Source organism: Thamnophis elegans, chromosome 11 (genome assembly GCF_009769535.1).
Source record: "Thamnophis elegans isolate rThaEle1 chromosome 11, rThaEle1.pri, whole genome shotgun sequence".
Classification (NCBI taxonomy): domain Eukaryota; kingdom Metazoa; phylum Chordata; class Lepidosauria; order Squamata; family Colubridae; genus Thamnophis; species Thamnophis elegans.
The window spans coordinates 5,845,957-5,918,045 of NC_045551.1; the positions used below are offsets into that span (position 1 = coordinate 5,845,957).

A 72,089-nucleotide genomic window follows, 5' to 3' on the forward strand; every position below is an offset into this window, starting at 1 on the left:
CTAGAAACAACACCAGAATGTTTCCTTCCTGCCTTCCTTACAGGATTAGCCCTGTAAAGTGGAAAAAAACAAAAGGAGATTTCTTCCAACAACCGGTTCTCTGAACTACTTAGAAAGTTACCAACCGGTTCTCCTGAATAGGTGCGAACCGGCTGAATCCCACCACTGCATACACCTCACTGGTAAAACGTCCTCCCTTTTTTTAAAGGTTCCCTGATCAGAATTGATGATAGACTGGCATCAGTTAGGCTTATCTTCCTGATCTTCAGGTATTATGTACATTCTGGAGATTTTCAGAATTTCCCTTTTCTACTGAGTTCTAAGTAAGAGAATTTACTGTCCAAATTTAGGAACCGAAAGCATAGAAGTTTTCTTCCTCACATTCATTACTCAGTTTACTGATAGATAGAAGAAGGAGAAAAGTCCTCCATCCTCTTTGTTTACGGGAATAGTAACAACATTCTTCCAATCCTGAGACACAAACGCAGTCTTCATACACATTAAATACATTCTACAACCAGTCCAATAAGCAAACTATACTTATATTTTAACATTCACAGTTAGGACATATCAAGTTTTACTAATTATCAGCAATCCCCCAGTATTTATATCTTTTCATCCATTGTTCCTTGGACACAATTACTTACAGCATTTATTTCAATGCCCTTCTTTTACATATTATCATTCTCGTGCAAATCTCTTAAATCTCATTTCAGTTTTATACCAAATGATTTTTATCGCTTTTATCTTTAGTTCATTTTGCTGGGTTTTTCATCCATCCCAAAATCACCCTGCATTTTCTACGCCTCTTAAAGGCTTTGATCTCAATGGCTTCCTGCTCTTTCTGAATATATTCTTTTGATTACCATTTTCTCTCACAAGCATTAAAGATTATTTTTCCTATCGGCCTCATTTTCAAAGCATTTCTCTTATGCACATTTTTCACAGCATATTTGACTTTATCATTCCATTAAGCAGTTTCACATATTTTCTATTTTTTTAAAAAAAACTCCAAAAACCTCAGGGATATTCTTGCGCGCACACACACACACATGCACCACACACCATTCATTCATTCATTCATTCATTCATTCATTCTGTCGAAGCAATTTCCAGATTTTTTTCCCATTCATTCTAATGGCAGGTGAATTGCTCCTTTTGATGTAGAACTTGCGTGACCCGACAAAAGCGCTAACGTCATAAGCGCGCCGACAACACCGCGGCGCTAAAACCGCGATGTCAAAAGCGCACCGACAACACCGCGCTGACAACAGCGCGCCGACAGAAGCACGATTTAATTTAAGGTAAGGTTTAGGGTTAGGTTTAGGGTTAGGTTTAGGGTTAGGTTTAGGGTTAGGTTTAGGGGTAGGTTTAGGGGTAGGGTTAGGGTTACGTTACAGCGCGCTTCTGTCGGCGCGCTTTTGTCGGCGCGCTTTAGGGCTAATTTGTCGCTCATTTGGCGTGCGGTTTTGTCACCGCGCTTTAGTCACCGCGGTTTAGTCAGGCGCGCTTTTGTTGTGCGCGCATTTGTGGTGGAACCAGAACTTGTACGTTCTCTTCCTGCAGTTGTTCTACTTTCCTTCTTTTTCTGTCACCTTCATTTTTCTGTATCTTTTGCATCCTTCACTAATTGCCTCCATTTTCCATAATTGAAATCAAACCAGTCAATTAGATTAATATTAATTAAATCCCCTGGCATATTTATTTGAATCAGGCTTTAATTATATATTCAGAATATACTTTTTTTAGTGATTAACATTCTTGTTCCTTTTGGGCACTCTGGATGTCCCAATTACGTTTTTTGCACTCTCTCATCTCATTCCCATCCATCTACCCACATCACCTGCAGATCTCCAGTTCATCATTATCACTCACTTGGGGTATAAAATGAAACTATCTCCCGTCTATGGATTACTATTTTCATATGTAACCTAAATGACACTAATTATTTTGTTCTGACATACATTTCTGGTCATTCCGTTCTTTATTGAACCAGTACCTTCAATCGGTTCACCGACAAATGCACGCTCGACAAAAGTGCGCCGATGAAACTGCGATGAGAAAACCCGCGAGGTCGAAATTGCGCCAATGAATGCACACAGAAGTGCACCGACAACAGCGTGCCGACAAAAGCGTGCCTTCAACAAACAACTAATAATCCTAACCCTAACCCTAACCCTAACCCTAAACCTAAATCTAACCCTAAACTTAGCCCTGAACCTAACCCTTACCTTAACTTAAATTGCGCTTTTCTGGGTGCGGTTTTGTCGGCGCGTTGTTGTGGGCACGTTTATGACATCGCGGTATTCTCGCCGCGGTTTTGAAAGCGCACTTTTGTTGTGTGCACATTTGTCGGGTCACGCCTTCCATCCTCTACATGTATTCATCAACCTAGTTTCATAATATCAGAGCATCCTCAGTAATATTTTAATATCCTTCTTTTTCTATTTCACGATCCATTAATCTTGCTTGCTTGCTTCGTTTCCCTTTCCTTTTTGCTCTTTGCCATTTACCTCTCTATCATTTCATGTCACAATCCTCCAGTGGTGGGATTCAACTAATTTAACAACCGGTTGTCTGCCCTAATGACCAGCTGCGTAGGCATGGCTCAGTGGTCATGTGACTGGGTGGGCGTGGCCAACTCAAGGTCACTCAGGTTCATGGACGCTTCGCCTTAGCTGTTACAATGGTAATAAGGGTTAACTGGAGAGGCAGTTTCTGTAAGCAGGTCAATAAAGATTAGGCTAGAAACAACACCAGAATGTTTCCTTCCTGCCTTCCTTACAGGATTAGCCCTGTAAAGTGGGGAAAAAACAAAAGGAGATTTCTTCCAACAACCGGTTCTCCGAACTGCTTAGAAAGTTACCAACCGGTTCTCCCGAATAGGTGCGAACCGGCTGAATCCCATCACTGCAATCCTCCATGTGGACTTGTAGATTCATCATTGCTTTGATCAAATGAGCCTATCTCATTATAATCGGACATACTCATGCCTGAGTATGGCAACCTAAGGAACCTAGGAACCCAGACGGGTTAAAATTAAAGCAAGGCAGAAGGGATGGGATTTTGATGGAGGCAAAAAGAAAAAAAGCCAGACATGCCACTGTTATCTATTTAATGCAGAGCACTCAATTTCACCCACTGAATTCCTGGGACGGGGTGGGAGGGTGAGCTAGGCTGGTTTGGTGCAAGCCAGTGATGGGATTCAGCCAGTAACCTTGGGTGGTGAATTGGGCTGAGAGAGAGAGAAAGAGTGCTTGGCCCTAAGTCACTCAGTAGGCTTTCATGCATAAGGCAGGACTCGAACCTACAGACCCTTGGCTTCTAGTTTGGTGCCTTCACCACTAAACCAGACTGGCTTTATCACAGAATGTTGTTATAGAAGCTAATAGAATCTGGCAGGAAGTACATCAGAGTGTTGATTTTACTCTCAATAGAGCTAGTCCTTGAGTGCAAAGACATTCTTTTATCCCCCAATAAAAATGTTTGACCTGACTACAACAAATGTCTCATCAAGCTTGGATTGTCGTTAGTTTTGAGGGTTTTTCTTTCCTTTTAGCTCCTTTAACTTTTGCATGATTTTAATGTTCAGAGCCTCCTCTGAACCAAGTTACTATAAATTGCAGAAATAAATAATGTAGTGGTGGGATTCAGCTGGTTCGCACCTATTCGGGAGAACCGGTTGGTAACTTTCTAAGCAGTTCGGAGAACCGGTTGTTGGAAGAAATCTTTTGTTTTTTTCCCCACTTTACAGGGCTAATCCTGTAAGGAAGGCAGGAAGGAAACATTCTGGTGTTGTTTCTAGCTTAATCTTTATTGCCCTGCTTTCAGAAACTGCCTCTCCAGTTAACCCTTATTACCATTGTAACAACTAAGGCGAAGCGCCCATCGACCTGAGTGACATTGACTTCGCCACACCCACATGATCACATGACCACCGAGCCCCGCCTACCCAACTGGTAATTAGGTCAGAGAACCGGTTGGTAAATTATTTGAATCTCACTACTGTGTATAACCAAGCAAAGCGTAGGTAGAGTGACTGTTGCCAACTGAAAAGTCTTGTAAAAGTGTTGGTCATTACCTTTAAAGCCCTACATGGCTCAGGACCAGCATATGTGTGAGACCGCCTACTGCCGCATACCTCCCAACGGCCGATAAGATCCCACAGGGTGGGCCTCCTTAGGGCGCCATCAGCCGGACAGTGTCGGCTGGGGGGGCCTCGGAGGAGGGCCTTCTCTGTGGCCGCTCCGACCCTGTGGAATCAGCTACCCCCAGAGGTCCAGACCTCGCCCACCCTCATGGCCTTCAGAAAAGCTGTTAAAACCTGGCTGTTCCAGCAGGCCTGGGGCTGTTGACCTTATTATGTAGGGTCCAGCCCCAATCTGAATGTATGCGTGTTGGAGAATTTTAATCTTTATTTTTATTTTGTTTGTTATTTTTTTCTTTTCTTATTCTGTGTAAGCCGCCCGGAGTCCTCCGGGATTGGGCGGCCTATAAATTCAATAAATTAAATTAAATTAAATTAAAACCTTGGGAAATTATTTTACTGCAAAGAGTCATCATCAAAATTCTTTCCAGTCTCTCTCTTTTTTTTTAAAGGAAGAGAAATAGGTGCACGGAATCTGGCAAGAGATCTGGACTGATGACGGTATTCAGGTGAGAGGAAGCACGAGGAAATGTGAGATAACACCAAGTTGAAGTGGGGAGAAATTCACACATTTATCTTCAGTTTACCTTTTTATACAGAACGGATCTGCATTTATCACATAGCTGCACCCAATGAGAAACCTTCATTGTGATTTAATAGATGCAATTTCACTTTCCTGGCATTGGTGCTGTTTTAAGTAAGCTCAGTGAGGTTATTCTTCTCTGCTTGGCTCCAGCCTAGAATCTCCATGGGTCTACCCTAAATCCACCAAGGACTTACATTGAACACTGCAAGAAGATGCTTTATCCTAATGACTGGGATAACAATTGCATAGAATGCGGGAAGAGAACTTCACTCTGAATCGGGCTCCAGTCTGCAAATGTTTGCCAGGCATCTACCGAACGAGCAAAGCCTTCGTTTAGCAGGATCAAAAGAGATCTGCCATCAGGTGGAGAAGAAAAGAGCAAGATGAAAGATGATGCTCCCAAAAGCTCTGATCAGGTGGACAATCACTTCTCAAAATCCCACCCAGGAAACATGTGAGCTGGCTCTGCAGTGCCGGATCTCAAGCCTGCTCCAGTTAGATTGCTTTGGGGTTTCTGTGGATGTGATATGCAGACGGGATGATCAGAGCTTTCAGCTGAGCTATTGCTCAGGGGGGGAAATACTGGGAGGGGGGAAACTGGGAGGTGTGTCTGTCTCTCTCTCTCTCTCTCTCTGTGGCTTTTGCCCCTGCTTAAGAGATTGCTCTATTCTCTTCCCAGAGCCTGTCTGAGCACACGCTTGACAAAGATCTCCGTAGCAGGACAGGTCAAAGGCAGTGAGTATCTTTTCCTCCTCGTCTGTTTATTTGTCTGTCTGAGATGCTCATCCTTATTGAATTGTTTGCTCTCCCTGTGTATCAGAGCCTTTGATAGCTTCTCCTGTCTTTTTCTCCCCCCCCTTGCAGGAATGTTTGTTACATCATTTTATTCTTCATGCTTCTTTCTGTACGGAGTAATTCCGACTGAATTTAATATGGTGGGTGACTAAATGTTAAATAACTTGGTCTCGTTCAATGGGAAAATATTGGCAACTCTCAAATCTCCTTTTTCATTCCTCTGCCCTCAAAATCTGTACCTGAAATCCCCTGGAAAGGTTTCGCACCTATTCTGCTTACTACAATGTGGAAAGCCAGTGCTTCTGTAGAGGAAAGGACAGGTCAGAGGATTTGGAACTGCCCTGGCCATCGCCCAAGCAAAGTTGAACTGCCCTCTTCCATTGTCCTTCTTGTTGTTTTATGAATGGTGAGAGAATGAGCTATATGGAGCAGAAAGAGATTTCATTCCACATAATCCTGCAGTACCTGAGAAATGAGAAAAAGATTAAAATCCTTCTAGAATCCGGGAGGAGCTAGAGAGAGAAATTTTTAAAAAAGAGGAGGAAATCATACAAAATCTGGAGATTATTCACCTGAACCCCAGTGAATAGGGCATGGCTTAGCAGAGAAAAAGATGACTGGAAATTAATACAGATGGTAGGAAGCATCAGAAGAGTTTCCCTTCCACCCCCCCCCCCACTCAGTGAAATGAGACCAAATGGCACCTCAGCAAAAGTTTGAAATGTTTGCAAGCTGATACTGCAGAGAGAGAGGAGAGAGGTTGTCTCTCTCCCCAAATCCAAAACCAGCGTGACAGAGAAGGTCAAATTCTTGGTCAGGCATTGGAGCACAAATGTAGAGAAGGCAGAGGAGTCAAACCAGGTTTTTTTCCCTCACCCACAGTGGAATCCAGGGAGCAGCACTAGATGCCCCAAATGGTTACGGTGGGGAGCTGGGTTTGCCTTAATGAAGGCTTTCGAAGGGTCTTCCAAAATTGCAGGGATTGATTTCAGCTAAAGCCAAGCCAGGGAGTCGGGATGGGGATTTAAAGAAATCCATTTGCTGGCCAGTAAATACTCTGCCCCATTAGGTGAGATGGGATGAGCTTCTGAGTGTGCATGTATTTTAATTTAATCAGATTTTTAATGGATGTTGGAATTCACTACTGGGAACCCACTTTCGTTTTGTTTTTTTTGAATGCCTTGAAAACTCATCTCATTACTTCTCTTTTTTTAAAAAAAAACATTGTTTTCCTCTTGGAGAACCAAGGGAGGCAGGTTGTGGGATTGTTCTAGCAGAGAGAATGCTAAAATTACGGAGTAACTGCAGCAGAGGTGGGTTCCTACCAGTTCGCACCTATTCGGTAGAACCGGTTCGTCAAATCTACCGAACCGGTTAGAAGAGGTTCCACCAGTGGACCCGGAAAGCAGGCCGCACCTACAGAAGAGGTTCCAGAATTTTTTGAAACCCACCACTGGTCCTTGGATATGATTATTCTACACTATCATGCTCCTATTTATAAAACTCAGTGCCTCTGTGAAAGGTAAGGATGACTACTGCGTTTGTGGTGCAGTCAGAACATTGCGTGTGTTGAAGTTGTTTTAACGCAAACCAAAGATGTCTTTTAAAATACAAGTTTACATCATATTCTTATGCATGCCAGTGCTGTGTGGGAGGTAATTTAAGGTGGTTCTGACAAGTGTCGTCGGCATCTTCATATCCGGTCACATGGGCGGCAAGCCACTCCTATCCGGTCACATGGGCGGCAAGCCACTCCCACAAAGGAGGCCACACCCACAGAGTAGGTTCGAACAATTTTTGAAACCCACCACTGAACTGCAGACATTATAAATTGGATACAACTAACAAGACAATATATTGTTCCATTCAGAACAACTCACCAGTAATAATTCTGGGTCATTTTGAAGCACTTCACATGTGCTCTTCCAATAATCCTCAACAGGCTAACCCTCCAAGATAGGCCAGCGGTAGATGCCTGTAATGCTTTTACAGGAAGCACCCCTTGTCTAAAGTTGCTGCTGGATTTGAACCCAAGGTGAGACTTAAACCAGGGATTTCTTTTTATCTTAATTTGTCTCTGTATCTGCCTTCTTTACGACTGGCCCTCAGCTACAGATAAGGGACTGCAGTGCAAAGATACTATTTATTCACCTTTAAAAAATGTCTGCAATGCTCTTCCATTTTTTTTTAAAAAGGAATCTCTGTCTCTCATTCCTGTCTGCAACATTAGCTCAGTCCTTAATTTGTTTAAAAAAAACAAAAACGAAACCAACCAAGACATTATTTCTGAGCACATACAAAGAAAGCTCCAGGGTTCTGCTTTTGGGGACTGCATTTCCATTTTTGGATAGATATGATTCGATGTCAAGCATTATTCGACATTGTACAATATAAGAGGATCTGCTTAGACATCTGGTTGAAGATTCCATCCCACTTGACTGACCTTTAAGCTCTTAAGAAAGACCAGGTGGCCTCTTGTGTTAGAGGACCAGCTTTTCACTGGGCAGAATGAGATGACCATCTGAAGTGATAAATATTGCGTGACATGGTGGTGTTGGAACACAGAACTGGGTGTGTTTTGCAGTTTACCTTATTTTATTTTTTTTTAATTTTTCCCAGACATAGTGGAGGAGGCTAATTTGAAAATTAATGCTTCAATTGCCAAACTGGTTGCGTTTTGTACATAGAACAGGAGGGAGGAACCATCTCCCTTGCCTCGGGCCACTAAATATCTTCAGAGGGGGACCTACTGGAGGAGAACTAAGGAGAGACACGGGACCAGTATGTCACTGTGTAGCCCAGCATCTTCCAGACTGGATATGTGAAATTATTTAGCTATCCTTTCCATTGCAGAAAATGTGAGCAATTGCTATTCGTGCACCAGATCACCCAGGTTGAGCAAGGATGGGCTAGCCTTCTCAATAGCATCGAGAAACAGACTCGATGGCACTAGAAAAAGTCCTTGAGGAGGAAATAAGCAGATGAGCCGAGGTGGCGCAGTGGTTAAAATGCAGCACTGCAGGCTACTTCAGCTGACTGCAGTTCTGCAGTTCGGCTGTTCAAATCTCACCGGCTCAGGGTTGACTCAGCCTTCCATCCTTCCGAGGTGGGTAAAATGAGGACCCGGATTGTTGTTGGGGGCGATATGCTGACTCTGTAAACCGCTTAGAGAGGGCTGAAAGCCCTATGAAGCGGTATATAAGTCTAACTGCTATTGCTATTGCTATTGCTATGTGGATAGGATTAAGCTTTTTCCCACCTGTCTGTTTAGCTCTGCAAATGACCCATCGAAGTGCCTCCTTCTCTGCCAGGGAGGTTATTTCAACTTCAGGATCAGCTCGAGACAATGTTCTTACAAACAATGAGGATATTTGTAGGAGAGAGAATAATGGAAGTCTGAGACCTCGATCGGAAAGATAGAGCACAGGGCTGGAAATCTGAATTTGCAAAGATAACACACAATCGCACCCTCTTCTATTAGCTACTACTCTGTGACTCTCATCAGTTTACTTCCAGGTTATTCTCTCAGCAATTGCATTTCCTTTACTCTTAGTGCCTTTTGACAAATGCCTTTGTCAACGTTCACACCCAATATATTGCCCTGTTGTCCCTAGGCATGCTCAGTTTTACTCCTTGCTTGAAAAATCTGCACGTGAATGTTTGAGATAATTTAAGAGGTGGAAATACTTTAACATTGCATTCATCCCCCCTCCTCCCATTCTTTAACAGCTCAGTTTCAGTGGCAGCTTCCCCCCCCCGCTTAGTTCTTTAGAAGAACTCCAGCCTTGATGTAAAGAAATGGTAGCTTGCCCCCCTTAAATCAGTCTGACCCTTAACTGAGATTTCCTCTTCCATTCAATAGCTTTGCTCTCTTGTAACTTATCTTCCACCCTGTAACTTAAGCTTATTGACAGAAGAATAGCAAAAATAGGATCTTCTGTGGGAGCAATCCTGTCAACAACTACAATGAAATTCTGTGCTTACTTCCAATGGAAAACTGTATTTACTGAGTTAAGAATTGTTAGCTTCATTTGTAGTTGTTACTGTTTTTAAACCAATAATTGTCAGTATTTTGTATCTTAAATTTCAGCAACTGCTCAAAAGATTTTGGGTCTCCTCAAGATGACAAAAAATATTGCCCAATTTTGTTAAAAAATCCCAACATGCTTGCAAAAAATTGTTGTTACCTATTCATTAACTTTATATGGCTACCTATCTCACAACGAATTATAATGGGCAGCATACAACAAATATATAAAAACAGCCATAATAAAAAATATTAAAAACAATTATTAAAATTTAAAATATATAAAAAAATAAAAATATACAAACCACAAAGCTCAGGGAGAGAACCTTAAAGCCTCCAAGTACTGGGATAAGATATTCATGACGTTGCTTAATTCACCAGGGGAAGAGATATACAATTGGGTATCATCGGCTGATGCCTCACTCCAATGCAATGGATAAACCCACCCAGGGGTTTCGTGTGGATGTTAAATAGGAGGAAGGAGAACATTGAACTCTATGGCATCTCATATAGTAGGGGCCAGAGGTGAGGCTTCTCCAGTGGTGGGTTTCAAAAATAGTTCGAACCTACTTCCTGGGTGTGGCCTCTTTTGTGGGAGTGGCTTGCCACCCATGTGACCGGATGGGAGTGGCTTGCCGCCCATGTGACCGGATATGAAGATGCCGACGACACTTGTCAGAACCACCTTAAATTACCTGACACACAGCACTGGCATGCATAAGAATAGGATGCAAACTTGCTTTTTAAAAGGCATCTTTGGTTTGCGTTAAAACAACTTCAAGACACGCAATGTTCTGATTGCACCACAAACGCAGTAGTCATCCTTACCTTTCACGGAGGCCCTGAGTTTTATAAATAGGAGCATGATAGTGTAGAATAATCATATCCAAGGACCACGGGTGGGTTTCAAACAAAGTTTGGAACCTCTTCTGTAGGTGTGGCCTGCTTTCCGGGTCCACTGGTGGAACCTCTTCTAACCGGTTCGGTAGATTTGACGAACCGGTTCTACCGAATAGGTGCGAACTGGTAGGAAGCCACCCCTGCTTCAAACTAATACAAGCATTGGCATAATTGCACACCAAGGAGCAAATAACAGAATCAGAAAAACCATCCCGATCACATTATATTGTATTTACCAGCCAAAAGGATGGATCAGTTCTAATCCAGTTGTCATCACAGCACGATCTGTTCATTTAACAAAAAAGCAGATGTGTCAATTAATTAATTATATACCTATCCAGCCTTTTCTTTAATAAGCTCATGGTTTCTGCTTAAAGAACTCTGTGAGGTAGGCTAATCAGAGTGAGTGAATCGGGTTTTGAACCCGAGTTTTCTTAGTCCTAATTTGGCATAGTGATGACCCAAGCAGGGCATATCCTTTATGCAAAAAAGACTTACATAATATCCTAGTCTTAAGAGGCTACCAAAGGGCAAGGTTAAACTACAGCTGGCAAGTGATAAAAACAAATGCTGTGTGACTCGTATGGAAAAAGGAATTTAGTAGGGATTTATTCAAATCCTTGGGTTTCCCTGAATTTGATGCCTTCAGTATGACAGTTCTCCACCCACCACTTCTGTAGGTAAAATACTGGGGAAAGCTCAGAATCACTTATTGAAAGCACGCAGTACTGCAATGCTGGTTAAATTCCTTTGGGGTCAGAGCAAGGAACTGAAGGAGGCAATGATAATATGTAGAGAGCCTAAATGTTGGAGATGTGGCTCTCTCGATGCTACATATTTTCATATATGGTGGACCTGCCAAAAGGTTAAGGCATTTTGGATAAAAATATGGTGGGTTATGCAAAATATCTTTAAAAGAAGGATAAAGTTTACTCCTCAGTTATTTTTACTAGGTATAAGTATTGACTTTACAGTGGTAGAGACTAACTTGATTCTGCACCTAATAACGGCAGCAAGACTGTTGGTGGCGCAATACTGGAAGAAGGAAGACTTGCCTACAACTCAAGAATGGACATTGAAAGTCACAAATTTAGCCGAGATGGCTAAAATATCGGCATATCTTAAAGATCACTCAAATGAGAGATATAAACGAGACTGGAAAAAATGGATTGACTATATACAAAATAAATACGGGACCAAGAAATTCCAGTTAGCCTATGCTTAAGATCAGAAATGATTCCAATTGTTTAAAGTTAGCTCAGCAACAAGAAGCTAAGATCAATGTAGAGATGTTATTAATTTATTTATTTCTTTTTTCTCAATAGATTTTAGACTGTGTTTGTTAAAAATCCATACCGTGTTCTGGGAAGTTGGGGGGGGGGGGAAGGAGGAGGGGGGGAGGGGGGGAGGGTGGAGGGAGGGAGGGGTATACATTAGTCTAGACAAGAATTTGGTGGTAAACTAGAACTATTTTGACACACACAAAAATTGTACTCCGATGTCTCACTGATTGAGGAATGATGAAATGTTTGTTTTAAAAGAAAATAAAACTTTTGAAAGATAATATGTAGAGAGCCGAGCAAAAATGAAGGAAGCCTCATCTTGGATGGTTATACTATCCAAGACAGAGAAACAGGAGGAGGCCAAAAGGTGTGAATTGGAAAGGGGGAAAGAATAGTTGGGATACAGAGAGAATATTCCCATGGATTTACTACTTGGTTTCAAAAACAAATGATAGCTGAGCTGGCCCTACTTGAGAAGTTCTGTGACTTAATGAAATACCACATCACAGAGATATCCAAGCTTGTCTTTTTGATGTACTAATATTCCATTATATTTGCAGAAGCAATTTTCCCACCTGAGGTCTAAAATGTGCTGTTCTGTTGTTTTCCCAGCCCATGAAAGCTTTACCCTTTTTCTATTCTCTCTGTGGATAGTCCAGAGTGGAATGTAGATGGGGGAGCGGAATAGAAAAACATGATCTTTGGAAGTTGACCTTTGGCGCATGTTAAATTCCACAAATGTGGAACTTGTGTGGATGAGTGAAAATTGGGTAATTATGCTTGAGAAAGATGAAAATAATCCAAATAGGTGTTTCTCTTAACTATTACAGTTGCGTCAACAGCATTTCTCCTATATTGTGTTCATAGTACGAATTCCCTTTGAAGGATGGCCATTAATATATCTTCCAGAATTTAAAACCTCAGGGCGGAATGATTACTGTGGTTTTTGATTATTTAAAACAATGTTCATCATCCAGTGATAAAATGTTCCACAAGTAGAATTCAGTAATATGGCAGGGCAACAATTCAGTTATTCAAATTTGAATTAAGTCTTTAAAATTATTGTGAACAACAAAAAAAAAAAAACCCTCCAGATTTGGTGTTCTTGTTGGAGCAGTGAGAATGTGATCTGAAACAGAGGAAGCTCTTGATGTCTCCCTGGTCATATAAGATTGCGTGGCACGACAAAACCGCGCTCGACTAAGCCGCGCCCGATTAAACCGCGTCGCTGACATCATCAACAGGGCGACAACAGCGAGCGCGGAGAAAGAAGGGCGCTTTAAATAGCGCTTTGAAAGCAAGCCGATTCAACTTAAGGTAAGGGTTAGCTTTAGGGTTAGGTTTAGGGTTAGGTTTAGGGTTAGGTTAAGGGTTAGGGTTAGGTTTAGGGTTAGGTTAAGGGTTAGGGTTAGGTTAAGGGTTAGGTTAAGGGTTAGGCTTAGGTTTAGGGTTAGGTTAAGGATTAGGTTTAGGGTTAGGTTTAGGGTTAGGTTAAGGGTTAGGTTTAGGGTTAGGTTTAGGATTAGGTTTAGGGGGGGTTAGGTTTAGGTTTAGGGGTTAATTTTAGGTTTAGGGTTTACAGCGTGCTTCTGTCTCCGCGCTGTTGTCGCCCTGTTGATGACGTCAGCTACACGGTTTCGTCGAGCGCGGTTTAGTCGAACGCGGTTTTGTGGTGGAACCATAAGATTGTGCCCTAATTTCCATGGAATTTTCTAGTGCCATTATCCACTGCAGGGAGGCTGGATCCATTCGATCAGGGGTAGTCAATTTTTTCATACCTACCACCCACTTTTGTATCTCTGTTAGTAGTAAAATTTTCTAACCGCCCACCGGTTCCACAGTGATGGTGATTTATAAAGTAGGGAAGTAACTTTATAAAATTTATAAAGCAGAGTTACAGCAAATCCCTACCGCCCACCATGAAAGCTGGAATGCCCACTAGTGGGTGGTAGGGACCAGGTTGACTACCACTGCATTAGATGGTCTGCCTCCAGTATCCGGTGGACCCAGATGACTTTCAGAAAGAGTTAGGGCTTTCCCTGTTGGTCTGCTGTGTGGTCTATCCAAGCCTTGGTTGCTACTTGGAGTAAGAGTGCAACTAAAGCATTGGATTGGATCACATCCACGCAACCTCTCTGCTCGTGAGGACCCTGTCACTCCCCATGATTCACAAAGGAGGAGACAAAATGAGAAATGTCTAGATCACCATTAGCACTTAACGAAATACGAACTCAACCAAACTTGGGTTAAAGCTATTATTAAGGCCTAAGATAAGAGTGCAAAGCCTCATAACATCTCAATCCTTCCTGTGTGCATAGATTGCTGCCCTGTAGCCCTCTTTTGGGTGATAGAAGCCCTCTTGGGAAAGGGGGCTTGGGGATTCTCTTTCAGGGGTATACAGTGGAATTTGCTCAGCATTTATTGGACAAGTTGCTTGGATTTGCTTATCGTTGGATGCCAACCAGTGGTGGGATTCAGCCAGTTCGCACCTATTCGGGAGAACCGGTTGGTAACTTTTTAAGCAGTTCGGAGAACTGGTTGTTGGAAGAAATCTTTTGGTTTTTTCCCACTTTACAGGGCTGATCCTGTAAGGAAGGCAGGAAGGAAACATTCTGGTGTTGTTTCTAGCCTAATCTTTATTGACCTGCTTACAGAAACTGGCTCTCCAGTTAACCCTTATTACCATTGTAACAACTAAGGCGAAGTGCCCGTCGACCTGAGTGACATTGATTTGGCCACGCCCACATGATCACATGACCACTGAGCTCTGCCTACCCAGCTGGTCATTAGGGCAGAGAACTGGTTGGTAAATTATTTGAAATCCACCACTGGTTTGAAGGATATTTTTTGCCAGCAAGAGAAGAACAGACTTGTCATCCATCTATGCAGACAATGCAGAGAACTGAATTCTTAAAAGCTGATACCTGATTAGACTAAAGCTGCACTTTTCATGGATGAAAATGGATTTTAACTGATGCTGTTTTGAGTTAAACGTTCACTTGTTCCAGCTTTATGAAGCCATTTTGATGATATGAAATCGATGCCATAGCTTTCCCCCTCCAATTTTTAAATCATCTTATAATTTTTTCAGTATTACAAAAAGATTGATCACCTGACAGCGTGCATATGTATTTAAAAGTAAATTAATTGTTGAGTGGATACTATTGGGTGGAAGGCCAGCGAAATCATTTTCAAAATGCATAACAAAACCCTAGCGATAAGCTTTCATGATGGAGAAAAAATGGTTATCATTTTGAAATCCTTAAACCAAAGAATGTGACTGTTCTGTACATTTATTTGGCTGCTAGCTACTAAAATCTGATTTGATGAAACACAGCTACAAGTCCAGGAAAGAATGCTAAAGCTCTTTCTATTGTTTTGACAGAACTAAATGCTATGGAGCAGGCTGTATGGCTCCAGCCAGATAATTAGTTTATTCAGCAACATTTAGATTTGCTCTAAAATTACATTAAAATATTCAATAAATAGAAACTAGCCAAGAATGCTTATAACAGAAGGGAGATGTGGGCACAGTGAAATTATCTCAGAGACAGTGCCAAAGCTTTCTGCAGAAGCTTCCCATATGGCATGGAGAAATGTCATTTTATATTTAACTGTGCAGTGATACAAAGCTCTTGGAGGCTGTTTCAGAATGAAATTAACAGAAAAAGATCCTTTGAGGCTAGGAGAGAGTCAAGAGAAGGAGATGAACTTCTGTAGAGATCTGGCATCTTTCAGAGCCGATACAGTTTGAGGCTATAATTTCCAAGGTCTCTTGAGAGGATCATTGAAAGGGGGGTGGGAGGTTTGGAGGGTTGGGCGGGAGGGAGCGGAGTTTACTAAGTTGGAGGAGGGGTGTTGGACTTTAAGGTATTATGATTGTACATGTATACTGCTATTTTTTCTTTTTTATGTATATTGAAATGGAATTATAAATACCATCAACACAAAAGGGAGTTTGCTCAGAAGCTGAAATACACCAAGTGAATGAGAGGAAGAGTGGGAAGCAGAGGAGAGAAGAAAGATAGGAAGAGAGGGACAGGAGAGAGGGTGAGGGGGGAAGATGAGGTGTACGAGGAGGAGTGGTAAGGGGAGAGAGGAGAAGGAGAAAGGAACGGGAAGTAGAGTAGAAAATGATGGAGGGAAGAAAGGATGTAGAAGAGTGGGAAGCAGAGGAGAGAAGAAAGATAGGAAGAGAGGGACAGGAGAGAGGGTGAGGGGGGAAGATGAGGTGTACAAGGAGGAGTGGTAAGGGGAGAGAGGAGAAGGAGAAAGGAAGGGGAAGTAGAGTAGAAAATGATGGAGGGAAGACAGGATGTAGACGAGTGGGAAGCAGAGGAGAGAAGAAAGATAGGAAGAGAGGGACAGGAGAGAGGGTGAGGGGGGAAGATGAGGTGTACAAGGAGGAGTGGTAAGGGGAGAGAGGAGAAGGAGAAAGGAAGGGGAAGTGGAGTAGAAAATGATGGAGGGAAGACAGGATGTAGAAGAGTGGGAAGCAGAGGAGAGAAGAAAGATAGGAAGAGAGGGACAGGAGAGAGGGTGAGGGGGGAAGATGAGGTGTACAAGGAGGAGTGGTAAGGGGAGAGAGGAGAAGGAGAAAGGAAGGGGAAGTAGAGTAGAAAATGATGGAAGGAAGACAGGATGTAGAAGAGTGGAAAGCAGAGGAGAGAAGAAAGATAGGAAGAGAGGGACAGGAGAGAGGGTGAGGGGGGAAGATGAGGTGTATAAGGAGGAGTGGTAAGGGGAGAGAGGAGAAGGAGAAAGGAAGGGGAAGTAGAGTAGAAAATGATGGAGGGAAGACAGGATGTAGAAGAGTGGGAAGCAGAGGAGAGAAGAAAGATAGGAAGAGAGGGACAGGAGAGAAGGTGAGGGGGGAAGATGAGGGGTACAAGGAGGAGTGGTAAAGGGAGAGAGGAGAAGGAGAAAGGAAGGGGAAGTAGAGTAGAAAATGATGGAGGGAAGAAAGGATGTAGAAGAGTGGGAAGCAGAGGAGAGAAGAAAGATAGGAAGAGAGGGACAGGAGAGAGGGTGAGGGGGGAAGATGAGGTGTACAAGGAGGAGTGGTAAGGGGAGAGAGGAGAAGGAGAAAGGAAGGGGAAGTGGAGTAGAAAATGATGGAGGGAAGACAGGATGTAGAAGAGTGGGAAGCAGAGGAGAGAAGAAAGATAGGAAGAGAGGGACAGGAGAGAGGGTGGGGGGGGGAAGATGAGGTGTACAAGGAGGAGTGGTAAGGGGAGAGAGGAGAAGGAGAAAGGAAGGGGAAGTAGAGTAGAAAATGATGGAGGGAGGAAAGGATGTAGAAAGGGAGAGCAGAGAGGGGGAAGAAAGTGTCATATAAGGTATAAATATGGTGTATGAAGAGCAGAAGAGCCAATAACTGTTTTTTTTTCTTTCTTTCTTTGGTAGTTGATGGTAAGATGAATTGATGTAATTACTTAATAATACAACATGATATTGACTATGTAATAGTATACATATGATTATATGCTCTGAAAATGGAAAATAAAAAAAATTCTATCAAAAAAAGAAAAGAAAATGTATGAGAATAACAGCAACAAAAAATATATTGCAATATATTGCTATATTGCAATAGCAATAGCAGTTAGACTTATATACCGCTTCATAGGGCTTTCAGCCCTCTCTAAGTGGTTTACAGAGTCAGCATATCGCCCCCACAGTCTGGGTCCTCATTTCACCCACCTCGGAAGGATGGAAGGCTGAGCCAACCTTGAGCCGGTGAGATTAGAACCGCTGAACTGCAGATAACAGTCAGCTGAAGTGGCCTGCAGTACTGCACCCTAACCACTGCGCCAGCTCGGCTCACATATGAACTTCCTCTACTTTGTTCCTGGGGAGGAAACCAGAAAGCTTTGCTCATCCACATAGAACTGGAACATTATAGCTAATCAAACAACCCAACTTACTTGTCCACTGTTCTTGTTGTCATACTTTCCCTATCTCTGATATAGGAACTCCAGAAGGTTTTTTTTTAAATATATATGTGTGTGTGTGTGTGTACAAGGGGAGGAAAATTTGAGGTTTGTCTATGTGTGCATGTGTTCAATCCCCTCGGGGTTTCCCTGCATTGTGATCCCTTTCAAGCAATCCATACCCAGTTATTCAGGAGCACAAAGGAAAGCGACAGATGGATAGATTTATGCTTCTTTAACCAGGGTATGTTTTGACATTCAGTTTTATGGAGAGAAATGGAGATGACCCTTTATTCACTCTTAGGATTTGCATTTGCTTACCAAGTTTGATTTTACAAAGGCAAAGAGCTGAGGGTTTTATGAGAGAAGTGGAACCAAGCCAATTGGCCTCTTCTCACTCTCCTCTGCTTGAACCATGGCTGGGTCACATTCATTAAAACAGGACATTTATTACCCTGTCTTTCAGCCTCAATAAGGTTGCAATCAATAGTCAACATCATTCAGCTTTACGCCCGCTGGACATGGTTCCCCTGAAAGAGGAAAGTGAAAAGAAAACTCAAACTTTTCAACCTTATCTCGCTCTTTGGGGTTGCTTAGAGTTATTTCTAAGATTTAGATTTAGATTTTATTCAGTTTGTATGCCGCCCTATTCCCGAGAGACTCAGGGCGGCTAACAATCAGAAAGGGAAGGGGGTACAAAATAAAAATAAAAAGACAAACAGTTTAAAAACACACAACAGTCGTAACCTCGGCTGGGGCTGAAAGATTTCACTGCCCCAGGCCTGCCGGAACAGCCAGGTCTTAATAGCTTTGCGGAAAGCTGTGAGGGTGGTAAGGGTCCGGATCTCAACGGGGAGATAGTTCCAGAGGGCCGGAGCAGTCACAGAGAAGGCCCTCCCCCGGGGAGTTGCCAGTCGACACTGGCCGACAGATGGGATTCAGAGGAGGCCTAGTCTGTGGGATCTGATAGGTCTTTGGGAGGTAATTGGCAGGAGGCGGTCTCTCAAGTACCCAGGTCCGATACCATGAAGGGCTTTAAAAGTAACGACTAGCACCTCGAAGTGAGTCCGGAGACCAATAGGCAGCCAGTGCAGCTCGTGGAGGATAGGTGTAACGTGGGTGTACCGAGGTGCACCCACAATCGCTCGCGCGGCTGCATTCTGGACGAGTTGAAGCCTCCGAATGCTCTTCAAGGGCAGCCCCATGTAGAGCGTGTTACAGTAATGGTTGGTTCATTTCTCAAAACTGAGGGAGGTAGGGTTGAAAATGAAAAATTAATTTGGATTGTAGAGTTTTAGTAATGCAGACTTAGTAAATAGATTGACAGTGTTGAGGGAATTATTTATTTAGCAGAAAGTTGGCGTTTGGGGAAAAAACTGTTCTTGTGTATAGTTGTCTTGATATGTAGTGCTCTATAGCAGTGGTCTCCAATCTTGGTAACTTTAAGACTTGTGGACTTCAACTCCCAGACTTTAGAGCCGAGGTGGCACAGTGATTAGAGTGCAGTACTGCAGGCTACTTCAGCTGACTGTTAGCTGCAGTTCGGCGGTTCAAATCTCACCGGCTCAAGGTTGACTCAGCCTTTCATCCTTCCGAGGTGGGTAAAATGAGGACCCAGACTGTGGGGGCGATATGCTGACTCTGTAAACCGCTTAGAGAGGGCTGAAAGCCCTATGAAGCGGTATATAAGTCTAACTGCTATTGCTATTGCTATTTTGGAGCTCCATCTGCTTCAAGGGTGATCTTCCAGATGTAAAAACAAAAAACAAGCCATGTGAAAGTTTTTAAAACAATTAAATAATTTAAAAGAACATTGATAAAAAATTTAATTGGTTGTGTCTTAAAATAGAGATGCAAAGTAGGTCTGTGTGTTTTCTCCTGAGCTATAGCTTATTCTTTCTAGCATTTCTCTGCAAGCCTTGGGGAGAGCGGAGGGACATACATCCAATCTCAAACTATTATGGCCTTCTTTTTTAAGTCATGATTTTTTAATCATTTATTACATAAATCTCCTGGCTCCCATAAACCAGCTGCTTTGGGTCCATTGCTTCTACTCCATGGATTACTAGCATTTCGCAGTCCTCATAACGCCTCATATTTGAAAAGTTATCTCAAATATAACTTTTATTTTAGACTTTATAGAAGCCAGGTAAAACATTGCCTCTCTCGTGTTGGTCTTTGAAAATGAAAGTTTGAACCCCCATGCTATATAGTAGGGTCTTCCTTGTCAATAGAATTTCTGTAGCACAAGGCTAATAAAAGCCATACGGCTTTTTGAACAGTCAGAATAGGCAGCAACTGATTTTCCCCGAATCCCGTATTTTTAATGCTTTGCGCGCTTTACAATGTACAGTACAAGGCACACTTCCCTTTCCTCTCATTCAATGCTTTTTTGTAAAAAGAAAAACCCTATTGGAAGTAATAGTACTGAGGTCCTGTTTCCTGCAGGCAACAGTACAGAGAAGTGTATGAACACACCAGTGGTGGGTTTCAAAAATTGTTGGAACCTACTCTGTGGGTGTGGCCTCCTTTGTGGGAGTGGCTTGCCACCCATGTGACCGGATGGGAGTGGCTTGCTGCCCATGTGACCGGATGGGAGTGGCTTGCCGCCCATGTGACCGGATATGAAATTATGAATTAGTACTTAGGTCGGTCCAAGTAGCTTATTCAGAAGTTAGTGGTTAGAAGCAATCGTAAAGCAAGATATGGAATTAAAACCAGAAATATTTTGTTGGCTATTTGAAAGGGAGTATAATATATATTGAATTTTACACATGTTAGCAGCTGCTGGAATTGTGTTTGCACAACAGTGGAAAAACAGAGATATATGTAAATGGATAAATATTACAATGTGCAGGAATAAATAAATTGACAGTTAAAATCAAGAAGGCTTTGAATACTTTTTCACGTGGGATTGGTTTTAGCAATTGCCAACTCACGGAAACAGAAATTAGAAATCCAAAAGTATGAAAGAAAACACCAATTATGTAAGGAAAGGTCCCTAAAATGTATAAGGAAATATTACTAGATCATTATTAATGAGTAGATGACTGCGGGACATTACACACCCACCAGTGGTGGGTTTCAAAAAAAGTTTGGAACCTCTTCTGTAGGTGTGGCCTGCTTTCCGGGTCCACTGGTGGAACCTCTTCTAACCGGTTTGGTAGATTTGACGAACCGGTTCTACCGAATAGGTGCGAACTGGTAGGAACCCACCTCTGGAACACACTGTGCAATGCAGACATACACATGTAGAACTATTATTTGCAAGTAGACCTGACTTCAAGTTATTTCTTAGAAAAATGCAATTGTAGCTTGGAGGGTTTTTGTTTTTGTTTTTAGGCCAAGAAATTTGAGAGATAACCAGAGGCAGACCATCTGTAACAGATGATGCGTAGCCTCATGTATTTGATTGTCAAATTCTATTTTCCAATATTCTTACTTTAAAAAGTGTGACTGTCATTCAGCTGATATTTATCTTGCTATGGTTCAGGTCTATTTCATCTGCTCTGAGAATAGATGAATGAGGAACAACCTTTCGCTGTTTTCTACTAGTCAATCCAAGTATTAGAGGAGACAGAAGCGTCTTTACAATAAGAAGGAACGTCTGCTCTCACCAGCACATAGAAATTCCCATAATTGCCTTCATTGTAGTTAGTTCCTCAGTAGCCTATCTCTTAACCCAATGCAGATTTTGCCGTGCCCCCAGGGGTGGGTTCCTGCCAATTCTAACCTCTTCTATAGAAGAGGTTCCACAAATCTACCATGCTGTTTAAAACCAGTTCCAAGTCCCTCCCCCCGCCCGTCCGGACATCATCAAGATGAAGAGTGAGAGGAGGAATTCTGGGAGTTGAAGTCCACAAGTCTTAAAGCTGTCAACTTTGAACACCCCTGGGGTTTTTTTTCTAAAGGGTTAGGGGTGCAAGGGTCTTGTAACCTGACAGCTTTAAGACTTGTGTGCTTCAAATGCTAGAGTTCCTGAGCCAACATGACTGGAGGAGGAATTCTGGGAGTTGAAGTCCACAAGTCTTAAAACTATCAAGTTTGAATACCCCTGGGGTATTTTTTTTCTAAAGGGTTAGGTGTGGAAGGGTCTTTTAACTTGACAGCTTTAAGACTTGCATGCTTCAAATGCCAGAATTTCTGAGCCAACATTTTGGCTGCTAACCAAAAATGTTTGGTTGCTAAGCAAGAGCATTGTTAAGTGAGTTTCACCATATTTTACAAGTTGGCCACGCCCACCCAGTCACATGGCCAGCAAGCCACTCCCACCCAGTCACATGACCGGCAAGCCACTCTCACAAAGCAGGCCATACTACAGAAGAGGTTCTAAATTTTTTTGAAACCCACCACTGAGTGCCCCTAATGAGCAACAGTTACTGGTAAAGACACTGAGTTTGTCAGCTGGGAAGCGGATACCCTGGTTCGAGACCTGCATAATGGGTCAAGTTCCTGTTACTTGCCCAACTCCTGCCACCCTAGCAGTTCGAAAGTGTGCAAATGCAAGTAGATAAATAGGTACCACTTCAGTGGGAAAGTAACAGCATTCCATGTGCCTTGGCATATAGTCATGCTGGCTACATGATCATGGAAATGTCCTCAGACAATGCTGGCTCTCTTAGCTAAGAAATAGAAATGGGCAGGAGAAACTTTTACCTTTAATGAGTGATATATCAGTTTTGCAAATAGAATGAGACAGATCAAAGCTATATAACGTAGCCTGTTTACTGAATCTAAGTAGCTCTGTTTGGTGACCGAGTTGGCTTTCTATATATTCCATATATTCTCAGAAGGAAAGAAGGCATCAAATATATATTTCTACTTATAAGGCTATCTTCCTGAAATTGTTTTTAAGACCTGTTTTAGCCCATCCCTGCAGCATTATATCTCAGCGAAATTGATTGGCAGTGAAATAAATTAGAAAAGACAAAAGAAAACCCTTTTTCTCAGTGACAAATGTATGGAATTTGTTGCCAGGAGACGAGAATGGGTGCCTTTCGAAAGTGTTAGGTTAACAAAGCTAGTAGTTAAGTGGAATTTCTGGTTAGTTGGTTTATTCATTAAAGGCAAGTCTCACTCTCCCTTACTCTGGAGATTTAAAGCAGTTATAAAAATACAGAATAAAAAGACTAAATTATATTTTTTGAAACACACTCACCCCTTAACAACTTGTTTAGCCGAGGTGGCACAGTAGTTAGAGTGCAGCACTGCAGGCTACTTCAGCTGACTGTTATCTGCAGTTCAGCGGTTCTAATCTCACCGGCTCAAGGTTGACTCAGCCTTCCATCCTTCCAAGGTGGGTGAAATGAGGACCCAGACTGTGGGGGCGTTGTGCTGACTCTGTAAACCACTTAGAGAGGGCTGAAAGCCCTATGAAGCGGTATATAAGTCTAACTGCTATTGCTATTGCTATTGACGTCCCTCAAGTTCTTAAGTTTCCGTGAGGTTTAAGTTGGTGAAGATGCTCTTTTGGGATTGCTTACAGATTCTATCACTTTCAAAGTAAGTGAACAATGCAGAATGACTTTCTTGCTCTTCTTGTGAGGTTTAGGAAGCATCTAGCCACCCAATATTTAACAGAGAATACAGAGAATAATGGACCCAGTGCAGTGGTGGGTTTCAAAAATTGTTCGAACCTACTCTGTGGGTGTGGCCTCCTTTGTGGGAGTGGCTTGCCGCCCATGTGACCAGATGGGAGTGGCTTGCCGCCCATGTGACCGGATATGAAGATGCCGACGACACTTGTCAGAACCACCTTAAATTACCTCACACACAGCACTGGCATGCATAAGAATAGGATGTAAACTTGTTTTTTAAAAGGCATCTTTGGTTTGCGTTAAAACAACTTCAACACACGCAATGTTCTGATTGCACCACAAACGCAGTAGTCATCCTTACCTTTCACAGAGGCACTGAGTTTGATAAATATGAGCATGATAGTGTAGAATAATCATATCCAAGGACCAGTGGTGGGTTTCAAAAATATTTGGAACCTCTTCTGTAGGTGTGGCCTGCTTTCCGGGTCCACTGGTGGAACCTCTTCTAACCGGTTCGGTAGATTTGACGAACCGGTTCTACCGAATAGGTGCGAACCGGTAGGAACCCACCTCTGACCCAGTGACTGAGATCCTTCTTGTGTTCTTATGCACTAGTGTTAATTGTTATCCCCTTTCCTTCTCTCCCATTTGCTCCCCTATCGTGTATGACCGACTGCAGAAACAGAGGGATGAGGACTCGCCTGGGCTGTCTGTCTCACAAGTCAGACTCATGCAGTGACTTCACAGCTATCCTCCCGGACAAACCAACCCGGGGTTTGAAGTAAGTAGGGGGGCTTTGTTTTCAGTGAGGGATCCCTTTCTCCTTTCTTTTCTTCTTTTCTTGACCAAGGATCTACCGACTGACCATTTTCAGGAGACACAGTTTTAAGTTTAAGTTTAAGTTTTATTTTATTTATATGCTGCCCTATTCCCAAAAGGGGACTCAGGGCGGCGAACAACTTAAACGGGAAAGGGAAACATACAAGTACAAAATAGACATTTAAAATGACCAACAACCACACCTGTCGAGAGGGGAAGGGAGCTCATCAACCCCAGGCCTGCCGACACAGCCAGGTTTTGACGGCTTTTCGGAAAGCAGGGAGTGAGGGTCCGAATCTCCGCGGGGAGTTCGTTCCAAAGGGCCGGAGCTGCAACAGAGAAGGCCCTCCCCCGGGTCGTAGCTAGATGGCATTGGCTGGTAGACGGAACCCGGAGGAGGCCAACCCTGTGTGATCTAATGGGTCTTTGGGAGGTAATTGGCAGCAGGCGGTCTCTCAAGTACCCAGGTCCAATACCATGAAGGGCTTTATAAGTGATAACTAGCACCTTGAAGCGTATCCGGAGACCGATTGGAAGCCAGTGCAGCTCGCGAAGGATAGGTGTAACGTGGGTGTATCGAGGTACACCCACAATCGCTCGCGCAGCCGCATTCTGGACCGGTTGAAGTCTCCGAATGCTCTTCAAGGGCTGCCCCATGTAGAGCACATTGCAGGAGGAGTCTTTAAAAAATTTCACGAGTGAGGATAAAAATAAATAAATAAAAAATAAATAAAAATAATATTTACAGATTTTCTTTCACTGTAGCAATTATGGCTTTCTGTACACCATTTTCGACAATTGGCAAGGTGAAGGAATTTACCAAGTTAGGGAGAAATGCAATAACTGGCAAGAGAGACATGGGAGGGTGGGGGTTGTTGAGATGTGTGTGTAGGAATGCTCTCATGTGAGAGCTACAATTAAGTACTTGCACCAATTAGGAGTATCTAGGTTGTTATTGGTATACTGCAGTAGTGGGATTCAGCCGGTTCGCACCTATTCGGAAGAACCGGTTGGTAACTTTCTAAGCAGTTTGGAGAACCGATTGTTGGAAGAAATCTCCTTTTGTCCCCCCCCCAACTTTACGGGGCTAATCCTGTAAGGAAGGCAGGAAGGAAACATTCTGGTGTTGTTTCTAGCCTCATCTTTATTGCCCCGCTTACAGAAACTGCCTCTCCGGTTAACCCTTATTACATTGTAACAGTTAAGGCGAAGTGCCCATCGACCTGAGTGACGTTGACTTGGCCACGCCCACATGATCACATGACCACCGAGCCCCACCTACCCAGCTGGTCATTAGGGCAGAGAACTGGTTGTTAGCTTATTTGAATCCCACCACTGGTATACTAATGTCATAATGCCTGTGTCATCATTGCCCCAACTCCACACACATACACTGATATCCACAGGAGGTTCTGATAAACGATTTACTAGCAAATACAGCTTTGTGTGTTTATCTTCTGCCCATTCCTGATACAGCAGAATAAGCTATTAACTGATCTGTAATATTAGCTGAATTATTTCAGATACATAACATGGACACATCAGATTTATAGAATTTTAATAAATTATTTTGGGCAATTTTTGTAGCTCTTGACTTTCCCTTTCCCCCCCAATAGAAGATTGTCCACAGAAGAAGCTACCCGATGGGGAGATTCTTTTGATGTTCTCCTGACTCATAAATGTAAGTAGAAAAGCATATCCATTGCACTGGATTATTTGCCTTCGTGCTCAAAAATGTGCCTAGAGTTTATTAATAAAAAAATTATTGAGTAATTATGCATACAGCAGGAGAGCGATTCAGTTATCTGAAAATCTGTGGTGGATTAGATACCGTGGGGATTTTCTTTACATGGGTGAGTTTTAAATTGATTGTGACAAGTCCAGGAGGAAATAAATGTGACTCCCGCCCCCCCAACTTCAGTTGCTATTATTCTCAAGTGACAAAATGTATTTCAGATTTTTTTTTTTTTTTAAAGCAGAGGTGGCCAATTTCATTTCAACTGTTTCTGGATTCCCGCTCCTATCAGCCATAGTGATTGTTTCTCCCAGTTTACAGCCATTACAGCTATAATGCAGAGATAGAAATTCCAAATCAGGAATGAAAAGATAAAAGATAGGGAAACCGTCTTCATATTTTACGTGTTATGTGCATTTCCTTAGCCCTAGTTTTTACATGAATGAGACAGGGAAAGGAAGCAGAATGCAGCTTATAGAATTCTTTCCAAAGTCTTAATTATGGCAAGTACTAGTGGTTACATATTTGGGAAGGAGAAGAAGGAAGAATGCAGATCAAAATTGGAAGTTGGGGGCATTCTGACTACCTCTCTGATACCATCCCTACCTCTCTCATTGGGAGATTTTTGTTTTAAACGAATTTCTTCTCTTTGCAACTCCCAACCTTCCATTTTCAAACTTGATCTTCCTCACGTTTAGTCCTGTTCTCTTAGAGGAGAGTTATCTTACTGATGGATGGGCAGCAGTGGTGGGTTTCAATTTTTTTCCCCGAACGTACTCTGTGGGTGTGGCCTCCTTTGTGGGAGTGGCTTGCCGGCCATGTGACCTGGTGGGAGTGGCTTGCTGGCCATGTGTTTTCTTTCTTTCTTTTTTTCTTTCTCTCTCTTTCTTTGTCTCTCTCTCTCTCTCTTTCCTTCCTTTTGTCTCTCTGACCCTTTTTCCTTTTTTCTTTCATCTCTCTCACTTTTTCTTTCTTTTTTTCTTTTTTCTTTATTTATTTCTTCCTTTTTATCTTTCTCTCTCTCTCTCTCTGTGTGTGTGTGTGTGTGTGTGTGTGTGAGTGAGTGGTGGATTTCAAAAAATTTTGGAACCTCTTCTGTAGGTGTGGCCTGCTTTCCAGGTCCACTGGTGGAACCTCTTCTAACCGGTTTGGTAGATTTGATGAACCGGTTCTACCATACTGGGGCAAACTGGGAGGAACCCACCTCTGATGGGCAGGTGGACAATTGAACAGGCAGTAACTTGAGTCCCTTTAGAGAATGTATTTCCAACTTTTTGTGGATCTTCTGGTTGGCTACTGTGGAATTTTCCTGTGTGGAGAGAAAGACTAATTGACATAAAATGATTAGGTGAGTTTCCATGGTTGAAGGTGTACTGGAACCTGGGTGTCCCCAGTGTAAACCAGCACTATTTGTCACTATACCAGGATGGTCTTCCTTTTTTCGCCACACCCAAATCAGCTTCATCTCTCTTTGGCAGCTGAGCTGATTGTGGCCAAGTTGTTTTGGAAGAGGAACCATTTTGAAACCAGGACTAACAAAGCTCCAATCTCACCTTCCCTGTGGCAGCTCACTCTTTATTCCAGTATTTCTGAATCAGCAAAATGAAGAGATAATATATTGATTTCCAGCTGTATTTAAAGGGTGCAAGAGTGAATTCTAGCTCCAACCTACCTATGCTATCTGTTCTGTCCCCCCTTCTCCGCTCGTTAACAGACGACAGGCAGACAAACGTAAAAGGGAAGAACTTTATCAGTCCTCGGCTCAGACTGGCTGCGAGCCCAAAAATAAACATAAATCAAGTCTCTGACCAGAAGATAACAGAATACAAAACAAAACTCTTACAAAACAATTCACTTCTCCAAGTGTCTCCTTGAAATCAGGGTTACAGAAAGCAAATCACTTCTCCAAGTGTCTCTCACAAACAAACCATGACTGAAGAATGATGAACGAATGAATGAACGTTGACTCCTGCAACCAGGGCGTTGCACCATCCATCCTTTTATCACCAGAAGACGCCACTAACGAGCCCCAGCTGCATTGTTAATCTTGCATCCCGACTCAACTCACAGCAAACTTCTGCTGAGTCACAACAGCTATCTATACTGACCACAACACCACTATACTTCAAATCTTTCTTTGAGATGTCACTCTCTTATTGGTCAGACATAATAAATAAAACCTCTTAGGAGTTTTTAAATCAACCCTTCTCTCTCCTGAATATAGTTGTCAAGCTTTGGGAAACTTTATAGCATAATGGCATGGCATGAAACAATTTTTGCTGAAAATAACATTGGAGACTTAAAAGAGACAGGTGCTATTTTTTCAACAGTAACCCTCTAATAATCGAAACTGTTACTAATTATTGGCTAGAGAGGAATGTCCCCTCACATCCTGAGTCTTGTTCCCTGTTTATATTCCCATCTTAACAAGGAGCTTTGGGATTTTTCTAATAAGTTAATTAAAATGAGTGGAAATTGGGCATTCAGATCTCTAAGGTAGGCTGCAGATTTCCTCCCCGCGGCATTGTTTAGTATGAAAAGCTACTTATTTCAGATCGCGCACAATATAATTTATGTTCAGCAAGAAAAACCTACAATCTGGCATTTCCATATAATTTTATTTCAATCTGTGAAGCCATATAATCAACTTGCTTTGTGTCATTTATAACCAATCTATTATCCCAGTGGTAGTCGTGAAAATACTATTTTGGTACGCTGACATATCTATTTCTGTTGATATCAACATATTTGCTGATATTATACACATGGCTGTAATTTTTATGAACCTGCCACACATTTTAGCTAACCGTAGTTAGATTGTTAACTTATTTCTTTTAAAGAAATATTTGATTCTGCTTTTTGCTTAATGTTTGGTATAGTAGTTAAGGCACCAAGGAACATGAATTCTAGTTTCACCTTAGGCACGAAGCCAGCTGGCTGATTTTGAGCCAGTCGTTCAGTGGTGGATTTCAAAAATTGTTCGAACCTACTCTGTGGGTGTGGCCTCCTTTGTGGGAGTGGCTTGCCACCCATGTGACTGGATGGGAGTGGCTTGCCGCCCATGTGACCGGATGGGAGTGGCTTGCCACCCATGTGACCGGATATGAAGATGCCAACGACACTTGTCAGAACCACCTTAAATTATCTCACACACAGCACTGGCATGCATAAGGATATGATGTAAACTTGTTTTTTAAAAGGCATCTTTGGTTTGCGTTAAAACAACTTCAACACACACAATGTTCTGATTGCACCACAAACGCAGTAGTCATCCTTACCTTTCACAGAGGCACTGAGTTTTATAAATAGGAGCATGATAGTGTGGAATAATCATATCCAAGGACCAGTGGTGGGTTTCAAAATTTTTTGGAAGCTCTTCTGTAGGTGTGGCCTGCTTTCCGGGTCCACTGGTGGAACCTCTTCTAACCGGTTCGGTAGATTTGACGAACCGGTTCTACCGAATAGGTGCGAACTGGTAGGAACCCACCTCTGCAGTTGTTTCTCTCAGAGCTAGGAAGCAGGCGTCTTCCAAAAACCTTGCCAAGAAAACTGCAGAGACTTGTCTAAGTAGTCATCATATACAGTACATATTAAGATTGTTTTCAATAAGCATAATCATAAAAATAAACAGCCAATTAGTAACTTGAAGGATATCTATCTATCTATCTATCTATCTATCTATCTATCTATCTATCTATCTATATCTATATCTATATCTATATCTATATCTATATCTATATCTATATCATCTATATCTATCTACATACCTACATACCTACATACCTACCTACCTACCTACCTACCTACCTACCTACATACATACATACATACATACATACATACATACATATATATATATATATATATATATATATATATATATATATATATATATACTAATCAGCTGCTTGCATTATATTTATGGTTGCTTTAAACTTGTTGAAAATAATTTTAATGATTGATCGTGGTTTTTTACGCTTTTTAGATCTTATAAATGGCTTTGACTAATTTTGTGAGAAAGGGGAATCATGGTATGTCAATGATCTGAATAATAAATGATAGATATACTTTGTCATTGCGCATATAAAAATCATAGAAGAGGATTTTTGTGTAGGAAAAGTGATCAGGCTGTGTTCGGGTCAACTTGACTAAATCATATATTCTTGCAAAGTAAATTGAAAGCCAACATTTGGAAGCAGCTCATATAGACCCCTCTCACTAATTCACAGAAACATAAGGAGGAAGAAGTGTAGCACAGTAAGTTATTATAGCCACTATCAATGAATTGGTTTTAGCATACCTATGGAGTTGATTTCATTGTCTGGTTTACTTGACATGAATCTTGCAAATCTCATTTTGCTGCACCTCCCTTTCCTTCTTCTGTGGAATAGGGAGATGTCTGTCTGAGCTGCTTCCAAATGTTATCTGGACATTGTGGACTTAAAAAAAAATATTTTAGCACCTTTTGCCTACGCAACAGCTTTTGCATATCTCTGTCGAGGTCATCCCCCTTACTGTCTACAAGAACATGCTGAATTAATCTCATTTACTTGTAACTAAGGCACGTGTTATTATATTGAGATCTGTAACCAAGGCATGTGTTATTATAGCCACAACTGAGTTTATTGGGATAGAGGCAGTGGATTTCCAGTCTGGGTGCAGCTGCACCCTTGTAAAGTGAGTTCAGAAGTATTCTCAGATGCACACCTGATTCTAACAGGTTAAACAATGTCAAAGACTATGGGTCTGGGACAGTGGTTGGTTTCAAAAATTTTTCAAACCTACTCTGTGGGTGTGGCCTCCTTTGTGGGAGTGGCTTGTCGGCCATGTGACCTGGTGGGAGTGGCTTGCTGGCCATGTGTTTTCTCTCTCTCTCTCTCTCTCTCTCTCTCTCTCTCTCTCTCTCCTTCCTTCCTTTTGTCTCTCTGTCCCTTTTTCCTTTTTTTCTTTCATCTCTCTTTCACTTTCTTTTTTCTTTATTTATTTATTTCTTCCTTCCTTTCTCTTTCTCTCTCTGTGTGAGTCTGTGTGTGTGTGTCTGTGTGTCTGTGTGTGTGTGTGTGTCAGTGGTGGGTTTCAAAATTTTTTGGAACCTCTTCTGTAGGTGTGGCCTGCTTTCGGGGTCCACTGGTGGAACCTCTTCTAACCGGTTCGGTGGATTTGACGAACCGGTTCTACCGAACTGGTGCGAACTGGTAGGAACCCACCTCTGGTCTGGGAGAGCCAGGAGCACCAATAATTTCTTTGATCAAATCCCAGTGTGTACCCTTTTAACAAGCCCAATATCAGCCCCAGAGACAGTTCAGAAGATCAGTTTCTATGTAGCTGGAAAATAGAAGAACAGAGTTGGCTGGAAGGAATGCTCAACCCAGAAGTATTTTATATTTTTGAAAGGAGGGGCATCACTGCAGAAGTGAAGGAAGCTTCATCAGAATTAAAGGATTTTGTGTGCTCAGACAGGGAGAGCTCACTTCCTAAAAACCTCCATTTGTGCTGATAATAACTGAATTAGAGAATCAATCTTCTGATTCAGTTTCTTGTCAGTTTCTTATTATTGACTCACTTCTTTATTTCAACTAAAGATGGTCTCAAGGTTTGAAATGTTGGGAAGCAATCAGCCTTAGAAAATTACAAAAACACTATCCATAAAAATTTAAAGAAGGGAGTGACATCCCTAGTAATGTCATAGCAGTAATTTATTTTATTTCTTATTTGTATCCTCCCTTTATTACTTTTACAAATAATGCAGCAAATATATTCCCACATCTTTCTTCTATTTTCCCCACAATAACCATCTCTGGGAGAAGTGCATTGGGCTGAGACAGAGTGAGTAGCCCAAGGTCCAGTGGTGGGTTTCAAAAATTGTTGGAACCTACTCTGTGGGTGTGGCTTGCCGCCCATGTGACCGGATATGAAATTATGAATTAGTACTTAGTTGGTCCAAGTAGCTATTCAGAAACTCTGGCATTGAAGCATGCAAGTCTTAAAGCTGTCAAGTTACAAGATCCTTGCCAGTGGTGGGTTTCAAACATTTTTTGGAACTTCTTCTGTAGGTGTGGCCTGCTTTCCGGGTCCACTGGTGGAACCTCTTCTAACCGGTTCAGTAGATTTGACGAACCGGTTCTACCGAATAGGTGCGAACTGGTAGGAACCCACCTCTGCCAAGGTCACTCAATTGGTTTTATGGCTAAGCCATGATTAGAACTCACAGCCTCCCACTTTCTTTGGTTTACTTTGGTTTGCTGCAGCTTCCAAACAGATCTACTCTGATCTCCATACTTGCTGCTGGTGTCTCTCTCAATATTACATTTGATCTTGTTCTGTTACGTTTTGGGAGAGTTATCCTGCTCTTGGAGAAACACATGGATGGCCCAGTCCTAAGCCTTTTACAATAGAAGAGTTGGAAGGGACCTTGGAGGTCTTCTAGTCCAACCCCCTGCCTAGGCAGGAAACCCTATACCGTTTCAGACAGATGGCTATCCAACATCTTCTTAAAGACTTGCAGTGTTGGGGCATTCACAACTTCTGGAGGCAACTTCTGTTCCACTGATTGAGTGTTCTAACTGTCAGGAAATTCCTCCTCGGTTATAAGTTGCTTCTCTCCTTGATTAGTTTCCACCCATTGCTTCTTGTTCTACCCTCAAGTGCCTTGGAGAATAGAGCTTTACATCTTTCTAATTATAAATAATATGTATATGTGTATGCATATGTGTTGTGACTCAGCAGAAGTTTGCTGTGAGTTGAGTCGGGATGCAGAAATAACAATGCAGCTGGGGCTCGTTAGTGTGGTCTTCTGGAGATAAAAGGACTGATGGTGCCACGCCCTGGTTGCAGAAGTCAACGTTCATCGTTCGTTCGTGGGTAATCGTTCGTGTATGGAGAATTCAGTTCTGTTCCTGTTTGAGTTTGTGAGACACTTGGATAAGTGATTTTGCTTCTTGAAAACTTGGTGCTGTAAGAGTTTTGTTTCTCCATTCTGCTGCGTAACCCTTGTTTGAAAGAGACTTTATCTAGGTTTATTTTGGGCACGCAGCCAGTGTGAGCCGAGACTGATAAAGTTATTTCCTTTTACGTCTGTCTGACTGTCGTCTGTTAACGAGCGAAGAAGTGGGGGGGTCAGAATACATATGCATAAACACACACACACACACAAACACATCCCATTAGGTCAAACTGAATAAAAATAATACTGTTAACTTTAAAATATAACTCAGTTTGGCACTTGGAGGGAAAAATTCCAATGAGAGACCATTTCAATTGAAAAATGAGTGCCTACATATTAAATAGAAAATCCCTCTTGAACACAAGGGGTCAGACAATACTGAAAGATAACCAGCATTTCCTATGCTAGTGTTTCTATTATTAAAATTGCAACCTTAGACGGCCTCTAAATAGAAACAACTCACCGGGACTCCATTTCAAACATTACTTCTTTACCATTTGATGACTTGATAAACTGCCAATGACAGTTCAGGAAAATGACATCTGGTTGGTTCGTTTCCAGCTTATTTTAATAATGCCTCAGCTTTCCCTTGATTAACTGGAAATGGAATAAAGAAAGCTCCCACTCATGGACTATTTCGTCTGTGCCTTTGAGTCAACCCATACAATTTTCCTGGCAAGATTTTTAAGAGTGGTTTCCTTCGCCTTCAGAGAATAATTAGTCTGCCACATAAAGGGCTCCATGCCTGAGGTGGAACTAGTTACTAGAACATATGCTCCAGGGGTGGGTTCCTGCCAGTTCTAACCTCTTCTATAGAAGAGGTTCCACAAATCTACCGTGCCATTTAGAACCGGTTCCAGCTCCCTCCCCCCGCCTGTCCACACATCATCAAGCTAAAGAGCGAGAGGAGGAATTCTGGGAGTTGAAGTCCACAAGTCTTAAAGCTATCAAGTTTGAACACCCCTGGGGTTTTTTTCCCCTAAAGGGTTAGGGGTGTGAGGGTCTTGTAACTTGACAGCTTTAAGACTTGCACACTTCAATGCCAGAGTTCCTGAGCCAACATGACTGGAGGAGGAATTCTGGGAGTTGAAGTCCACAAGTCTTAAAGCTGTCAAGTTTGAACACCTCTGGGGTTTTTTTTCCTAAAGGGTTAGAGGTGCAAGGGTCTTGTAACTTGACAGCTTTAAGACTTGCGTGCTTCAAATGCCAGAGTTTCTGAGCCAACATTTTGGTTGCTAAGCAAGAGCGTTGTTAAGTGAGTTTCACCACATTTTATAAGTTGGCCACACCCATCCAGTCACATGGCTGGAAAGCCACTCCCACCAAGTCACATGGCCAGCAAGCCACTCCCACAAAGCAGGCCACACCTACAGAAGAGGTTCTAAAAATTTTTTGAAACCCACCACTGATATGCTCTCCTGTTTTCTGGCCTGGCATTATATCAAACTGGTTCCCACATGTACGGTTTTATATCATTCAGTCCTGAACAACATCCTGCTACAACATTTATTCATATGTAGCTCACACTAAGTAAAAGTTCACAAGTTATATTAATTTTTTTTAAAAACTTCTAACTATCAAGTTCAGCCTACTTAGTGTTTCCTGTTGAGCATAGGAATTAATGATATATTTGCTCTAATTAATGGACAGTATTTCAGGTGTTATTAAAATAACAATTTGTCTTCCTATAAGAAGTAGGATTACCAATTTCCTCTTCTTTTTATAAAGGAATTCTATTCTGCTGTAAACAGAAAAATAATGATGAATGGAAAATAGTAACCCATTTTCCATGTCAGAACAGAAATAGATGTTGGAGCTATTAATAGCTTTTAAAAAAAACGATAAAATCAAGTTTGATTCCTGGTGATTACATTGACACCTAATTAGCTGTTCAGTGCTAATTGTCTACCTGTCCTCAATAGGAAATGGGTTACGTTCAGAAATAGAACAATTTTAATTAAAGGTCACAGATATTTAAAAGCTTCAAAAGTTTTGTGCCACACGATGCATTTAAGCAGGTTGCCATTACAGTAACGCTTCATTTTAAAGAAACAAATCTGAAAAAAAACATGGGCGAACAGAGCAAAATACTTATCATTTGAATACTCTGTAAAATATGAATGCAAGAAAGAATAGCAGTTCCAGAGAAAATTGCTGGTCTGGACTTTGAAATCCCTTCTATTTGCTACTCACAGCATGAGTAAAGATTATTAGGTTTGAAATAATAACAAAGCTCTATCTGCTGCAGTTGACTAATAAAGACAATTTCATATACACTTGTTATCATCTGATATTTCTGACACTGAGATGAATTTGTCGCAGTGAATCTATTCTATTTTGCTGTGAGTTGTTCTCTTCCCTGTGGCCATATCATTGATGTGAAGTCTCTAATTTTAGATGCTAAATCTCAAAAGCGGGAGGAAAACAGAAAGGGAATTGCTCCTAGAAAGGAAGGGAGGAGAGCTGAAATGCCAGAGAGATCGAACAAACTTGTCTTCCTTGTCCAGTTGTTGAGAATATACTTGGCCTAACAAATGAAGATTTCTTTCGACAAGTCGCTGGGCTAGGCAAAAAATAACAGTATACGTCACGTTACATCTCTTCAAGGCTAGCTGTGTTTTTTCCGGTCATAGTGGGATGAATCTATCCTCAAATCCACAGCCTGATGACAACTTACTGACATAGAGAAAAATCCTGATTGGAAATGTCTGGCTTTGCCCCAGGGAGATTTCCACTTTTCTCATCCTTCCTGTTGAACATGGCAATGTTGGACATTCCTAGTAGCCTTCCAGTTCTTCTGAACCCAAATTTTTAAACTTTTGCATGTGGTTGCCAGGTTTAAAAAATGAAACACTCTAAAAAAGATATGGTCAAATTCCAATCACAGGGCTTTGATTGTTGTTTTTTTGTTTTAAATAACTGGCTATGTAAAAATGCCGAATCCCATTGAAAGGTTTGCTTCTAAGTGTAGATAAAGGACCAAAGTACCCATTTAAAACAACAACAACAACAACAACAACATCCAGTTCTCTTGCCCTTTACAGTGATGAAAGAAATGTCCTTCTGGGTTCAGCTCCAAGTGGGGAAAAAGACACTGGAGGCATGGAGGCTGCTTGGAAAGATGGTTTATTGGTGGACAGGGCCACATGGCTTGAGCCCTGAAGATTATCACATGCTTCAATGTTGGTGGGGAAGAAGAGAAGGGCTGAGGGAGGGGCTTGCTAGGCTTTTTATAACCTGTTCACTCCCACCTCTCTGTTTCCTGTTCCTGTGTAAGAAATGTATTCTGATGGGTTGTCAGACTCCTATAGGGCCATGCAGGGGCAACTCTCTAGGCTGTGTTTTGAATCCAGGTTTGGTTGAGTTCTCAGATGCCATGTGGTCAGTTGAGTAAAGGGCCAATATTATCATGCCTTTACTCCCATCCCCTCTGGGGCTGCAGTGGAGAAGTCTTTATTATGTAAAGTGGACTGGCTTGGCCTTCTTAATGGCCCATTAACAGTGGGGATGGGCAGGAAGCTACAGGCAGCTATTCTGTCTTTTAAAACATGTTTCTTTCTTTTCACATCCAGAGAAATATTCTGCCTTTTCAATATTTCCTAGGATATTTCATTTTTCTGGGAGAGGGCTGGATGATAACTTCCCACAACAGATAAGGTGGGGGGGGGGAGACTTCATTTTTATAGAAATGAGCAGCTAAGTTTATTTGCCTTTGAAGCCTCAAATAAACTTCTTTTCGTTCAGCTTCAATAGCTGAGAAGAAAAGGACTTGAAATGACAAGGCATGGATATTAAGGCCAATGTGAGGATATGAGCCCCCCCCCCCCAGCATACTGGCGGGAAAGAAATAAACTTTTTGTATATGAGAATGGGGGCAATAAGGTCACTGATCCATTGCTGTTTCAGTCATACACAGTTCCAGGGTTCAAAATCCTTTGGGAATAGAAAAAGTTTGTGGTTCCAAAAATTATCTTCATCATGTGAGGGACTGACTAGAAGTATGTGCTCTAATTGTATCACCGTTGCGTTTTCCTTTCTGGAATGGCTGGATTTCTTCATGAAAGTCACCTTGCAATTTCCTGTTTTTTTTCACTGGCTGCTGTTTAGACTTGGCAAGGAAGCTCACAACCCCAGAGACAGAATCAGGCATGCTACTTTAATATGTGTTTAGGTGAGGGAAGTTGTCAGCTTTAATCTGTTAATGGAGTGACAGCTGCACAGTCTGCACCAGAGTTTCTCAACCGTGGCAATTTGAAAGTATGTGGACTTCAGCTCCAGAATTCACCAGCCAATCATGAAGACTTATGGACTTCAAATTCCTGGCTGGGGAATTACAGGAGTTGAAATTCACACATCTTCAATAGCAATAGCAATAGCAATAGCAGTTAGACTTATATACCGCTTCATAGGGCTTTCAGCCCTCTCTAAGCGGTTTACAGAGTCAGCATATCGCCCCCAACAACAATCCGGGTCCTCATTTTATCCACCTCGGAAGGATGGAAGGCTGAGTCAACCCTGAGCCGGTGAGATTAGAACCGCTGAACTGCAGATAACAATAGCAATAGCAATAGCAGTTAGACTTATATACCACTTCAGAGGGCTTTCAGCCCCCTCTAAGCGGTTTACAGAGTCAGCATATTGCCCCCAATAATCCGGGTCCTCATTTTACCCACCTCGGAAGGATGGAAGGCTGAGTCAACCCTGAGCCGGTGAGATTTGAACAGCCGAACTGCAGAACTGCAGTCAGCTGAAGTAGCCTGCAGTGCTGCATTTAACCACTGCGCCACCTCGGCTCTAGTTCCGAGGTTGAGAAACTCTGGTCTACATAACAGAATTTAGAGTTGGAAGGGATCTTGGAGGTCTTTTAGGGAAATCCCTTGCTCAAGCAGGAAACTTTTTAACATTTCAGACAAATGGACGTCCGGTATTGGAGCAGCCCAGTGGTGGGTTTCAAAAATTGTTCGAACCTACTCTGTGGGTGTGGCTTCCTTTGTGGGAGTGGCTTGCCGCCCATGTGACTGGATGGGAGTGGCTTTCCACCCATGTGACCGGATATGAAGATGCTGACGACACTTGTCAGAACCACCTTAAATTCCCTCACACACAGCATTGGCATGCATAAGAATACGATGTCAACTTGTTTTTTAAAAGGCATCTTTGGTTTGCGTTAAAACAACTTCAACACACGCAATGTTCTGATTGCACCACAAACGCAGTAGTCATCCTCACCTTTCACAGAGGCACTGAGTTTTATAAATAGGAGCATGATAGTGTAGAATAATCATATCCAAGGACCAGTGGTGGGGTTCAAAAAGTGTTGGAACCTCTTCTGTAGGTGTGGCCTGCTTTCCGGGTCCACTGGTGGAACCTCTTCTAACCGGTTCGGTAGATTTGACGAACCGGTTCTACCGAATAGGTGTGAACTGGTAGGAACCCACCTCTGGAGCAGCCAAAACTTCTTGAGGCAAGTCGTTCCACTGATTAATTGTTCTCACCGACAGGGAATTACTCCTTAGTTCTAGGTTGGTTCTCTCCTTGATTAGTTTCCATCGCCATCTCTGCTGAGAGCCTTGTGGGAAGGTAATGTTCCCACCCCAGCTGAAATGCTAAGGCGACTACGAAAGTGTTGCTGTTCTTTTGTAGAAATACCTTCTGCTTTCATCTTCCATGGAAGACTTCTGCAGTTTGGTATTTTAACAAGGCAGACTATAGCAATAGCAATAGCAGTTAGACTTATATACTGCTTCATAGGGCTTTCAGCCCTCTCTAAGCGGTTTACAGAGTCAGCATATCGCCCCCACAGTCTGGGTCCTCATTTCACCCACCTCGGAGGGATGGAAGGCTGAGTCAACCTTGAGCCGGTGAGATTAGAACCGCCGAACTGCAGATAACAGTCAGCTGAAGTGGCCTGCGGTACTGCACCCTAACCACTGCGCCACCTCGGCTCTTTTAGACTATAAACTGTCTCGAAATACAGGACAAGACAGGGCAGTAAAACATGTCTTCACGACCTGAGGAGAGAGGGCCCTCCCAAACCCAGCTTTCTTAAATTGTATTTTCAGCTTTTTGCTAAAGAAGTCACTTTATCAGAAAGGTTCCTTTTGTCTCTTGAAAACAATTTCCTCTTCCTTCACTTATCCCATTCACACAGGTTCCATCCATTTCTTTACTCTTGCTATTCCTGGCACATAAAGGGGAGATGGGTGGGAATGAAGGAGATCATTTGGGACGTGACCCGTCAAAACCGCGGTAGACAAAACCGCGCTCGACGAAAGCGCGTATCTGACGTCATCAGCAGCGTGACGAAAAAAATTAAAAAATAAATAAAATTAAAATTAAAATTAAATTAAAGCAAGCCGATTCACATAAAGGTAAGGGTTAGATTTAGGGTTAGGGTTAGGGTTAGGGTTAGGGTTAGGGTTAGGTTAAGGGTTAGGGTTAGGGTTAGGTTTAGGGTTACGTTAAGCGTTAGGGTTAGGTTTAGCGTTAGGTTAAGGGTTACCGTTAGGTTTAGGGTTAGGTTTAGGGTTAGGTTTAGGGTTAGGTTTAGGGTTAGGTTAAGGGTTAGGTTTAGGGTTAGGTTTAGGGTTAGGTTTGGGGGGGTTAGGGTAAGGTTTTCGCTTTAATTTTAAATTTACCGCTCACAGCGCAATGTTTGCGTCGCACTGTGATGACGTCACGTACGTGCTTTTGTCAAGCGCGCAATTGTCTACCGCGGTTTTGTGGTGGAACCCATTTGGGAAAGACAGACAACTAAAAACAATGTTTCGTTTTCGAATGAACTGACAAAAAAAAGCTGAAAAAAGTAATTGTTAAAGCTCAAAATAGATGTTATCGGACTTCATCAAGCAGAATATCGTGCCTCGACATTCATCGAGCCATTTCTCAGCTTTAATAAAAAAAAGATGGGGAATATTTGGCTGGTTTCAAGAAGGTGAATATTACAGCAAATTCAGAAAGATTGAGCACAATTCTAAGGAACCAGATTTATTCCAACAATCATTGGGTGCCTCTTTTACAAGAAAATACATGGAAAGCAAAGTTTTTTTTTTTTTACAGAAGTTGAAAGCTGCAAGGAAAGAAGTCCTAGGGATATGATTTGCTGGTCAGTTTGAGGAAGTTAGAGAGGTACCGGTCTGTGTACCTGGGGTTTTTTTCTACTGCTTGGCAAAAAGACCCTTTCAAGAGTTGCAGGAATTCATGCTAGCACAGAGAACACAGATGTTGAAATCATCAGGAAAGTTTCCCTGATTGAGGATGGATTTTCTACATTGCAATTCCCTTGCAGAGGCTGCCTTGAACTATGAACTGTGAGCAAGGCTTCTATCCTTTGATTTAGGGTTGCAGGGCATTTGAAGGTAGGTTGGGTTAATTTGTGCCCAATGGAATTAGTGAAAGAAAGAAGCTGGATTTGGTCCTGAGGATGTCCAAAAGATAAGGAGGAAAAAGGACGCATCCAGTGGTTAAATGCAGCACTGCAGGCTACTTCAGCTGACTGCAGTTCTGCAGTTCGCCTGTTCAAATCTCACCGGCTCAGGGTTGACTCAGCCTTCCATCCTTCCGAGGTGGGTAAAATGAGGACCCGGATTGTTGTTGGGGGCAATATGCTGACTCTGTAAACCGCTTAGAGAGGGCTGAAAGCCCTATGAAGCGGTATATAAGTCTAACTGCTATTGCTATTGCTATTTGTTAGATTTATTTCCTCCAGCACAGTGGGCAAATGTCAAGTGTGTTTGTCTCACAATAAATACATGGTGGCCATTTCTGTCCTTTGCAGACATCAACTTACATTTTTTATTTGAGCTTCAAATAGAGCTTCAGTTGCTGCAATCACATTACAGCGACAGAGGAGCAAAGTTTTGGCAGTAATTATTCTTGTGAACTTCCCTTCCTTAGACTTTGACTGGAACAGCCAAACCATAGATTAAGTGCTTGGCCAATCCCCTTTTTTTAGAGAAAAAGAAAGGGGGAGAGAAGGGGAAGGAGAAGGGGAGGGAGGGAGCGGGGGGGGGGAGAGAGACAGACAGACAGACTGTGTGGGAACCTCGCTACATCCTGCTTCTGCTAATTTTAGTAAACTAGAGATTTTATCATCAGCCCAAAGGTTATTCCAAACTTTTAAGTCACTGTTGCCCCCGGAGGTTTACAAAAATCCTAGGACTGATTATTCTGGCCCAGCATCACAGAAAAGGAATAGCAAATCCATACATCCTATTCTCTACTTTTCCTTATTTGTATCTAATAATTGTTATATGTTAAATGGTATAAGGTTTCGTGCAGAGGTGGGTTCCTACCAGTTCGCACCTATTCGGTAGAACCGGTTCATCAAATCTACCGAACCTGTTAGAAGAGGTTCCACCAGTGGACCCGGAAAGCAGGCCACACCTGCAGAAGAGCTTCCAAAATTTTGTGAAACCCACCACTGGTCCTTGGATAGGATTATTCTACACTATCATGCTCCTATTTATAAAACTCAGGGCCTCTGTGAAAGGTAAGGATGACTACTGCGTTTGTGGTGCAATCAGAACATTGCGTGTGTTGAAGTTGTTTAACGCAAACCAAAGATGCCTTTTAAAAAACCAGTTTACATCCTATTCTTATGCATGCCAGTGCTGGGTGTGAGGTTATTTAAGGTGGTTTCCGACAAGTGTCGTCGGCATCTTCATATCCGTCACATGGGCGGCAAGCCACTCCCATCCGGTCACATGGGTGGCAAGCCACTCCCACAAAGGAGGCCACACCCACAGAGTAGGTTCGAACAATTTTTGAAACCCACCACTGGCTGCTCCAATACTGGACGTCCATTTGTCTGAAATGTTAAAAGGTTTCCTGCTTGAGCAAGGGATTTCCCTAAAAGACCTCCAAGATCCCTTCCAACTCTGATATTCTGTTATGTAGACCAGAGTTTCTCAACCTCGGCAACTTGAAGATGTGTGAATTTCAACTCCTGTAATTCCCCAGCCAAGAATTTGAAGTCCATAAGTCTTCATGGTTGGCTGGTGAATTCTGGAGCTGAAGTCCACATACTTTCAAATTGGTTTCGTGCTTGAGGAAGGGCTTGGACTAGAAGACCCCCCAAGAAGACTTCCACTCTGTTATTCGGTTATAATTATAATAATTGTTATAATACGGACAGATGACATGATTCTCAGCATTCGATGAAGTAGCTGGTCTTCACATCCATTCATAGTCCACGGATGGCTTCTTGCATGTTCATGAGAACCCATCCTACGGAATCCTTCTTCAATTAAATGAAGACATAAATGCAAAATATGCAGTCTGAGCAGGAACAAGTCCCAGCAGGGGAAGATTAGGAATATGGGTGGGGGAGAGAAGACCAGTTTTCAAAAACTGCGAGGAAAAAAAAAGAGAATAATGAAACAGGTTCCCAGGAGTCACGCTCCTTTTCTTAAGATGTTTCTTATATAATCCCAGAATAAACTGATGATGGGAAGTCAGCCAGGGCTCCATATTGGATCTCCTACTTCCAGCTGCTCATTCTGCCCTCTGACGTCTCCAAGCTGCTCTCCGAAGCAAAGAGAGGGTGTTTTTTTCCCATTCTATCAAACATGGGAAAGTATTCCTCTTTTTCCAGCCTCTGCTCAACTTCCTCACGTCCTCTGGCAAGCCGTCGAGCTGAGAAACCCCGAATTATGTAAGGATGCTGGAAAGCAGAGCACCAGGGGGAAAAAAGGGGGAGGGGAAGGGAGGAGCAGGACAATACATGAAACAATCTGAGAAAATATTGTAACTGTGACCATTAATTATTATAGCATCAACTATTATTAATAATTACAATTACAATAACTTCTCATAATTCCGGGCAACAACATTCTTTTTTGTTTTAAATCTGTTTAATGAAATGCATACATATCAGTGGTGGGATACAAATAATTTAACAACCGGTTCTCTGCCCTAATGACCATCTGGGTAGGGTGGGGCTTGGTGGTCATGTGACTGGGTGGGTGTGGCCAACTCAATGTCACTCAGTCGATGGGCTCTTCGCCTTAGCTGTTACAATGGTAATAAGGGTTAACCGGAGAGGCAGTTTCTGTAAGCAGGTTAATAAAGATGAGGCTAGAAACAACACTAGAATGTTTCCTTCCTGCCTTCCTTACAGGATTAGCCCTGTAAATTGGAAAAAAATCAAATTAAAATTTCTTTCAACAACAGGTTCTCCGAACTGCTTAGAAAGTTACCAACCGGTTCTCCCAAATAGATGCGAACCGGCTGAATCCCACCACTGATACATACATACATACATACATGATAGATAGATAGATGATAGATAGATAGATGATAGATAGATAGATGATAGATAGATAGATAGATAGATAGATAGATAGATAGATAGATACATACATACATACATACATGATAGATAGATAGATAGATAGATAGATAGATAGATAGATAGATAGATAGATAGATAGATACATACATACATACATACATACATACATACATACATCATACATACATACATACCGGGCTGGGTTGCTGTCGGTTTAACACCGGTTTGCAACCTGTGCACGTCAGGAACATGCGCAGAACAATTTACAGTGAATTGCACATGCGCAGTCACTGAAATTCAAAATGACAGAAGCCCACCGACTGCGAGGGAACCAATTCGGGGGCATGGCAGGGCTGGGTGATTGCCACTTCTGCGACCCAGGCCTGACTTCCACTACTGGTTCGGCCGAACTGGGCCAAACTGGCAGCAACCCACCTCTGATATATACACACACATGCAAATACACACACATATATATTAGAAATCATCTCAAAGGACGAGAAAACTTTAGAAAAAGTTGAGAAAAAGTAGCAAAGGATCGTGTATGAATGCCCTCCCTCAAAAAACCGAAAGCATCACAGGATTCCCAGAGTTCAATTAAATCTCAAGGGTAATGTGACAGTACTGTTCCCACTGGATGCTTTTTTTCCCTTTTCTTTTAATAACAGTATTCATGGCAGATAATTCCCTTGAGAAACAACTGGAGAATTTCTCCTTCCCTTAAAGTAATTAAAGGCATTGCCATGCCATTTGGCAGAGCATTTCAAAATCCCATTTATCTCCTGCCCAAATTATTTATTCTTTTTAAAAACATCCCAAGACGATTAGAAAAAAATGAATGATGCTGGGCAAAAGTCTCTGACTGTTATATTCCTGTTCCTTATTAAAGTCAAAATGTTCTCCTGTGATTGCCAGAATCTGTAAGGTTAGAAACATGTTAAGTAACTACAGATGTCCTAGCCTTGAAACAGTTTTGTTTAGTGATTGTTCAAAGTTACAACGGCACTGGAAAAGGAACTTATGGCCGTTTTTCACACTTACGACCATTGCAGCAACTCTGTGGTCACATGATCAAATTCAGATGCTTGGCGACAGGCTCCTATTTATGATGGCTGCAGTGTCCCGGGTCATGTGATCCCCTTTTTGCGACCTTCTGACAACAAAGTCATGGGGAAAAGAATCACTTAACAACCGTGGATTTAGACCAGGAAGATCAAGGTACAAGTTTTCATTTGATAATGGAGTTCAAAAAATACTGAACCAGTTATTTTCACTCAACTCAACCTGTTCTAACCCCCCTTGTCCCACACCAACACACTCCGAGCCAAAGATAAGTTACGGCATTTAATTAACAGACAGGCAGGTCCTTGGCAGCAAACCAGCACAGACAAGATTGGCACAATCCAGCACAGATAAGGCTTGGCAGCAACCCGCCTGCCAAGCTCACAATAATGTCCTCCAACATTAGTTCCTGCATTGACTTCTGCAAAAGGGGCGTGTGCACAAGCAGTCCTTTTATGTCTGGAGAGGAGCCTAATGACCACCAGCTGAGTGCAATTACCTCCTGTAACTGCGTAATTGTTCCTTACACCTATTAGCTCTCTGTGCGGGCATCTAGGAACAACTCCCTTGGCTCCTCCCCACTGCTGATGTCCGGATCACACTCCCTTGGTTCCTCCCCACTGGTCCAAGGCTCAGGCGCCTCCTGGTGGCCAACCAGCCTTTCTGCGCCCTGCTTGGAGTTGGAACCCTGTCCAGGGTCTCCAAATCCCCCAAAGCCGACTCATAGGGGCCCCTCGCTGTCGGAGTCTGGTGGCAGCTCCAAGGGCTCCTGCTGGGCCACAACACCAACCATCTCACAAAACTATTACTAAGGGATAAAACTAAAGAATACTCCAGGTAGGCTATCTTGCACTTAAAGAGAAAAGGTGGGATATAAATTCAATGAATATATAAAATAACAAATAAATTAATATGATGGCTAACTGAATGCACTAGATTCACCTAGTATACTGAATCATTGGCTAAACACGTTGGCTGGCCTGGCATAATGCATTGAGCAATAACAAACCAATCTCAGCTTCTGAAGTGATAAATCTATGTACTTTCAGATAAAGAATGATAGGGTTTGCGGTCTCTTCTGTGTAATACAGCAACAATCAGACTCTCTGCTTTCTGGGTGGATATGTTTGGTTTTTGCAGAAGCCCCACTTATAACCTGCAGTTGTACAGTCCAAATATAGGTTTACTATCTCTGGGAGAACTCAGTTGAATTACAACTAATTTATTTTAATTTAAAAAAAAAAACATTGACTATAGTATTTTGAGAGGCAGAATTTCTTAGAACCTGCTGAAGAGGAAATGCAAACATTGTTACTAAAGGCCTTTTTCTCCATTGCCCAAAATATCAGTTATCAACAATAAGTGGTAAGGACACTAACATCACTACTTGTGGCCCATGGTGGGATTCAGCCAGTTCACACCTATCAGGAGAACCGGTTCTTAACTTTCTAAGAGGTTCAGAGAACCGGTTGTTGGAAGAAATATCATTTTGTTTTTTCCACTTTAACAGGGCTAATTCCTGTAAGGAAGGGAGGAAGGAAACATTCTGGTGTTGTTTTTAGCTTAATTTTTATTGCCCTGCTTACAGAAACTGCCTCTATGGTTAACCCTTATTACATTGTAACCGCTAAGGCGAAGCGCCCATCGACCTGAGTAATGTTGAGTGGCCACACCCACATGGTCAAATGACCACTAGGCCCCACCTACCCACCTGATCATTAGGACAGAGAACCGGTTGTTAAATTATTTGAATCTCACACTGTTGTAGCTTGCAGCAAAACTCTCTCTCTCTCTCTCTCTCTCCCTCTCTCCCTCCATCCCTTGTTAGTTTAAAAGATTGGAATAAAGGTGCTTGTTTTTACACGCAATGGAATCAGAAATACTTTATAATCATTCATATTCAGAGATCACCCGGGTACATATTCCATTCAATCCCAATCTTCATTTCATCTCATTTTGATCTTTGATTCAATTATGTTTCTCAAATGGCAAGCGTTTAAAATCTATTTCAGTAACATACTCATGCTTGTTCTTTCAGTACGACACATTCCTCAGAAAGACATAACAGGATATTGAAGCGGCGCACGGGTTGTATTCTACCATTTCTGATTTGATTCTCTAGCTATGGCCTGAATGGAAGATTTAATTAACAGATGTTTGCTATTCACTTTCTCTCCAGCCAAAGAGGAAGTGAGTCACTAGTGGGATTCCCTTGACTGTTAGCGTGGGCCTCATCAAGCACCTTCAGGAGAAACCTGTCAAGCCTACGTTGAAGTTCCTGTTTTGAAACAATGGTGGGAAGTCAGCGGGATCTACTTCCTTCTTCCCAATAAGTGGAGATATATATCTCTTTCTCCAGAATGCCCAAAACACTATTCTTGGATTTTCCATGATAATTTTTTTTAATTTTTTTTCAGGTTTTTTTTGCTTCTCTTTTGTGTTTAAAAGTTTTTATTTTCCATTTTTTCATTTTCATACACTCACATATATACTGTGCATAGCCGGCGCCATACAACATTAACAATAATCACAGCAATTCCTCTTGTCAACAATACCCCCAAAAAATAGAAACCCAATATACCTCTTCCACTCTCCATACACCCTCTTCTTCCACCCCCCTCCAACTTTCTATCTTCCCTCCATCATCCCCCTCTACCCTACTTCCCCTCCCCCTCTACCACTCCTCTCTCCCGATCCACTCCCTCCCTTCCTTCTCACCCTCCCTCCCCTCCTCTCTCCTGCCCTCTCTACCCATCTTTCTTCTACCTCCTCCCCTTGGTGTATTTCCACTATATGTCAATGTACTTAACTTATCCTATTTTACAGAGAAATTAAAGAAAAACAGTATACATGTGAAGTCACTTACATTGAAATCTAACCTAGTATATGTCCCTCCCTCCCCGCCACCCTCCCCCCAACCCCCCCTCCCTCCCCCAACTTCCCAGAGCCCGTACATGGTATAGATTTTTAACAAACACAGTCTAAAATATATTGAGAAATAAAATAAAAAAAAGTTAATAACATCTCTACATTGATCTTAGCTTCTTCTTGCTGAGCTAACTTAAACAATTTAAATCATTCCTGATCTTAAGCATAGGCTATCTGGAATTTCTTGGTCCGTATTTGTTTTGTATATAGTCAATCCATTTTTTTCCAGTCTTGTTTATATCTCTCATTTGAATGATCTTTAAGATATGCCGATTTTTTTAATGTTTGCAAATATATGCTTAAGAATTATCGTGATCTCTCATCGGAAAGGGCAAGGAATCATTTTGGACAATAGGCTTCAGTTTGTTGTAAGCTAACGCCATGGGTGCTGTTAGATACAGAAACATTGGTAATGGATTTCACCAAGGTCCTCTGTTCCAGCGGGAACAGAGATTCAACCTGATTGGTCGGAGGGTCTGACAGCTCCCTATAAAAGGGCTGCTGTCAGACTAAACCTTCGCTGGTTTGTACATAGTTGACTTGTGCTAATAAAGAGCTGTTGTTACTCTGAAGCCTGAGTGTGCCTTCGTTCACCAATCTAATAGGTGCACTGACTACCCCACGGAAGCAGAATGCCATTTCAACTGACTCGGTGTTTACCATGATGTCTAATACCTTCATAATTACATTTACCATGAACGCAGTAATAAAAATGGCCATAATTCTCTTTTTTGTAAATGGAAGGTTGTTGGTTTGAAATCTGTCAGAAACTTTTAAAAACATTGTCCCCCCACCAACCACCACTTCTCTTTGTATTTTTTAAAAAGTTTCCTAGCAGTGCACAATTCCATTTTCCCGGTCACTTGAAATACAAGGGTTTCAACCACAGTTCACAGATAATTTGGGCTATTAGGAAGTTGAGGGTGATGCTCTCATACCTAAATTGATGTGAAAATGATGAAATAGTACACCAGTGGGCCCTTATGTGTACATAAGGAGAAGTAGGAAGTTCAGGGAGTAAGCACTAAATGTGGATATGTCCATGCTCCCATTATTAGCAATGTGAACCGAATTGCTCTACATGGGGATGCCCCTGAAAAGTGTTCGGAGACTACAGTTGGTCCAGAATGTAGCCGCGCGAGCGATATCGGGTGTACCTAGGTTACACCTATCCTCCCGAGCTGCACTGGCTTCCTATTGGTCTCCGAACACGCTTCAAGGTGCTATTTATTACTTTTAAAGCCCTACATGGCTTAGGACCTGGATATCTGAGAGATCGCCTCCTGCCACATACCTCCCACGACCAATTAGATCTCACAGGTTGGGCCTTCTCCGGGTGCCATCGACCGGACAATGCCGGCTGGTGGCCCCCCGGGGAGAGCCTTCTCTGTAGCTGCTCGGCCCCATGGAACGATCTACCCGTAGAGATCCGGACCCTTACCACTCTCTCGGCCTTCCGAAAAGCCACTAAAACCTGGCTGTTCTGGCAGGCCTGGGGCTGTTGAACAAGGTCCAGCCCACTTAAATGGAATGTATGGTGTGCTGTTTTTTAAATTTATATCTCACGTCATTTTCTAATTCTTATTTTTATCTTGCTGTAAGCCGCCCAGAGTCCTACGGGAATGGGTGGCATACAAATTTATTAAATTGCTAATTGCTAATTTCTATTGTTTTACTTGCAATCAATTCATGCAAGGATGCCACAATGGAAAATAGCAACGACCTTTAATTCTGAACCATGTTAAAATATTTCTTTTGTCAGATGGAGTGGCTGCATTCGTGCCTTTCTGAAGACAGAATTCAGTGAAGAAACCTGGAGTTCTGGCTGGCATGCGAGGAATTCAAGAAGATACGGTCCACTACCAAACTAGCTACCAAGGCCCACCGGATTTTTGAAGAATTTATCGATGTGCAGGCACCACGAGAGGTTAGCAGATGGAAGGCATGGGCAGGATATGGGCTCACCGACAGAAGGGCGAACGACAAAACCGCGCCTGACTAAACCGCGGTGATAAAACTGCGTGTTCTAAAGCACTCCGACGAATGAGCACTGAATCGCGCCGACAAACAGCGCGGAGACAGAAGCGGACTGTAAACTAAACCTAACCCTAAACCTAAACCTAACTTCTAACCCTAAATGTAACGCTAAACGTAACGCTAAACCTAACGCTGCAACCTGCAACGTGCTCTACATGGGGCTGCCCTTGAAGAGCACCGGAGACTTCAGCTAGTACAGAACGCGGCCGCGCGAGTGATTGTGGCGCACCTCGGTTCGCCCACATAACACCTATCCTCCGCGAGCTGCGCTGGCTGCTGTGGATCTCCGGGTGCAATTCAAGGTCTTACTTACCACCCATAAAGCGCTCCATGGTAGTGGATCTGACTATTTGAGAGACCGCCTTCTGCCAATAACCTCCCTGCGTCCCATCAGATCGCATAGAGCGGGCCTCCTCCGTATTCCATCCGCCAGTCAGTGCCGACTGGCCACTACCCGGAGGAGAGCCTTCTCAGTTGCTGCTCCGACGCTATGGAACAATCTCCCCGTGGAGATTCGTACCCTGACCACAGTCCAGGCCTTCCGTACAGCCCTCAAGATCTGGCTAGCCCATCAGGCCTGGGATAAACTCTTCCGCCCCTCCCGAATGCTGAGAGAATGTTGTGTTTTAGTATTTTTTCAGTTATTGCACATTTCTTTTTATGTTTTGTCTTCACTCCCCTTCCTTTATTATTGTAAGCCGCCCTGAGTCCCCTCAGGGAAAGGGCGGCCTATAAATGCTATTAAAATCCTAAATCTAAATCTAAAACGCTAACCTAACCCTAAACCTAACCCTAACCTACCCTAAACTAACCCTTAACCTAACCCTAAACCTAACCTTAACCTAACCTAACCCTAACCCTAACCCTAACCCTAACCCTAACCCTACCCTAACCTAAACCTAACCCTAAACCTAACCCTAACCCTAAACCTAAACCTACCCTAAACCTAACCCTAAACTTAACCCTTAACCTAACCCTAACCTAACCCTTAACCTAACCCTAAACCTAACCCTTAACCTAACCCTAACCCTAACCCTAACCCTAACCCTAACCCCTAACCCTAACCCTAACCCTAAACCTAACCCTAAACTAAACCTAAACCTAACCCTAAACTAACCCTAACCTAACACTTAACCCCTTAACCTAACCCTAAACCTAACCCTTAACCTAACCCCTAAACCTAACCCTTAACTAACCCTAACCCTAACCCTAACCCTAACCCTAACCCTAACCCTAACCCTAACCCTAACCTACCCTAACCCTAACCCTAACCCTAACCCTAACCCTAACCCTAACCCTAACCCTAACCCTAACCCTAAACCTAAACCTAAACCATACCCTAAACCTAACCCTTACCTTAAGTTAAATTGGCTTTCTGTCAACGCGCTATTGTAAAGCGCCCTTCTGTCTCCGCACTGTTGTCTCCGCGCTGTTGTCACCGCGTTGATGACGTTGTGGTTTTAGAGATGCGGTTTAGTCGGGCGCAGTTTTGACGTTCGCCCTTTTGTCGGGTCACGCAGGATATGGCTGGGAACCGAGAGTGTCCTCTTGGGTTCATCAAACTTAGTACTTCAGCATTACCTTTAGAGCTGGGGATTCTTAGAGATCTGTGGTATTACTATGGCAACTGAAGAAACCATAATCACTCTGTGATGTCTCGGTCATCTTTGAATAAACTGCATCACACCTAAAGTGCCTTTAAAATGTTATTATTATTCTGATATTTGAAGAAAAAATCCTGGATATATGCTTGCCTTCTCCGCATATCCCTTTATCACCCAGCCCTGTGAAGTGTGTTAGATTTTGAGATCATCACTGGCTCATAGTCAACTACGTTTCATGGTGAAAGGGAAGGGTAGGAAATCATTGTGATTATAATACTTCCGTATACAGAGGTAGTTTACAAAACCGTAAGTTGGTATACAAGTGGTCCAATATTCTATACCGTGATGGCATGCTGCCCAAGTTGTAACGTCCCGTGGGTGCGTACCATGAGGCCAATGTGGAGAAAAGACAGGACACAATCTTCTCGGGATGGAGCGACCCGATTGGGGGTCTGAGAGCCGAGGTGGCGCAGTGGTTAAATGCAGGCACTGCAGGCTACTGCTAGATCAGCAGTTCAGCGGTTCAAATCTCACCGGCTCAGGGTTGACTCAGCCTTCCATCCTTCCGAGGTGGGTAAAAATGAGGACCGGATTGTTGGGGGCAATATGCTGACTCTCTGTAAACCGCTTAGAGAGGGCTGAAGCCCTATGAGCGGTATATACAGTCTACTGCTATTGCTATTGCTATTGCTATTTTATTGAGATAGGACAAAGGCAGGAGGAGCAATAGCCTGTGGTTAAAAACAGCCTGTAAAAGTACAATTCTAATCTACTGCTCAGGGAAGTTCTGTCTGTATATGGTCAAATCCTGGGCGTCATTGGTAGGGCACATCTCAGGATGTTATGTTATGAACTATCAGGATGTTATGGAGTTTCAGGAGTTGTTTTCTCCGTGTGGTTCAGCGTGGCTCTGCAACTATATTACAACACAAAGTGGCATGCAGAGCCATATCGCCTGCCACGCACAGCATTGGCCATTCCTCTTCCGGGTTTCTGGTGCACATGCGCATGTACTGATCAGCTGGCATTTGTGCGTACGGCAGTGCCAGAAACCGGAAGAAGCTGGTATTCTGTTTTCTGGCATCCACTAGCCAGCTGAGTGCTACATGTGCATGTGTGACAGTAACCAAAAGACTTGCTGCTGTCATGCATGTGCTAGAAACCGGAAGTACATTTTCAGCGTGTGTATGCCCCGTGGGCAGCTCCTCTTCCTGGTCACGGCCCAGACGAGCGTGCCTGCGCCCGAAGTGCCCCCTTTCGGCGCCTGATGCCGAAAAGTTTCCCCATCACTGTTCTATAATGTCCTCAATATGTCAGCAAGCCTGATATTAGACTCATTTTTCAGATGAAAAACGAAATATTTGTGTTTTACTATGTAACAAAACTATGTACATTCAAATGAAAGGAATAGGAAAATAATTATTTTATAGGCATTATTTTCATGTTTTTTTTTCTCTCCTTAGGTAAACATTGACTTCCCGACCAGGGAAGCCACAAGGAGGAATCTAGAAGAACCGTCACCATCATGTTTTGACCAAGCCCAAGGGAAAATCCACAGCCTTATGGAAAAAGACTCCTACCCCAGGTTCCTGAGGTCCAAAATGTATACAGACCTGTTGTCTCAAACCCAGAGGAGGCTCAGCTAAGGCAGGGTTCGGGAGGAGGAGGTCCTCCGTAGACACCACAAGCTTCTTGCACTAGCCACATCCATCTCTATGTGTGATGTTAAATTCATTTTCTTACAACAGCAATAGAAGGAGAGGAGAAATAGAAGAAGCCTGGCGAAATTGAGTTGTGTACATGGATAAAAACATTTCACAGTATGAATCAGTGCTGTCTTTGGATCCTCATCGTTCCTCATCCTCATCATTCCTCATGTATGCATGTCCATATTTTAACTAGAAGACCATGCATAGGTATAGCAGTAAACATCCTTAGTCCAACCCTGATAGAAGCTTCTAGCATATTCCAATATATTTGGGCAAATCGATGAATCGTAGCAAAGTAGGGTTAAGAACAATGATCATATTGGACTATTTTTCTGAAATGTTCCTGGGACGAAAGCGCGTAACAGAATTATAATTGTATTTAACATCTCCAACCTGTTTGTTTTGAGGTTGCAACTTCTGGTATTTCCACATCTGGTGGGGACTGAACTAGGGAAAGCGATTTCGAATGAAGATAAATGATATCGTCAATTGTTTTGTCCAGATAATTCAGGTTCGCGTAATTTCAGTTTGTAAGGCTAGAGATAGAAAAACCCACAGCCCTCCAGATGTCTGCGCATCCTTTACGATTGTAACTGCTGGAAGCAGCATCTGGTGGGTCATATGGGATCATATCCCCATCCCACTTAATCCTCTGTATAAAACAGAAATGCTGAACTAATGACAACTGGATGCGAAATTCAATGTCTTCCCATCAATGTTTTGAAGATTGCGCTTTTTTAAAGAAAATAATTTGTACAAATGGACAGTAGGGAAAAAACAGGGTGTATGTAATTTAAAGTAACCCCTTCACATTGCCTGATAGTAAGACTGGTACTGGCAAGGATTTCTGAATATATTTTCATATTTTAGAGTAAGGAGGCAAAGGTCTTTCTTCGGGTCAAAACATCTGTTTCCTGCACAGAATAGACCAAGCAACCTTGATTAACATGGCTAGTTCTGTTACTGGACAACTTGTCTAAGGTGCTAGATATTTTTTTTTAAATGGCAGATGGGTATTAGAAGTAACAGAATACTTTTTGCCAGAAAGACTTGTTTTGTTAATAGGAATTTCGGGAATTCGGCTTGGGACTGGATATAGAACAACGGCCACCCCCCCAACCTTTTGAGGCACCAGGGACCAGTTCCATGGAGAGAAGCTTTCCGTGGAACAGAGGAGCCATGGTTTCCTGGGTTCGCCAACAAAAGCGCGCTCAACAAAAGTGCGCCGATGAAACCGCGGCAACAAAACCACGAGTTCGAAATCGCGCTGACGAATGAGCGCAGAAGCGCACCGACAACAGCACACTGACAAAAGCGTGCCTTCAATGAAGAATAACCCTAACCCTAACCCTAACCTAACCCTAACCTAACTCCTAACCCTAACCCTAAACCTAACCCTAAACCTCACCCTAACCTAACCCTAAACCTAACCCTAAACCTAACCCTAAACAGAACCCTGAACCTAACCCTAAACCTAACCCTAAACCTAACCCTAAACCTAAACCTAACCTAAACCTAACCCTAACCCTAACCCTAAACCTAACCCTAAACCTAACCCTAAACCTAACCCTAACCTAACCCTAAACCTAACCCTAAACAGAACCGGAACCTAACTCTAAACCTAACCCTAAACCTAACCCTAAACCTAACTCTAAACCTAACCCTAAACCTAAACCTAAACCTGAACCTAACCCCTAAAACTAACCCTAAACCTAACCCTAACCCTAACCCTAACCCTACCCTAACCCTAACCCTAACCCTACCCTAACCCTAACCCTAACCCTAACCCTAACCCTAACCCTAACCCTAACCCTAAACCTAACCCTAAACAGAACCCTGAACCTAACCCTACCTTAAGTGAAATCGCGCTTTTGTGGGCACGGTTTTGTCGGCGCGTTGTTGTGGGCGCGTGTATGACGTCGCGTTTTTTTGTTGCCGCGGTTTCGTCGCCGCGCTTTGACGTGTGCGCATTTGTCGGGTCACGGGTTTCATGTGTTGCCTGCATCCCATGACTGGGGCTTCACTTGTTTGTGTGACCCAGTTTCTGACATGCCACGGACGGTGCCCATCCATGGACCAGGGTTGGGGACCTCTGATCTAGAATATTTCATTACAAGTTGAGAACACACGGCTGCAGCTCCCCTCGCTTGATTATTTCAAAACACCCAGTTGAGTGGTAACGTTTTTGGAAACAAAACGATGAGTTTTGCTTTGTTTTGCCCCAAAGGAGAGCTCTTCTGGGTGGGAAGCCCCAGTTTTATTCCTTTAAGAGCGTCAAAGCTGCAAAAAACATCCCAGACTCTGACGAGAATGATCATTTTCCTCACATTGTGGGATTGAATGACACTGCCACCCCCTTGTTATTTATTATTACCAAACTGATGTTGGTGCTCTGACCCTGTTTCTCGGGAAGCTGCTTTGCGGGGGGAAAACTCCCTCTTTCGATGAAAAGCCCTATCTTGAAGCTCTCTTTGCGTAAACGGCCAGATCCTAGACATCACGCAGCCACATTTCCCCTCCCCTTACAGCAGCATGCCCAATTATGTATGTATAGCAGATGTTGTATTCATAACTTTGAGATTTTGCAGCTTAAAATAGGCTTCACCTAGACATCTGCTGTGTCATGATGTTGCCAGGCTTTGCGAAGATAAATATTTCACGACAGACTTTGTACTTGATGTGATTGCAGGCAGGCAGCTGAGCTTATTTCTGCTAACTAACAGGACCCAGGTGGGATATCAGGTAAAGTGGAGACGGGAGGGGGGCAGACTGGATGAAGCAGAAGCAATAAAATAGAGGTGAATTACTCCGTATGCCTGGATTTCCAGCTGCCGCCACCATCCAAACCAATCTGCCAACGTTGCCTGAGAAAATATAGCACATTCCTGACCAACATTCCTGAAATTTTATTTTTCTTCCACGGGAGATTTCAAAGCATTGTTGTCTGGAGCTCTTCCTGATAGTCACACTGGATGGAGGCCCAAAAAAATGCTAATCCTCTCTCTTCTTGGGCTTAGTTTTGGCTTAGCATTTAATAAGAACTCAATCAATGCAGTCTGGTAACCCTATCACTTAGCATAGAATGAATCCGGTATGGTTCTCTGCAGTAGAAAATCTCTGCAGTGTAACCCAGCAAAATGAAGATAAGGAATTGCAAATATGAAGGGAGGAGGAGGAGGCAATGGGTGCTGGGAGTTATTCTATTTGCATGTATTTCTGGTGTGAGAGTGTATTTGAATATGTCATATTATGCAGTCGTCCCATATGTAATAAGAATAATACACTTTTTTTTAAAAAAAAAAGAGAATACTAAGTAGAAAACCGAGCTGCATGATGGTAGATTTGTGGTTACAATTCAGAAGGAATCAAATGTACTGGATAAAGGAGAAGAAAGAAAAACATTCTAAAATTACAGAGTAATAATTAGGAGGTTTCATAGGGAATCACGGGTGGGCTTTCTATAGGCTTTTTGTGTGTATGGATCAATGGTGGGTTTCAAAAAATTTCGAACCTACTCTGTGGGTGTGGCCCTCCTTTGTGGGAGTGGCTTGCCAGCCATGTGACTGGTGGGAGTGGCTTGCCGGCCATGTGTTTTCTTTCTCCCCCCTCTCTCTCTTTCTCTCTCTCTCTCTCTCTCCTTCCTTTTGTCTCTCTGTCCCTTTTTCCTTTTTTTTCTTTCATCTCTCTCTCACTTTTTCTTTCTTTTTTTCTTTATTTCTTTCTCCTTCCTTTCTCTTTCTATGTCTGTCTGTCTGTCTGTCTGTCAGTTGTGGGTTTCAAAATTTTTTGGAACCTCTTCTGTAGGTGTGGCCTGCTTTCTGGTGGAACCTCTTCTAACCGGTTTGGTAGATTTGACGACCGGTTCTACCGAATAGGTGCGAACTGGTAGGAAACCACCTACCAGAGCCGAGGTGGCGCAGTGGTTAAATGCAGCACTGCAGGCTACTTCAGCTGACTGCAGTTCAGCAGTTCGGCTGTTCAAATCCCACTAGGCTCAAGGTTGACTCAGCCTTCCATCCTTCCGAGGTGGGTAAAATGAGGACCCGGATTGTTGTTGGGGGCAATATGCTGACTCTGTAACCGCTTAGAGATGGCTGAAAGCCCTATGAAGCGGTATATAAGTCTAACTATTGCTATTGTTGCTATTGCTCTGGTATGGGTATAAAATCTTTGGATTTGGTCATTTAACACCTGCAAACAATTAGAGCTTATTAAACAAGGAGAAGCGTATCTATGGCCCTTCGTGGTCTTTTAAGCTGGACTATTTCTCCTAAGATCACATGATAGCATTTTTAAGCAAATGCTTAAAGCATTTTGAAGCAAGATTTTAATAGAGACTCATTTCGCATATAGGTACAGAATGGAAAAATACTGCACAAGCTTATGCAAGGTCATAGACTAGTAAACATTATTTTGAACCAGTCACACTGGTGGTTGTGACTGTTTCGTAAATATTATTCTTTCCTTCACGTGGAGGGCTTCGGGCTGCAGTCTTCTAGCCCTTGAACAAAAGTGTCCTTCATTTTAATGGTCTTACTTCTAAACGCCAAGGTCTGCATAACTTTTCATTATGCTGATAATATTTTTTTCCGAAGAAACAGTGGAATATTAGATGAGCTTCTATCTGCCTTCTTGCCTCTGAAGCTTATCCCATGGTTTAGACTACAGGAAAGTGAACTATATATATATATTATATATATATATATATATTATATATATATATATATATATATATATATATAATATATATATATATATATATATATATATAATGAAAGGAAACATCTGAAAGCCATATAATTATTTTGGCAACTGCTTTTGTGCAAGGAAATTCTCTTTCTTGGAAATAAAATACCCTAATTGTTTAGAACAATGTTTTAATGGAAAAATAGGCATCCACTGTAAATATCATGTGAACAGTGCAGCCTCATTGATGAATAGTTTCTTTCCCTGTTAATAAATTCAAGGAAATGGATGCGGGCCATTAATTATCGGAATACTATTTCCTAAAGAGTGGATATGCTTACTGTAACTCTAATGGACAATCCTAGGAAAAAAACAACATTGGCTCCAAGCCCGAGCAGCCTAAATGTATTAAATAATACAATCTGTTATTTGTTAGTTAATGGTTTCTATGCTCCAAATTCTAGTGTCGCATGGAAGGAAGGGCAGTGGAGAGGACACAGGATGTTCTCCCAGTTTCTAGAAATCTCTGTTTTGAAAGGTCCTTAATTTGTATGTGGTCTCAGGCTTTTGAAGGAACCTTAAAATAAGCATAAATACTTCATTTTGTGGATAAAGTGAACAAGCAGGTGCTATTTTCCTCTTCCCAAAAGATTAGAACAAGAGGTTACCCAATGAAATTGAATCCTGGAAGAACCAGGATACCTACAAAGATTTTTGTTTTACATAGCATATAATCTTTAGATTATATTACAAGATCTGGTGCTGACTACCAGCTTGGCTGGCTTCAAACAAGGTTGGACCAATTAATCAGTGGTGGGATTCAGCCGGTTCGCACCTATTTGGGAGAACCGGTTGGTAACTTTCTAAGCAGTTCGGAGAACCGGTTGTTGGAAGAAATCTCCTTTTGTTTTTTTCCACTTTACAGGGCTAATCCTGTAAGGAAGGCAGGAAGGAAACATTCTAGTGTTGTTTCTAGCCTCATCTTATTGACCTGCTTACAGATGTAACCCTTGTTACATTGTCACAGCTAAGGCGAAGCGCCCATCGACTGAGTGACCTTGAGTTGGCCACGCCCACCCAGCACATGACCGCCGAGCCCCACCTACCCAGATGGTCATTAGGGCAGAGAACCAGTGTGTTAATTATTTGAATCTCACCACTGGAAGTCATGGAGATCAATGGTTATTTGCCTTGATGATGGTGTGACTATCGCCAAAGGCCATTTGATGGGAGAGTAGCTAACTACCTTTGTAGTTGGTAGGCCACTGTGAGAACAGTGGCGGACTAGATGGGCCAAAGTGTGAACCAGCAGGCATTGCTTTTCGTTGGTCCTATGTGGATTCTTGCAACATGGCTGACTGGCTGGCTGTAGTTGATTTATTCAAGGATGGGTCTGTTTGAGGTCCAATTTAACTCCCTGAAGATTAGATGGTTGGGTCACTTGATTCCTTTTTGGTGTTTCCATAATACACTAGATGTATCAATCTATATATTAGAGCGGGCAATCAGAAGAACAACGAAACCCAACCTGAACTAAAATAGTGACAAATTCACCACAGTTATGGAGAAAATTACACGGATGTGCCAATTAATTACTAGGAGACAAGCTTGACTTAAAGAGAACTTTTTCAGTTAAACGAGTAATGGGAAATGGCCAGTATGTTTATTTTATTCCTAGTTGAGACGTGTAATATTACTTCAATATACATGATTTTGCTGCCACATCAGCAAGAACATATTGCTCTGCATGCCTGTGCCCAGAATAAACTGCAGGATATAATCCATACTGATTTTTGAGTTATTATGAGCCGAGGTGGCGCATTGGTGGCGCAATGCAGCACTGCAGGCTACTTCAGCTGACTGCAGTTCTGCAGTTCGGCTGTTCAAATCTCACCGGCTCAGGGTTGACTCAGCCTTCCATCCTTCCGAGGTGGGTAAAATGAGGACCCGGATTGTTGTTGGGGGCAATATGCTGACTCTGTAAACCGCTTAGAGAGGGCTGAAGCCCTATGAAGCGGTATATAAGTCTAACTGCTATTGCTATTGCTATTGCTATTGCTATTTTATGTACAAAACATTCAAAGAGAGGACATGGAAAACACTGTTTGTACACTCATAACTAAGCTTGTATATTTATTTAGAAAAACATGTAGGAATCTATATGTCATAATGTTCTGATTATATATCTGATTACAATAAACAGTATTAACAACATCCTTGCATATGGAAAAACTGAAGATCAGGACGTGTGATAATTTCTATCTCCACACAGAAGGTTTCTTTCAACCGGGCTATCGTATTGTATTGTATTTGGTTTATTTGTATGCCGCCCTTCTCCAGGAGGGACTCAGGGCGGCGAACAACTCAAAGGGGAAAGGGAACATAAACAACAATACACATAATTAAAATACACGAAAATCACACAGCCATACCAGTCAAGAGGGGAGGGGAACTCATCAACCCCAGGCCTGCCGGCACAGCCAGGTTTTGACGGCTTTCCGGAAGGCCTGGAGAGAGGTGAGGGTCCGGATCACCGCGGGGAGTTCGTTCCAAAGGGCCGGAGCTGCTACAGAGAAGGCCCTCCCCCGGGTAGTAGCCAGATGGCATTGGCTGGTGGACGGAACCCGGAGGAGGCCGACCCTGTGAGATCTGACGGGTCTTTGGGAGGTAATTGGCAGCAGGCGGTCTCTCAAGTACCCTGGTCCAATACCATGAAGGGCTTTATAAGTTACGACTAGCACTTTGAAGCGTATCTGGAGACCGATCGGTGGCCAGTGCAGCTCGCGGAGGATAGGTGTAATGTGGATATCGTATATTAGATCTGATCTTTCATCTACAATTTGAACAGTAGAGTTGCAAGAAAACCAGTTGTTGAGTGTAATTGCTTTGTTGAGAAGGAAGAAATAGACAGGATCGAGGGTCTGCCAAGGGGAACTAAGATGGGATGTGATCACTCACAATGGTGATGTGGAAATTTTACCGGCTGAAGGCCCAAGGATGGAATTACCATGTCTACCTCTGGCTCCTCATCTCTAAATGCAAATATTTGGGTGGACTTTTTTTGATTTGGATATAGGAATATCAGTCTTCTGGAAAACCCATGTTTGGGCTTTTATAAGAGTGATAAAGTCAACATCTCTCCCCCCCTACAAGAACAGAAATAGACTGTGTAATCCAGATGTCTGGTCTCTCTCTCAGCCAAAACCAAATGGACCACAGAGGACTTAACCAGCAAAAAGTCATCACCAGCATTGTTATCAATATCATGTAGGGATAATATATAGCTAATATCATGGGAACATGTCCCTAAAAAGTAAGGTATCTTCATGCTATTGCAAGCAAGACATTATAGGAGCCGAGGTGGCACAGTGGTTAGAGTGCAGCACTGCAGGCTACTTCAGCTGACTGCAGTTCTGCAGTTCGGCTGTTCAAATCTCACCGGCTCAGGGTTGACTCAGCCTTCCATCCTTCCGAGGTGGGTAAAATGAGGACCCGGATTGTTGTTGTGGGCGATATGCTGACTCTGTAAACCGCTTAGAGAGGGCTGAAAGCCCTATGAAGCGGTATATAAGTCTAACTGCTATTGCTATTGCTAAGACATGAGCATGAGCCTAAAAGATCTGAAGCTTGCTATGTTTGACTTTCTAAGTATGACTGGTGATCATCTGCTAAATATTCTTGTCATCTAAACTCAATGGATCAATTGCTTATAATAGATTTCATGAGTGGCTGAGGGAAATGTTTGGCGGAATTGGCTCCTGAAATGAAGAGAATGCAAACAACAGCATTGGTCTCGAGAGTGTGGAAGGGAAAATACAATATGTAATTTGTGACTTTAGCAATCACGGACTTCTGAGGGCTACTTACAGTCCATAAACTGAGTTCTAGAGGGATTTCTAGGGAGTGTTTTATAATCTTCTTCTGAGTCTTAACACTAATTGCCTTCTAAGCAACTGATCAAGCCAATTGTTTCAGTGCTTTCTGTTCTTTAGAGTCATAGAGTTGATAAGATATTGGAAAGATGTTTATAAACAAGCACATGAATCAGTGGTGGGTTTCAAAAACTGTTCGAACCTACTCTGTGGGTGTGGCCTCCTTTGTGGGAGTGGCTTGCCGCCCATGTGACCGGATGGGAGTGGCTTGCCGCCCATGTGACCGGATATGAAGATGCCGACGACACTTGTCAGAACCACCTTAAATTACCTCACACACAGCACTGGCCTGCATAAGAATAGGATGTAAACTTCTTTTTTAAAAGGCATCTTTGGTTTGCGTTAAAACAACTTCAACACACGCAATGTTCTGATTGCACCACAACGCAAGTAGTCATCCTTACCTTTCACAGAGGCACTGAGTTTTGTAAATAGGAGCGTGATAGTGTAGAAGAATCATATCCAAGGACCAGTGGTGGGTTTCAAAAAAGTTTGGAAGCTCTTCTGTAGGTGAGGCCTGCTTTCCAGGTCCACTGGTGGAACCTCTTCTAACTGGTTCGGTAGATTTGACGAACCGGTTCTACCGAATAGGTGCGAACTGGTAGGAACCCACCTCTGGTGGGCTCCTACAAGCATCAGTTGTCAGACCTGGAAGCTATCTTTTAACTTTTGGATTTCAGGCCTGCCACATTTTCTACTGTGGGAAAATGGGAGGGGGATTATACAGAGTGTGGGTAATATGCAGCCATAATAACGTTCTTTCTCAGAAAGTCAAGGTCATCTCGCCCTTCAGCTGTGATGGGATGACTGGGAGGTAACTCCTGGCTTGAAGGAGACCTGATTGGATCATGTGATGGACATGTGGGTGCTGGGCAGGATCTTGAATTTTTACTTGGGTGGGGGGAAAACCTGGAAACTTTCAGATTTGGGTTTTCCCAGATATGCCAATATGACATCTCTAATAAAATGGAACTTTGAGGAAACTCAAGTCTCCGAGTCTTCTTTCATTGGTTTGATTTGAAAACAGTGGTTCGCCCTGCCAAAGCAGAATGGACCGGGGAACAAATGTATCTGGACCAGCTGGACATTGCAGAAGGTGCCAGACTGATCCCACTCTCCATGATCAGCTGACTGAAGAACCAACAAAATGCAATGGTGGTATAGTCCACTAGATTATATCAACAACAAATATAAGGGGAAACCCACTACCTGCTCTGACCCCCTCCTCCGTCCAGTAACGAAAGCCGAGACGAGCTTAACTAGAATGTACTTTAATAGCAAGATCAAAATCTCGGTGGCTGAAAGCCAAGCAAACAAACAGATAAGGACCTTGGCAGCAACTCAGACCAACCCAGCCTGCCAAGTTAGTTACAACAGTTCTCTTTAGTCAATGTGTTGACTTCTGCAAGGGGCCGTGTGCACAAGCAGTCTTTTTTATAGTCTGGAGAGGAGCCTAATGACCACCAGCTGAGCGCAATTACCTCCTGTAATTGCGTAATTGTTCCTGACGCCTAGTAGCTCTTCGGTGGCGTGCATCCAGGAACAACTCATTGTTGGCTTCTGGATTACTGTCCCTTGTCTCCTCCCCACTGGTCCAAGACTCAGGCACCACCTGGTGGCCAACCAGTCTCTCTGCGCCCTGCTCGGAGTCGGAACCCTGTCCAGGGTCCTCCACATCCTCCAGAGCCGACTCATTGGGCCCCTCGTTGTCTGATTCTGGTGGCAACTCCAATGGCTCCTGCTGGGCCACAACACTACCTTATCAATAGTACAACTAAGGATGATTTAAGGCTGGTTTAGACATGGACTAGAGATTACATGAAGGCAAAAACTTAAAGGCACAGCAGAAAGCAGAAAGTATAAGTAGAAAGTAGGAATGTGTACTGGCTAATTCAAGTAAAGAAACAGTCCTGATATAACTCTGGATTCTTTTCAGCTAATAGGTAGCTCATAAACATGTATACAGTATTGTTTTCTTTTGGCCCTCGCAATTTACATCTTAAATAAAATTCCCATATGAAACATAGAAATATTTATTATTTCTGTTGCTGAGATAAAATGGTCCAAGATCCAACTTAGCATCTAACTTCACCACATAGTGTCAATCCACATGATTTTAATGACACAACTTTAAACTAAAAAGACAATTGTTAGATAGTTTAGTGTTGTGACTCAGCAGAAGTTTGCTGGGAGTTGAGTCGGGATGCAGGAATAACAATGCAGCTGGGGCTCGTTAGTGTGGTCTTCTGGAGATAAAAGGTCTGATGGTGCCACGCCCTGGTTGCAGAAGTCAACGTTCGTTGTTCGTTCATGTTTCATCGTTCATCGGTCGTGGTTTGTTTGTGAGAGGCACTTGGATAAGTGATTTGCTTTCTGAAACCCTGATTCAAAGAGACACTTGGAGAAGCGATTTGCTTTCTTTCCGTACACCTGGTTTGGCCGTAAGAGACCTTTGTTTTTGCATTCTGTTATCTTCTTGCCAGAGACTTTATTTGTGTTTATTTTGGGCTCGCAGCCAGCGTGAGCCGAGGACTGATAAAGTTCTTTCCTTTTAAGTCTATCTGCCTGTCGTCTGTGAACGAGCGAAAGAGGAGGGACAGAACAGTTTAAGATAGGTCCAGAATCCCTGGGCAAAATTCCTTGTTAGTCATAAGACTGGTCACAAATGCTTTTTATTTTTATCCTGCTTTTCAGCTGTGTTCAGCCCCTATACCAGTATGTAGAATACTGAAATGAAAAAATAAAAAAAAAGCTTCATTAAACAGAAATAAGAATATTTTCAGCAAAAAAACTAGTGAGCTTGAGTAATAAAACTTATTTTTCTGCTGCTTTGCAGCCAAGTTCAGTCTCTTGAGCAATAAATGGAATAATGACACACAGAGCCACACACATAGCTGCATCAGATCAAACTAAAAAAAGAACAGAGCGAAAATATCCTGCATAAGTAATGATAATCAGTCTGGATGTAAATTATGCCATACTAAAAGTGTATCAGAGCTACCTGCAGATATTTTATCTAAGCTGATTCAGAAAATGTAGGAGCCCTCGGTCCACTGGCCAAAGTTTGCCCTGTGTACTTACACATCGCATTTCAAGCAGGAGTAGAACACTGGAGCATCCTTCCCAAATAATCACAATTGGTGGATAAAATTTAATAGACTAAGATAACTTTCAGATAGGAATAAGGTTTTAAAAGCTTAGATTGTAACCCAAAATAAACTTTTAGGACTAGAGACAGACAACAAAACTGTAGATAGAATACTGTTGTGGCCTGGCAGGAGCTGTTGGAGCTGTGCCACCAGACTCCGACAGTGAGGGGCGCTATGAGTCGCCCCTGGAGGATGTGGAGGACCCTGGACAGGGTTCCGACTCTGAGCAGGGTGCAGAGAAACTGATTAGGTACCAGGTGGCGCCTGAGCCTTGGATCAGTGGGGAGGAGACAAGAGAGAGTGATCCAGAAACCAACTGTGAGTTGTTCTGGGATGCACGCCGTCGAAGGGCTACTCGGTGTAAAGAACAACTACGTAATTACAGGAGGTAATTACGCTCAGCTGATGGTCATTAAGCTCCTCTCCCAGGCTATAAAAGAGACTGCTTGTGCCACGCCCTTCTTGCAGAAGTCAACGTTTGGGACTAAAGAGAAACAAACTTGGCAGGCTGGATTGCTGCCAGAGTTTGCTTGCATTGCTGCCAAGGTTTGTTGGACTTGCTGCCAAAGTCCTTATTTGTTTGTTTATTTGGCTTTCAGCCACCGAGATTCTGGACTTGCTAATTAAAGGACATTCCATTTTATGCTTGTCTCAGCTTTTGTTACTGAATGGAGGAGGGGGTCAGAACAGAATACTATCAGAATAAAAAGCCCTGTCTTGATAAAGATATTTTGAACTACCAGCAGGTCTTGAATAGTCACTAAAGATGGCTCTGTGGCATATCAAAATAACCAAATCTGAAGCATGCAGGACCATATCTAGATTTAGATTAGATTTGTCTAGAAAAGGCTACTGCTAATGTGCAAACCTGATTTGCTAATGTGCAAGCAGATGCTACATTCAGTGACGTGCGGTCAGCTTTAGCCCCGGTGAGGCTGTTTTTAGACTTGTGGACTTCAACTCCCAGAATTCCACAGCCAGGCATGCTCAGTTCCGATTTAAAGCGACAGCATTTTCCCCCCTTGCAAAATAAGTTTTCCCGTTCTTTTTCTTCTCCCTCCCCCTTCTTCCTCCCTCTCTCCCTCCCTCCCCCCTCTCTCAAACAGACACACGCACACAGAGAACTTCGATCCTTCTCTCATTCACTCACTCTCAAACACAAACACAGAAGTTGGATTGGATATATTTTCCAAAGGCTTGAAAGCAGCTCCTCTGCCTTTCCCTGTTGCCTTCCGATCAAACATTTTGAATTCCTCCCCCCTCCCCACACACGCACCTTTTTCCAACTGTTTCAGAGACGATTTCAACTCTGCTTTTCCCTGCCCCGCCCCTTCCTCTTGAAAAGCCAGAGCTCTGAAGTCAGACTGAGCTAGTCGCTCCCAGAGAACTCTAAAAAGCCTCTAAAAATGCCCTCTACAGGAGGCGAGAGAATACATGCCTCATTTGCATAAGAAATTCTTCGCTTGTTAACCCTTGCTTAACTCTTAAAAGGCGAAAAATTCCTTATGCAAAAGAGGCCCCGAGTTCTCTGGCCTCCTCCTAGTTAATACTGAGAGCAGACACCAAGCCACTGTGACTTGAAATCTGGTAGCAACTACCCTGGCTTTAATTATTTTAAGAAAATTATTTATAATCCTTTCCTTTCCCTGAGGAGACTGGTGAGGCCCCGCCTCCCTTGCCTCTAGTGACTGCACGTCCCTGGCTACATTTATACTCAGCTTCTGGTTCCAAATCTCATTCTCACAGATCAGGAACCAGTTTATGTCACATTACTGTGTGAGACTTATTGGAAGATCACGGTAGAATTTTTTAGCCATTGATTGGTATTGAACTGGAAGCGGATACAATTAAGCAACACTGCAAGAGCCCACACCTGAATCTCCATTGAGGCACTAGGCTTGTATTTGGTTTATAGCTGCCCAACACACATGGCAGAATCTTGATTGCTTATTAGGATGACTCTATTAAATCAGTCTCCATTGAAGTAAGTGCACCTCTTCTATCGAGCCACTGTTTTTTTTAATTCTAGTACCTCCTTCCATTTCTCCCACCTTCCCATGTTAATTGCCTTTTTTTCTGCTCCTTTTGACTTGGGAGCTGTTGATTAGCCCAGAATCACTTAACTTAATTCCCACACCTATTATGTTTCCCCAGCTTGGCAGCCCCTACTCTGCAGCACATTAAAAAGCTGATGAACAGATGTTGTATCATCATGTTATGTTCTGTATCACAGTAACATTATTTTGTTATTATAACATTAACACGAAAGCAACTTATCACACTAGCATCCCCAGGAAGCTGTTTGAAGGGGAAATGAACTTCCGTTGGAAAAGACAGTCCTATCATGTTACATGGTATTACCGTATATACTCGAGTATAGGCCGACCCGAATATAAGCCGAGGCACCTAATTTTACCACAAAAAACTGGAAAAGTTATTGACTCGAGTATAAGCCTAGGGTGGGAAATGCAGCAGCTACCGGTAAATTTCAAAAATAAAAATAGATACCAATAATGTTTTTGAATATTTATTTCAAAGAAAAACAGTAAACTAGCGGTGTATTCAATGAAATACTTCACTCACCTCATGATGCTGATGTCCCGCTGTGATGATGATGTCCCGTGCAGCCGCGGGAGCGATGTCCCGCCTCCTATGACACACGGCACAGTGATTCCTATCATTGGATCACTGTACCAGAGGAGGTGGGACATCGCTATGTGGCTGCTTGCCATAACAAGGAGGAGGTGGGACATCGTTGCAGAGCGGCAGGAGGGGGAGGAAGGGGAATCGTAAGACAGCCCTGCATTACATTAGAACGTGAGGAGGGGGGATGGTGCGGTGCGCGCTGCGCGGCAAACTGACACAGAGGGAGGGGAAACTCACAGGGGCACTGGGCCATTCACGAGTGTCACCCAGCGGCATGGCCCCGCCCCTTTTTCTCCTCCATTTCGGGCAAATTTTTCACTGACTCGAGTATAAGCCGAGGCGGCTTTTTTCAGCCCAAAAAGTGGGCTGAAAAACTAGGCTTATACTCGAGTATATACAGTATACTGCCATAAAGCTAAAACATTATACTCCGATACCAATATAATGCTAAATTGTTATACTCATTTCATTCTATAATTGTATAATAGTTTACTTTTTATGATAGCCCTAGACACCCACCACTTAGTAGTTTAACAGACTATATGATAATGTAGCTTTTTTAAAGGGGCGGAAGATAGGAAGGTATGGCTATGTCTGCATGTACACCATGCATATTCTATGTGAGTGCATGAACTTACCGTGACCCGTCAAAACCGCGCTCAATTAAACTGCGCCCGATTAAACCGCGTCACTGACGTCATCAACAGGGCGACAACAGCCAGCGGGGAGAAAGAAGGGCGCTTTAAATAGCACTTTGAAAGCAAGCCGATTCAACTTAAGGTAAGGGTTAGCTTTAGGGTTAGCTTTAGGGTTAGCTTTAGGGTTAGGTTAAGGGTTAGGGTTAGGGTTAGGGTTAGGGTTAGGGTTAGGGTTAGGGTTAGGGTTAGGGTTAGGTTAAGGATTAGGATTAGGATTAGGATTAGGTTTAGGGTTAGGTTAAGGGTTAGGTTTAGGGTTAGGTTTAGGGTTAGGTTTGGGGGGGGTTAGGTTTAGGTTTAGGGGTTAATTTTAGGTTTAGGGTTTACAGCGTGCTTCTATCTCTGCGCTGTTGTCGCCCTGTTGATGACGTCAGCGACGCGGTTTAGTCGGGCGCGGTTTAGTCGGGCGCGGTTTTGTAGTGGAACCTGAACTTACAATATGCACCTCTTTACATGACATTATCTGTTGCCCCTGGGGCTAAAAAGTTTTACCAACCTTGATTGGGTGCCAGAACAGAATGAAGTGAATTGATGGACATAGGCCAACTTTCAGGTTAGGCTGGCTTCAAAAATGGGTTGGACCAATCATGGAACTCATGGGGATTTGTGACGATTAACCTTGAAGGTGGTGGACTGCCTATAAAATTCACCTGCTTGTGCAGTTGACTTGATTTGATTTGATTTATTGCATTTCTATGCCGCACTATTCCCAGAGGGACTCAGGGCGGCTCACAAACCAAGTAGGGGGGGGGGAATACAAACAGGAGGGAAAAACAATGGACAAACAACTACAAACAATTTAAAAAGGCACTCAACAACCACACAATTCGAGTGGGGGTGGGGCACCCGTCAGCCCAAGGCCTGTCAGAACAACCAGGTTTTAAGGGCTTTGCGGAAAGCCTGAAGGGTGGTGAGGGTCCGAATCTCCACAGGGAGCTCGTTCCAGAGGGCCGGAGCAGCCACAGAGAAGGCCCTCCTCCGGGTGGTAGCCAATCGGCATTGGCCAGTAGATGGAATTCGGAGGAGGCCTAATCTGTGGGATCTAATAGGTCTGTTGGAGGTAATTGGCAGCAGACGGTCTCTCAAGTACCCAGGTCGAATACCATGAAGGGCTTTATAAGTGACAACTAGCACCTTGAAGCGTATCCGAAGACCAATAGGCAGCCAGTGCAGCTCACGGAGGATAGGTGTGACGTGGGTGAACCGAGGTGCACCCACAATCGCTCGCGCGGCTGCATTCTGGACAAGCTGAAGTCTCCGAATGCTCTTCAAGGGCTGCCCCATGTAGAGCACATTGCAGTAGTCCAGTCTTGAGGTCACAAGGGCACAAGTGACTGATGTGTTTGGCTACTGTGAGAAAAGATTGCTGCATCCGATGAACCAGGGTTCTGATCCAGTATGCCACTGCTTACATTCCCAGGCTAACCAAAACACCTGTCTCACCTGCTCAGCTAGCTCAATTTGTTAGTCCATGCATCAATTAATGAATGCACTTATCTCCATGCAGAGACTGAGTGAGTGATCTTGTCAAGCCTATGAGAATTAGCTAACAGATGAGTTTATTAACAGTGGTGCTGTTAGTATATGCCTCATCTGTTTTTACAGAGCAAAGGTAAATGCTGTCCAAGCAGATTGGGGGAAAAAAAACAACTTTTAATGTGTTAGTTGTACATAGCCTAGGATGTTCTAGATATTGCTTTATTTCATTGCTGAAACCCACGTTTAGGGGGAAATAGTGGCCACAATATGGAAATGGTTTTCCGAGCAGCATTATAAATAAGCCAACAGAAATTGCAAATCTGTTGCAAAAGTAGAGCCTTGTAATTCATGCTTTAATTCATGTTAAAGTGTTTTCAGGTTGGAGGAATAGAATAATTTTCCTCTCCCCACCCCCCCAATCTCAATTTCCCAGACGGGTCATGAAGAAAGCAAGAGAAAATATGTGCCTCTTTTTTCATCTAAAGCTATGAGGCTCCCAAGAGAAGGAGGAAGCATCTCAAATTTCCCCAGAACATCTCTCGTTCCCTTGCATGAATTTGTTGATTGCCAAAAACTACCAAGCAAATTGTTCACTGCAAAACTGACAAGCAGCTATACTAAAGTTAGAAATAGGATGGGAGTACAGCTGCTGTCTGAAATCTCTTCCTACTTAGCTATTTTAGTGCTTATTTTATGAGTAATCTCCTTAATGTATCAGCACAATGGCTCATACAATGTATACTTTATATGACTGAAAATCTCCTTGGCATCATCAGTGGAATTGCCTTGTAAATATGAAAATGGAATATTGTTATTTGACTTTTATTGTAAAGATGGGGAAGGGGGAATATTTTCCTTCGGTTAACATTAGGTTCCCAGAATGAGCCGGAAAATTCTATTTTATGCATGTTATATTTCTGTAGAGAAATGTGGGGTAGAAGACTGAAAGTAGAAGCAATTTTGAAGGAAGAGAAGCAAACTTAAAAGCACAGAGCAACAGGGCTAAGTTTAGCCGAGAATGGATGCTATATAGAACACAGCCTGGCTGATTGAAGATTATATAAGATAGTGTTTTTAAGACTTGATGGGTTCACATATCATGCTAAATCACTATATAATTAGCTTGATTTTTGCCTTGGTGCATTGCCTGGATCTAGCCATTGTAATTTGTATATTGTGGTATATTGTGGACTGAAAGCTTTTTCAGGCATCCTGAATTATTAGTTTGCCTTGTATGATAGGACGGGCACACACACACACACACACACACACACACACACAGGGAGAGGGAGAGGGAGAGGGAGAGGGAGAGGGAGGGAGGGAGGGAGGGAGGGAGGGAGAGAGAGAGAGAGAGAGAGACAGAGAGAAATATTGCGAAATCATCACATTGCACGAGGTCTCAACAATCTCAACTTCAATATTTCGTGCAATTTCATTGGAGAGCCCACATTGTTGTTTAATTTGGGGAGAGGGGCTAACTGTAGGCAATAAAAAGAAAACCCTCCTTATTCAGGGAACATTACATAGGCAAAAGAGGCTGAAGGGTTTAATAAATCCAGAACAATGAGATAAAATTTGAAAAAAGTCACTTCTCTGATTCATTGGAGTATCAGAAGGGTTCCACCACAAAACCGCGGTAGACAAAATCGCGGTCGACGAAAGCGCGTATGTGACGTCATCACAGCGCGACGAAAAAGATCGAAAAATGTAAAAATAAAGCGAAAACCTTACCCTAACCCCCCCAAACCTAACCCTAAACCTAACCCTAAACCTAACCCTTAACCTAACGAAAAACCTAACGCTAACCCTTAACCTAACGTTAAACATAACGCTAACGCTCTAAACCTAACCCTAACCCTAAACCTAACCCTTACCTTTATGTGAATCGGCTTGCTGTAATTTAATTTTTATTTCAATTTTTCGATCTTTTTCGTTGCGCTGTGATGACGTCACATACGCGCTTTCGTCGACCGCGCTTTTGTGGAACGCGGTTTTGACGGGTCACGTATCAGAAGAAGGAGATGGATAATACAATCAAACTTGCAAGGTATCATATATTGCCCATCTCAATAAAAGTAACTTTAGCTTTGATTTCTTGTTCAAATCTACCTAGTGGGTCTGATATCAATAGAAGTTTTTCAGGTACTACATCTCTTTGGCACCCCTGAGAGATGCTGTGACAACCCTCGGCCTAACATTGTATTTATTACAAATATTTTTATATGCCATCTACTTGTAGCTCTCTTGTACCTGGCATTAAATCATGAATCAGCAAACTGTGCCATAGAATGGTTTTAATTCCATGGAAGAATGAATCTTATACGGTTGTTCCCTTTTTGTAACCCTGAGATGTTTTGAAACTTTACTTAATGTTCCTTAACCAAGGGGTTTGTACAATTAAATAAACTTTATTGGAAGACATTTATAATTTCTAGTTTCCCCCTTCAATGGTCTGCCATGTCATATTACTGGTCTGCCATGTCATATTATGGTAAAAAATGCCCTTGCACAGGTAAAAGTTCATGTCCTTGGCTAGTGCCCTTCTAGAACTGGAATGTGACTTAAGTTTTTGAGAAGCATATGTGCAGATTTCTTGGAAGGTGATCGGGTGGACACCTAGCAGAGTTAGAAATATTATTTCAAGGTGCTAGTCGTTACTTATAAAGTCCTGCATGGCATCGGACCTGGGTACCTGAGAGACCGCCTCCTGCCAATTACCTCCCAAAGACTGATTCGATCGCACAGGCTTGGCCTTCTCTTGGTCCCATCTGCCAGCCAATGTCGGCTGGCAGATCCCCCGGGGGAGGGCCTTCTCTGTTGCCGCTCCAGCCCTCTGGAGCGAGCTCCCCGTGGAGATCCGGACCCTTACTACCCTCCCGGCCTTCCGTAAAGCTACTAAGTCCTGGCTGTTCCGGCAGGCCTGGGGCTGTTGAAGTATCCAGCCCCACTTTAATTGTGAATGTTGTGTATTTTTAAATCGTTGTATCGTCTTATTTATCCCCTTTCCCTGTTTTATTGTGAGCCGCCCGGAGTCCTTCGGGAGCGGGCGGCATACAAAACTAATAAAACAAACGAACAAACAAACAATATTTTCTGAACAAGCAGTTTCATTTTTACTCTGGAATGCACCCTGAGCCTTTCTAGTTTTGAAGTTTCAGGAAGG

General features: G+C 42.7%; 1 protein-coding gene across 1 annotated transcript; it reads left to right on the forward strand.

The window, feature by feature from the left end:
- The first annotated feature begins 23,870 nt into the window (after positions 1 to 23,870).
- On the forward strand, positions 23,871 to 52,273 carry RGS8 (regulator of G protein signaling 8). The gene is given in 6 exon segments (XM_032226795.1): positions 23,871 to 23,986; positions 25,641 to 25,705; positions 48,749 to 48,763; positions 48,766 to 48,792; positions 48,795 to 48,913; positions 52,091 to 52,273. Coding segments are annotated over 6 exon segments (525 nt in total).
- Positions 52,274 to 72,089: the final 19,816 nt, after the last annotated feature.